The sequence below is a fragment of the Sorghum bicolor genome, chromosome 9 (assembly GCF_000003195.3).
Source record: "Sorghum bicolor cultivar BTx623 chromosome 9, Sorghum_bicolor_NCBIv3, whole genome shotgun sequence".
NCBI lineage: Eukaryota > Viridiplantae > Streptophyta > Magnoliopsida > Poales > Poaceae > Sorghum > Sorghum bicolor.
In genome coordinates this window covers 12,476,054-12,548,142 of record NC_012878.2, presented here as the reverse complement: position 1 = coordinate 12,548,142, position 72,089 = coordinate 12,476,054, and positions in this window count along the sequence as shown.

The window sequence follows — 72,089 nt, the reverse complement described above, 5'->3', positions numbered from 1 at the left end:
CTATGAATTTTTGTGCTCATAAAAATATAGAAAAATAATAGTTTTCATTAAATTAAAATTTATCATAAGGTTTAGCAATATTGTTGTGCATACATGCTGGTGCATAAGGTTTGGTGTAATGTTTGATTGTTTCTCCTTTGCGTGTTGATAGTGAGAAAAATATTTAAAATACGTTTATTAGATCGATCTTTCTTCTTCGGCACATATTTATATTTTTTTTCTACAATCAAATTCCTTGTCCCTCAGCTCAAGAGAATCTTTTCTTTCAAACCTAAGTCACTCCTTTCAGTTCCTCATCCGTCAAACAATCTCTATAAACTTCTCGGAAATTTTTCTGGCCTTTTCCGTGGAGCATAATCTAATTTTTAAATGCTCCAAATTATCTTATCATGAGCTCCAAATATTTTATTTGAGTTCCTCATGTTCCATAATATCTTTGAGAATTTTCTCCGAATTTTCAGAGCTTCCAGAATATTTTTCACAGTTTAAATAATAATTCTAGACTTCTGGAATTTATTTTATCCATGAAATTAATTAAATTCGAAAATAATAAAACATATTTTTTTAATGCTCAATATCTATGTAAAATAATTCTTATAAATCCTAAAGAGGGAGATTAAAAAAAGACTAGGGTTTTATTCTTGTCCGCCGCCGCCGCCGCCGTTACCGAACTTAGGAGCCATTTGTTCTCTGAATCGGCGACCAGGATGTGTGCACCTAAGCGTGGGAGGCAGAATTCCGAGTTCGAGTAGAACAGGATCAACGAATCGCGTCTACAGATACCGCTGTTGTGCGGCGTGAAGTTTCTTTTTCCGTGTCGAGCACTCGGCGACTCGATATCTGGGTCCAAGGCGGATTTCGCGTGAAGCAGGCAAGCTCGGCGTGTTTCGATCTACAAAAGCTTCTGCTGCAGCTGTTCCATCGAAGTGCAGTCCGATCTGCCACGTCCTGCACGTCGCTAATCAGATCAGCCGTTGTCAGCTCCTAGCGTGGTTGTGGTGCACTTCAGCACTGTTGCTTCGCACGTGTCTGGAGGAGATCAAGAACCTGATGTGAGAGTGGAGGTAAAAATCAACTTGGGTGTTTTTTTTCATATATGATAAGTTACTAACATAATCCTATGTGAACCTTATAAATTATTTAGTCAAGCATTCTTCATGTACAATATTCGGACTACAAAATTTGAATTGGATTAGATGCTCTCACATGTTTATTTCTTTTGCAATTAGCAAAGATAAAGCTTAATACCATATTTAGTGAATTAGGTGTATAACCTTTATAAAAATATATGATTAGCGTCAACTCAATATTAAGTGTAAATATGTTTTATTTCATTTAATTAATGTTACTCACATTGTTTTTCTTAATCAGTTTAAATCAAGCTCATAGTTGTCTTTTTACGATATAATTTTTTTTTGGCAATTGTTCCTTTTACATCGTAACTTCGATCTCGATGTTTCTTGCGTTTTCATGACCGTAGATCAAATTAGAGTACTTTTCACGTCTTTGTGTTCGTAGCAATACATATAGATTAGTTTTGGAACCTTTTTATTGAATTGGTGTACTGTTCTAATTTAGCTCTCTTGTTTGCTTCGTGTGTGTTTGGCCTCGATTGTTTGTGTGTTGATGATCGATGATCGAGCTAGACGGTGAGCAATTCGTGGGTGATCAAGAGTGCTACTTCGGATGTTAAGATCAGTACCTTGACAACCAGCAGGACTAGCAAGAGCAACTGGATTAAGGCAAGTATAGCATTTGGATTTTATTTCTGTGACCATGATCCTGTGACTAGATTAATGTTAAGTAATAAATGATAAAAATAATTTTTTAGCCACTTGATGATTTATCTGTAAGTGATAACCGGGACAACAGTGCAACCATGAGGGCTATAATGGCTCTGGCTTTAGCTCAGTATGAAGACTTTTTCTAGCTTGTTAGAGGTTACCCGAAAGGGCGCTAGAGGGGCTGAACCGACACGGGTATAGTGCGAGCCCCTGTCCCTATGTGTATAGGCTGCGCGTCATTGTGCCATTTGGAAGGGGGTATCTATATCTGCTCGCGAAGGAAACCTTGCGGCCCTAACATGTTAGACAAACTTTTGAAAGGCCTCATAGTGATCCCTGCCGACCTTCCTTGGAAGTGGGTTAAGAGGTTGATCACCTCAGGCGAAAGGGTAAATCATGACTCATGGATAAAGATGTACAACCTCTGCAGAGTGTTAAAAACTGGTATACTAGCCGAGTTCACGGTCAGTAGCGGCCTTGGGGATTCTTGCATCAACGGTGATGACTCTTGTTGTGTTAAAATACTCATTATTTATTGTTTAATGCTCTACATTATTTATGTCACATTGATCATGAGATTGTTGGAGCTATACAATCTAGTTGCTATACTTGTGGAGTTCGACATGGACTCACTCTTGCTATTTCCCCACACTTCAGGTGGTGTTAGGCTTGTGATCAACCAGTCAGTTGGATCCTGTAGAGAGAAGTTAATACCCGAAGTTCGGAGTTGTCTATCCGCTGTTTGCTAATAAAGGTTATCTCTTTTATACTAAGTACGTTATATATTTACGCATTGTCTTTTGATATTACCCTTATTTGTAGCTATATGTGAGATTTGACTTCTAAGACTGACATATGGTGTATATCTGGTTTTGTCCTTAAAATTGGATTTACATATAGAGGTTAGTACTAGGATTTCATCAATTATGGGGGTTTTCAGCATGGTCGATTCGATGACGGTGAAGCTTGAATTGACATGGCTCGGTGGCTGATGCGAGCACATGAGCGAGCGAGAAAGCTTGCTCGTGTAGGGGAGCACGTGTGGGGCAAAAATAGGTAGCAGAGGACCTGTGATGAACTGCAGTAGGCTGCCATGCATGGGCTGATACTTCTTCCTTCTCTCTCTAGTGGATTCCTGCTTGCTCCCAGTTATGCACCACCATATTTTTTTGTTTTTCTAGCTATAATACCCATGTTTGACCCTATATGCACCACCATAATCAATCATGCTTGGACCACACCGTGTGCTACCGTGTGGCAGGACGACCACTCAAGGATCATTGCCTACGACTAGGACAAGCGCCTCTCGCCATCCGACATGGCGTGCACTAGCACCGCGGTGCTCATCGGTGAGGTGGCCATGAATCAGGATGTCGTGAACCCCACCAACATCATTTTCAGTAAGAATACTTAATTTTTGACTGAAATAAGCATACTTAATTATGAGCATTTGTTTATTTTTATAAAATTTATTTTAGATTTTTATTTTATTTGTTTATTATAATATAAAGTGAGACAACATTGAAGGAAAACAGAGAGCATTATATAGTCAATGTACAACAAACATCCATCGATTTCTTACTCTCCATTAATAAAGCAGTTAGGTTAAGTGTTGACCCTTTCAGCCGGTTAAGATTGTTTTGACTGTTTGTTTCTTTTTGAAGTACGGGCATGGTTAAAATTCAAGGTTGGATCAGGCCCGGTTAAAATTCAGGTTGGGTCAGGTTAAGGCCTAGACGACGGCAACGATAGGCGCATGGGGATTGCACGGCTAAACAGCGGGGCACAAGGGGATTGCTTTGAATAGGAGGCGGCGGTGGTGGCAATAGAGGTGAAGATTGCGTGCACGTACACTGTGGGGGTGGCTTCGGTGGTGGAGGAGAGCATGGAGACTGCATTGCAGGGGAGCTAGGCATGGAGAGTACGTCGGTTTTGGTAGGGGAGGAGGATGATGCAGGTATGTATCATACAGTGAGCTCCTTACGTTCATATTTATGTCCATCCACACATATTTGTCATGATAGGTCATTGTTGTTGCAATGATACAACACCCATCATTTTTTCCTCCTTTGTTGAACCAATTGGTGCCAATCCCATGTTCTAACTATAGTCTGGTCTGATACTCCGATTGAATCTCAAGTTGATATCTTGAATGTTGTTGGGATTAACCCAAGGTTAGAATTTTGTCTAAATTTGGTCTCTCAAAGAAGTTTAGGGTTTACAAGTTAATTTGCCCCCAACAATCCACTTGCCTGCCCTTTACATTCATATCTAAGCTTGTAAATGTCCAAGAACTCATTTGTTACCCTGAGGCCAATTTCTTTCATCCAGTACAATTAAATACTTATATAAGTCCAGGCTAGAGAACCCATAAGCAATAAAATCCTTTAGTGCAGCAATTAGATCTTCAGCTAATTCTATGGGTTTCTCTCCCATTACAGCCACTAGAACTGAATTTCACAGAGCAGGCATAGCTAAATAACTTGAGAATATCAGACTAAGACTACCAATAGCATACAGAGCTTGAAAGGAACAAAATTCCTTTTGGTGGGTCTAAATAGTTCATTGAGTTCATGTGCAACAGCCGCATAGGAGCCCCATATATCAGCAGGTGCAAAGTGTGCCCCTGTTCTGGGCCTCCAAATTTTGAGGGTGTTGGTATTTCTTATGTCGCTTACTACAAGTAGAGTTTAAACCCTATCCTAGCATGGTTCCAGAAATGCGAGTGGAGTAAAGACTCTATCCTTAGTGGCCAGGTTGTTATCCCCAGCATGACACAAGAAATACACTGGTGGTAGTAAATATGCAGTGCTCTCTTAGAATGATGAATAAAGAATAAGGTATCCGCAAGCGCATAGATATAACCATTGTAGCATTTCATCTAGGAAAGTTCCAGGTATCGTATTTATAATTCTACTCATGGGAAGGAAAGGAGAGGAGATAGATATCACTTGCATGTATTCTCTCGAGGGCAACCACATATTATCTATCTAACTTAATACAGAGGTAAGTCACATGATAAATATATATATAATGAATATGAATGATAATCAAAGATAGAATGATAAAGGATATCTCTAGAGTACTCCAGTCTATGACACTAGCATGGATTAGAATGATCTATTCAGATTGTTGGTGCAAAAGCTGATCTGCAAACACAAAGGGCTAATGCCCGATTCAAACGTTAAGGCGTGCCAGCCGATTTGACCTTACAATCGACAAAGGTGGTAAGTCGAACACTTTGGTCCTGACAACAGCGATGCGCCCGGATGTCACGGCCAAGAGGTGTCCACGCGGAACTCGAGAACTTGTCGAGATTGACTCGATAAATCCCTGAGAACTCGTAGATAAAAAGAAAATATGACGAAATTGTCGAAAAGTAGATGCTGGAATAGATGTAAAAACTTATGTTTGATTGATTGTGTATATTCATTACATTGCCATGGGGTCTACATTTATACCATGTTCTAAAGAGTTACAACCAGACGCGACTAGGACTCGAATTCCAAATTGAACGGAATCCGTATACAAAATAAACTCTAATAACTATAAAAAACATTAAATCATCCGCCACAACCGATCGGTACACCGCCATGAGTCGATCGACAACCCCTACACCTTTCTCCATGACCATCGGCAAGCCACCTCTCATAGCCATCGGCAACCATCAACACCAGTCATCGGCACGAATCCATCACCACTCCTAGACTTAGCCATATCCTGTCGTTTTCCCATCGGCACCAACCCTCATCGGCAACTCTTCTGTAGACTAACCACCACTTTCCTGCCTGCCGATCTACACCTCATTAACTCTAGATACGCGTCCAAAGATACATGTCCAAAAACGGTGTCAACACATACCCCCCCAATTTTGGAGTATAAAATCATTAATGCTTCGAAATTCTCCTTAGTAATGATGCCTTTCCGCAATTACTCCTTCCGGTCAGTAATTAATCACCAAATCCAAACAACCTCAGCCCGGTCTTCCAGCACATACCTCGAATCTCTCAACTTCTCGAACCGAATCTCCTCAGAATACGTTCATTGGCAACATTTTCGTTAGAGGAGACTATCGATGAACCGACCAGGAGATCTTGCACAGTAAGATATCTCCAAAATCATGACCGCTTGCTGTCAAATCATCTACGCAATCCCTTGATTACCGTGCAAACAGTTACCATATCCACCTAAACACCCTCAGATTTCTCGGATGCAACGAAGAGATAAGTCAGATTTGCCCCTGCCCTCTTTTTCCTATAAATACTTCCTTCTCCGGTACTCTTCTTCCATCCTGTCATTCTACAGCCTCAAACCCACCTTCCTGGCGGTGGCACTGTTCTAGAACTTCAAGAACTCCGGCAAGGATCGCCTCCAACAATCTTCCGGGTCTTTGATTCTTTCCTCTTCTCAAGAAGAAATGGCCATCAACTTCGTCGTCCCTAAGGTCAACTCAACACCCCCTTTCTTCTTTTTACCATACTCTTGTTGCACTCCTATTCCTCTACGAACCTATTTACTGAGTACATTTTTCTCTTCTTTGTTTCTTTTCCGTTCTTCCAACCTTCAAACCTTTTAGGAATTGGCCGATAAGATTGTGATTCCTACCGATCAACCCCACTTTCAGTGTCTTGGTCCATTGGGAAACCCAGATCCTACCGATTTGATAAATGCAGAGACAACTAGGATCCCCTTTAGAGCTAAAAACTTTTCTTTTGATCTGTGAAAAGACACTTTTCATTCCTGGCCCAGTTCTACTAAGGGGTGGAAAGACTGGTTCTTGAGAATCGGCAACTCGAACGAAGTCCAATGGGGTGAGCGCAGACTAGATCAGTGCATTAGGCTATCCATTGCCGATATGGAGAGGAATGAATCACTGTTGATAGTTGCTTCATACTTCTTGTCAGATACCCTTAATGCTTTCATATTTGGCCATGGCCCTGCATCCCCTACCTTGGCCGATGTGCTTATGCTTACTGGTCTAGAAATAGCAACTACCGATGATAGCCACCTGTTTGATAGTAAGCCTGAGCGCAAAGTAGAAACTCGTAGCATCGACGGCTGGTCAGGGTACATTTAGAAGTACCGAAAAACAGGACCAGTTGGGCAAAGGGAACACGCCATCTTTTTGAACATGTGGCTAGATAAATTTGTGTTTTGCGGCTGATCGGCAGGACCAACTTCTGTTTATCTATCGGCAGCAGAAAAACTAGCGAACGCTGGTCGTTTTCCCGTTGGCCGATACTTGTTAGGCTCTGTTTATCATCTTCTTCACCAAGTAGCCGAGAAGCTTTTGCTAGGCCAACACATCGGCAACTTAGGAGGACCTTGGTGGTTCATCAATATGTGGCTCAGTGTTCACATGCATAAGCGCCTTGGATTTGACCTCTTTGCACAACGCTTTCCCAGAGACATAGCCGAAGATCATGAACTAGCTGATGAAGAATCAGCAACTCGCTCACCTCTGAACTATGGTGAAGCTGCCATAGTCTTACCTGGCACTGGTTGCAACGAAGACCAGGTCAGCCGATTCTTCCAAACTCTCTATGAGGGTCTGGTCAAAGATCAACGGGCATGGATGCCTTATGAGGATCCAGAAACCAGATTCCTGCTCACTTTCCACCCTTTTGATGATGCCCTCTACAAGGAACATGATCTGATGATGGTAATTATCACTCCGAGAGCTATACCAGTGAATATCTTCGGCAGTGGGAAAACTTCCAACCCTACCTATGAGTTCTACAATCCATCGGCACTAGCTCATCAACTGGCTTTTGGACAGCTGCCGATTGGTCTGAGTTATGCCGATGTGGTGAAACCAAGGGAAACGATAACCAGCGGTCTTGAATGGATCAGGATAGCCCAGCTTCCACCAAATGCCGATACGTCAGACATCGATCTATCGGCTTGGATCCCGGCCCTCTTCATCACTCAAGCATACAAACAGTGGTGGGAAGAGTGGAAAGAGCATCTGTTCTGCACATCGGCTCTGACATATCACGGCATGATCGACCCCAAGTACAAGGTCCCCGATAACATTGTAAGTCTTCAACTGATACCTTAGCTCTTTTGTTGCTTTTATTATCATCGGTAACTCACTTCTTCTTTTCTGAACAGGTTGACAACACACCACCAATAGTCAGCAGGAGTGGAAAGCCGATCGAGCTCCTTCCATCAGGCCTGATTTCTTTGATTGGCAACAACGCACCAAGCCTGGCAGCTCTAATGCACCGGAATGTGCGTTTTAAGAAGATAACCACCAGGCGGCCAAAGACGTCCCCAACGGTTGCTGCTGCTACACTGGCACAAGCTTTCAAGGTAGATCTTTTGACCCCTTCAATTTATACCTATTCCATTCTATACTTACACAATTTTTTCAGGATACATCGGCTGCAATGGGAACCTCATCGGTAACTTTTACGTTTTAACAAGATTTTTATCAACATTTTCTCATATTTAGACTCATGAAACCTTGCTTATTGTAACGGCAAACTGGTAAATCGGCAAAGACCAGAAGTACCAAGACAAGTGCCGATGCCCCCTAGTCTAGCCAAGTCAAGAGAAAAGGCCCCAAGAGCACTAAGTCGCAACCAAAACGCCAAAAGACAGCGCCACCTTCTTCTCCTCGTCCAGTGTCGCCGATTCATGTGGAATCGTCCCCCTCTTCACCAGAAATCTAGACACAGCAAGCACCATCTCCTCCTCAACCATCACCTCAGCCACAAGAAACATCAGCCGATGTGCTTGAGCAGACTGCCGATCCAGCGGATCCAATCATATCATCGGTAGTCTCTTCAGAACAGACAAGCACCGCACCCCCTCAAGGTAAAGTATTGCTCATAAAACTATCACCGATGGATTTATTTTTTTCAAATTATAATTATCCTTATTATTTCTCAGTTGATATTGTTCGATTGGCAACTCCAGTCGGTCAACCTGTGATACCAGCGGCATCCACCAGCCAGAGGCGTGAGATAGCTCTGAAGCAAGTAAGTTATTTGATTTCCATCCTTTATATCATTAATATTTAATCATCAAATAACTCATCTTATTTTCTTTCAAGAACAAGACTCCCTGGATAGCTTATTCTCCTTCACCATCTAGATTTCCGATGATGAGGGCAAGGAAGCAAGCTCCTCCCAAGCAATAGGGATCTCATCGGCAGAAATCAGAGCCAAACTGGAAGACCTACTGGCCCTGCTACACCAGGACACTACTCAATTGGTTGATGATTCTGATCCAGCCAAAGCTCTATTGAAGGCTATTCGTGGTCAAATTCCAGCCGATGCCGAAGAGGTTCTTTTCCAAGCTGCACACTTGGAAAGCCATGAGCTTCAGTATCAAAAGGCTACCCAGCGTCTTGCCGACAGGGCCACCCATGCCCAGCTCTTAGAGGAAGTAATGCAAGTGAAACGCCTTGCCGATGAGAAGCATAAAAGCATCGTCATCTTGCAGTCCTTAGAAGATGATTTGAAGCAAAAGATCTCCACCCTATCGGCAAAAAAGGAGGCTTTGCTGGCTGAGCTCAAACAAGTGGAAGAAGCCCTGACCCAAGCTCAACAAGAAGAAAGCCAACTGCCTAAGATGCTCAAGACTATGCAGCAAGAGCGAAATATCCAAGCTCGCAAGGCACTACAGATGAAAAAGAAGTTGAAACCAGTGGAGGGTTCTGCCGATGAAGACATCCGAGAGATAGAAGAAGCCGACCAGATCCGTCTGCGGGCCATATCCACTATTCAGGCTCTACTGAACTTGTGATCACTCTGGTCTAGCCGATAGGACTGTTATCGGCCCCTTTTGAAACATTATGCACAGCCCCAAATACATTTTATCCAGCCGATAGGAGTGTTATCGACACTTAAAGTTTTATGCATCGACCCAGATGCTTGGGTAATATCTCTTTAAATATTTTCCATTCAATGTTCTAGGAAATTCAACTCCTTCGAGAGTCTCTAAAATATAAACATTACCAGGAGCAGACCGATTTATCTGATAAGGACCCTCACAATTAGGAGACCATTTTTCAAATTTTGAACTTTTAGTCCCAACCGGTAAAATCAAATTCGATACCAAATCTCCATCGGCAAACTCCTTAGCTTTTACCTTTTTATCATACCATCTAGCAACTCTCTTTTTATTTTCTTCTATACTTATCAAAGCTCCCAGCCGATGCTCTGCCAAACCGTCTAACTCATCTTTCATCAAAGTAGCACAGTCATCGGCAGCTAATTGATCTTGAAAAGATATTCGCCTAGATCCAGCCTTAATTTCCCATGATAGCACTGCATCGTGTCCATACACTAACTGATAAGGTGAAACTTTGGTCGATGCCATCCGATATGACCATAAAGCTTCATTCAACAATGTATGCCACCTCCTAGGATTTTCTTCAATCTTTCGTTTGATGAGCTTAATAATTCCTTTGTTAGATGCTTCGGCCTGCCCATTGGCTTGAGCATAATAAGGAGAAGAATTCAACACTTTAATCCCCATACCTACTGCAAATTCATCAAACTCTCCCGATGTGACATAGTACCCTGATCGGTAGTAATCATTTGAGGAATACCAAATCGGTAGACAATGTGTTCTTTCACAAAATCAATCATGTTGGCTGATGTTACTTTCTTCAAAGGAATAGCTTCAACCCACTTAGTAAAATAATCAGTAGAAACTAAGATGAACTTATGCCCCTTGCTTGATGGTGGATAAATCTGGCTGATTAGATGAATAGCCCATCCCCGGAATGGCCAAGGCTTAATAATAGGATTCATGGCCGATGCGGGTGCCGTTTGAATATTGCCAAATTTCTGACATCCTTGACATCCTTTAAAATATTTAAAGCAATTCTCGAGTATAGTCGGCCAATAATACCCGTTTCTCCTAATCATCCATTTCATCTTAAAAGCCGACTGATGCGCTCCACATACTCCTTCATGGATCTCACCCATCAAACTTTTAGCCACGTCATCGCCTCGGCACTTGAGTAGAACTCCATCTGTTGTCTGATAATATAACTCATCCTCAAGGAGTACATATTTGGTAGCTTGAAACCTAACACGCCTCTCAACCTTTTTAGATGGATCCTTTAAGTAATCAATGATTTCTTTTCTCCAATCATCGGCACTGATTGCCGATAATATATCCAAGATGGGTTGATATCCCGAGGCATGCTGAGCCAACCGATTAGCCTCTTCATTATGTAATCGAGGAACATGCTCTAATCGGAAATCCTTGAATTCCTTCAATAGTTGCATACTCTTTTCATAATAGGTTATCAAGACCTCACTTCGGCATTCATAAGTCCCAGCCACTTGATTTATAACAAGCATAGAATCGCCGAAGATCTCAACAGCATCTGCATGAACTTCTTTTGATAATTCTAGCCCTTTGATCAGAGCTTGGTATTCAGCCTGATTATTTGTTGACGTAGCAACAATCGGCAAAGAGAACTCATACTTCTTTCCTTGAGGAGAAATTAGCACTATACCGATTCATGCCCCCCGGTCACACGTGAATCCATCAAAGAAGAGCGTCCAAGGAACAATCTCCAAAGTCCCCATTACACCGCAATGCTGAGTCACAAAATCGGCCATAATGTGCCCCTTAACTGCCTTAGCCGATTCATAACGCAGATCAAATTCCGACAGCGCCAAAATCCATTTGCCGATTCTACCACTCATAATCGGTATAGATAGCATGTATCGGACTACATCATCTTTGCATATAACAGTGCATTCGGCCGATAGCAGATAATGTCTCAACTTAATACATGAAAAGTATAAGCATAAACACAATTTTTCAATTGCCGAATACCTGGTCTCAGCATCAACCAGTCTTCTGCTTAAATAATAAATCACACACTCCTTCCCTTCAAATTCTTGAATTAAAGCCGAACCGATGACCATATCATCGGTGGACAAATACAATTGAAGGGTTTTCCATGTTGAGGTGGAATTAGAACTCGAGGATTTGTCAAATAATTCTTGATTTCGTCCAACGCTAACTGTTGCTCTCTTCCCCATACAAACTTTTGATTGGCTTTCAACTTAAGTAAAGGACTAAAAGCACGAATTTTACCAGACAAGTTAGATATAAATCGCCTGATCAAATTTACCTTGCCGATCAGAGATTGGAGTTCAGTCTTGTTGGTGGGAGCAACTATTTTGTTAATGACATCAATAGATCTGCTACTAATTTCAATTCCCCTCTGATGCACCATGAAACCAAGAAATTGACCTGCCGATACACCAAACGCACAATTATTAGGATTCATCTTCAAACCATGTTTTCTTGTGCACTCCAACACCTTTCGCAGATCGGTAAGATGTTTTGTGAAATCCTCAGACTTAACCACCACATCATCAATGTAAATTTCCACCAGCTTGCCGATGAACTCATGAAAGATAAAATTCATAGCCCTCTGATAAGTAGCACCAACATTTTTCAAACCAAAGGTCATGACTATCCATTCGAACAACCCAACATGACCAGGACATCTAAATGTGGTTTTTGAAATATCTTCTTCAGCCATGAATATTTGATTATATACTGCATTGCCATCCATAAAGCTAATGATCCGATGTCCAGCTGCAGCATCAACTAGCAAATCAGCAACTGGCATAGGATAACCGTCCATCGGCGTAGCCTTGTTAAGATTCATGAAATCAATGAGACACAAAGCTTCCCATTTTTCTTGTAAACTGGAACGATATTGGAAATCCATTTGTCGGCGTTTTCCCCACGGGGGGTCACACCAACGAGTAAATTTGTATGCGTGCTCCCTTTTCCAGATGGTGATGCAAGAAGACACAGAGATTTATCCTGGTTCGGGCAAGAGAAGGCCCTACGTCCAGCGGGGGAGAGAGATTTGTATTATCTTGCACCTAAGTGCTTGTATAGGGGTGAATACAGGCGTGGTGTGGTATGTGTGTTCTACTGCGTATGTGTGTAGTATTGCGTGGTGATGTCCCGTGTGTTCTATTCCTGAGTCCCTCCTTTTATAGTTCCAAGGAGAGACCCAGGGTACATGTATAGGCGTCAGAATAGGAGTCGATAGCAGTATGGAGCGCTGACCTACTCGAGGCTTCCGTACCGGCATGGCCTCGAGCCGTCCCGTCTTAATAGCCTGGTGATGATTACACGTGCCCCTGCATTCTGCTCTGCGTGCCGTCTTGTACTGGTTCAACGGTCGCACGCTCGTACGGTTTGGCGGCAAAACTAGCGGAGTGGTTGCGGCGTGGCCAGTCGACGTCCGACCCGTCCCCAGGAAGGAACCACATTAAGTCGAGGGTCGGACACCGTACATCGTCCTGATGTCGGAGCGCTGACCTTGGTTAGATGTGCCATCTCTGTTTCCCACGTCCTGACACGCCCTGGGCTGTTTGGTGGGGAAGGCTGCAAAAAGATCGATGGGACGGATGCCTGTTCCCTATCACGCCTCCTGTGACCCGTGTGTTAGGTGGGGAAGCATCAGGCGCATTTAATGCCCCGGCTCGCGTGCGCGCGTCAGGCGGCGGGCGGCGTCCTTGCGCTCGACGCCTTCCGGTTCGTGTGAGCCTGCTCCGTATTCGATGGTAACCAGAGCTCGACGCCTGATTAATTCGCTCGACGCTATTTCCGTCTTCGAGGCTGTGGCCGTCGATGGCTGCGCATACGTACGGATGGAGCGTCGAATCGAGGGCCTCGTCCTACGTACGGATAACCTTGTTTTATGCTTTGGTGAGGATACCCCTTGTTGATACCCTCGACAGTAGCCCCCGAGTCTCCATTCGAGCGCTGGCGCTCGAGTGGAGACTTTTGCTTTTACGGTCGGACTTCCGTGGGGGCGCGCGAGCGACCCCGCGGGGGTAGCCCCCGAGCCCTCGAGGGAGTTTTTAACTCCTTCGAGGGTTATTTTGCCAAATTCGCAGAAACACTATCGACACCAGTGGTGGAAGGTTCTGATCGGCTTTGCCTTACAAGGAGGTTTCGACGTACTCTCGATAGAGCGAGCGTCTTCCACCCCAGATTGAGTTCCTAGCGGGTAGTCCAAGTGAGAACCTGTGCCCTTTTTGAGGGGGTCAGCTGTAGCCCGGAGGCGTTCTCATAAAGCCGGGTTGACGTGGTCGGGGATACCGGTCTCATTCGATAGAGTCCAGCGGCTCGATGCCTCCCGTCGGGGGGATTCCTCTCGACTGTCTCGACTCTACCTTGGACATCGCCAGCAAGTCTTCGAGGCGGGCCTCGATCTTCGACCGCTCGCTGGAGATCCCTGACTCTGGTGCTCGAGATCGGCTGTCGAACCCTTTCGGTGGGCCAGCCTGCGACCTCTCGAGGCTTTCGCGGGTACGCCCCTTGGCTTACAAGGGAAGGAAGTGGCCGTGGCGGTTCGCCTTTTTGCCCGTTGGGTGCACCTTTTTAGGCGGGTGACGTTATGACATTGTATCGGTGTGGAATTCGGAGCGCCCGGCCTGTGAAGGGGGAAAGACTGTTAGGTAGCGCATTTATGGGGGGACGTTACCTCATTTCTCGGATCTGTCCGTTGGCGGATCTTGGCTTATAAATACGCCGTGGCACCGCCGCCGTTCTTTCTTCCGCCTCCCATCTTCACTCTTGCCTTAGCCTTCTTGCCGCCCTAGCTCTCTCGCCGTCTCACGCGCACACGACTCCTCGAGCAGTAGCGGGTCCACCGTCCCTCCGGTCGTGATGCCTGTAAGACTCGTCGCCGCCGACGACTGGCGCCCGTCGTCGATGACGGAGCGCCGGTTGTTAGAGCTCGAGAAAGAGGGACTGCTGCGCCGCCGTACCTCGTTATCGTCGCCAGAGTGGATCGCGCCGCCGGTGAATCACAGGGAGCCCCAGCCGCCCGAGGGCTACGTGGTGTCGTTCGCCAAGTTCCACCGCCACAGCCTGGGCGCGCCCCCTACCCGCTTCATGCGAGCCCTCTGCTTCCACTATGGGGTGGAGCTCCAGCACTTCTCCCCGAACGCCATCACCGTCGCGGCGGTCTTCGCCGCCGTGTGTGAGGGCTACTTGGGGATGATGCCGCACTGGGAGCTGTGGCTCCACCTCTACAGGGGCGAGCTTTTCCATGCCCCCACCGAAACCACGGGCGTAAGGTAGCCCGTGCGGGCGGGATGCCTCAACCTTGTGCAGAAGACGGGGAAGACGGACAGGCCACGGGAGTACATCCCGGTAGGGTTATCGACCAACCACCCTGGCTGGGACTCCCAGTGGTTTTACCTGCGGAACGACGACAACCTCCTGCCTTCCTACTTGGGCCGTCTGATCATGGAGCGTCCAGCGGACTGGACATACGGCGTCGTCCAAGCTCATCAATCTCGGCTCGACCCCCTCCTCGACGCCATGAAGAAGCTGCGCTCCGAAGGCTTGACCGCCGCCCTCGTCCTCTCGGCCGTCCATCACCGGAGAGTTCTCCCTTTGATGTCTCGGCCGTTGAGGATGGATGAGATGGGCCCTGGCATCTCATCTCGGGACCTCGAGGCATGCCGGATGTCCAACGAGGCTCCGGCGGATCACGAAGTCGCGGCCCAAGTCAGGGCTGCAATTGCCGATGATTTTCAGCCGGAGCACGTTAACGGCTTCCCCATGAGGCCAGATGCTGGCTCGATCGATCTGGTATGTTTTCTCCATGCGCGCAGCCTCGATTATGGGTTTCTTTTCTTCCCCTCTCTTTTTATTTTCTAAGTCTGCCTTTATTTCGACAGGGACGGATTGACGTCCGGTCCTCGAGGCCTCCGGTAAAGGAGGACCAGGTCGATCGCGACAAACGGCGCTAATCCGCTAAAAAGCTAAAGTCCGCCAAGGACTCTGCCAAGAAGGGGGAGAAGAAGAAGAACCTCGACCGTCAAGCGTTAGAGGCGTGTCGAGCCAAATCCAGGCAGAGGGGGGAGCCTGAGGAAGAATCCGCCAACGACGATGATGATGACGACGACGACAGCGACGATTCCGAGAGGATGGCGTCACGCCTTGACCGAATCCTCGAGGGTCCACCTCGAGGTGATGTCGACGCTCCTCGGACGGAAGTTCCGATGGGGGGTCCAGGCGGATCCCACCGTCCGCGCGCCGACACCCCTCCTACGCCCGCGGCTGGTCAGGTCGCCCCGCGCCCTCCTCTCGTGCCCAAGACGGGTGGCCACGCTAGGTCCCAGTCGACAGGGCCACTGACTCGTGGTCGCACCGCGGCCTCCGACAAAGGAGAGGCCGGTCGCAGGAGCGCCAGTCCCGGCGCCCGCCAGGCGGGAACTGACGCGCCTGGGCCAGCGCCTGCCCTCGAAGGGTCTGGAGCCTTGACGTGGGGTGGCTCGAGGCCCACCGGTCGGGGCGGCGGGAGGCGAGCTGTTCTCCCTGTGGGGTAAGCCTTTTCGATGTTGTGGCTTTTGTCTTCCTCCTCTTCCGCCTTTCGTCATATGCTGATCTTTTTCGCGCTCATTTCTTTCTTTTCTCAGGCTAAAGTGGACCCTCGAGCAGGCCCAGCCGTCCATGGTGAAGAGGCTCAAAGCGGGTGCCGCCTCCAAGGAGCCAGGTTTGTGCCTTACCTTTGGGATCTGTGATGCTCTTGCGCTAACCATCGTAGTCACCGGCCTTTATTCTTTATTTTGTAGGCTCCTCCGACTTCCAACCTCCAGGAGGCGCTGAGAGTGCTCCGCCTCGTTCCGAGCCTACCCCGTCGTTGCCGGCGTGTGGTGAGGCGCCCCAGACGCAAGTGCCGGAGGGAGCCCCCGAGCCTCCTCGATTGGGGGTCGAGGGGGAACCCATCACCATCAGTGATACGTCTGATGGTAACGAAATGCCTGGAGGCGCCCGCCCTATGGAGGAGGAAGCGTCGACCTCTCACGTCGCGGGGCCGACTCCCTGGCCCGCCGGCCTCCGCGCCCTCGAGGAGCAGAAGAAGAAGAGGGAGGAAGATGAAGAGCGGGAGCGTGAGGCGGCGCGGCAGCCGTAGGAGCAGGGCCGCGGGCGAGAGCCGTAGGAGCACGAGGCGCAACAACAGCAACAGTAGCAGCAACAACAACAGCAACAACAGGGGGGCCAAGAGGAGAGACCGCTCGAGCCCCCGCCCCAAGGTCCGGCCCAGCCAGTACCGCCGGAGCCGCAAGGACCCGGCGAGCAGGAAGAGGATCTGCCGGTGTATGGCCCCCCGACCCCAGCGTGGCTCCTCCCGGGGGCACCTGCCGCGATCCGGGCAGAGCCGGGGCGAGCGGATGGAGTGGTGGCGCTTGCCTGTATGATGCGCACCCCCACTGACCCCGAGTCCGAGATCAAGAGAACGATTTACGGCATGGACGGGATCGCCCCAGGGTTCCTCCGGGAGCGTCGGGCGTGGGAGGACCATTTTCCTTCTGAGGAGGATGAGATCGGAACGTCGGGAACCAAGGACGGTACCTGGAAGACGGTGGACGACGACGGGCGGTTCCCATGCCTCGTCGACCTGTTCCTGCGCCATGGGGGTTCCATTGAGACCGTCGAGGACCTCATCCGTGGCGTAAAGGCGCGGGCCAACCGGGAGATGGAGCACTGGTGCCCCGATCGGATCCGCATCCGGGCCTCCCACGACCCGTCCGAGCCTAACATCTTCCTGGACGATCGGAAGGAGGCGGAGAAGTGGGAACACGTCGAGGAGCTCCGCCTTTGGATGAAGCACGTGGTGGGGCTCCTCGCAGACGTTATCAACAACGGGCTCGGGCCGGCTTATTTCGTAAGTGTTTTTCGATCTTCAACCCTCATGGAGTCTTTCGGTTTTTGTGCTCTAACCGCTCGACCCTTGGTTCGCAGGATATGAAAGAGACCTTCCGCATCAAGTCCAGTTTCATTCACGCCACGAGATGCGGCTGGGAGCAGCTCCCCCTCCTTAAGGATCAACTCCTCGAGTCACAGGAGAAGCTCCTTCAGGCCTACAAAGACCTCATAGCGCTCGGGGAGGAGAAGAAAGCGAGGGAGGCAGCCTTGGTCGAGGCTCGAGAGGCCTCAAGGAGGGCAGAGGAGGAGACGACGATGCTGCGGGAGCGGGCTCTTACGGTCGAGGAGGCCGCGTCCAGAGCCCGGGAGGAGGCCCTGTCCTACAAGAGCGTCATTGCAGACCTGGACAAGGAGAAGGGCCTTCTCAAGACCGACTTGGACTCCCTCCGCGACTCCTTCCAGAAGATGAAAGTGGTGTACGTGGACAGTGAGGTCGCCAGGGGTGCCGCCGAGGATGTAAAGAAGAAGGCCCTCGAAGACCTCGAGGCGGAGCGGGCTCGATCCCGCAGTCTCTCTGACGACTGTTGACACTTGCTAACACCACTTGAATACTAGGTTGTCATCCCCAGCATGGCACTAGAGTGTACTATGGTATTTATACGCACACAGATAATCCGCAAGCGCACGGATACCGTTGAAGCTTTTACCCGGTTAAAGGTTTTATCGTATCCACAGGGAAACGGGAGAACCAACTACGCTCTAACTTAACCAAGATAGATAGATAGGTGTAAATAGGAAAGATAGTAGAATTGAATAAGAACAATATTAAAGGTAAGATAACAATAGGTGATAATATGGGAATAGAGAGTAGAGCAATCTAGTATATGGGCGATGGTAGCAGAATAGAGAGAATAACTATGGTTTCTCTACTTCAAAGGGGTATGTCTATGTCTGGGACGAACCACGTGATAAGATTACACCACAAAGGATGCTTATCCATAGGCCGATAAACCCTACCCGTCCTGCTAACGAGAGGTGGACTACAGAGGACCAACGTAACTGTCACCTACGTGGCCTACCACACGATCCAGCTAGACAGGGGATATCCACAAGTAATCTAGGTCTAAGCACCACGCTTACACCTATACTAGAACTCTAACTTATAGGGTCCTATAGATTAGAAGTACTCAAAAGAGTTGTGAACCAGAACATACATAATTAGTAATTGCATAATGAATTAGACGTAGATTACCAGAGTCATCCCATGAGCAAGCTTGATTAGAGCTTGATCATGGCGAAGTACAACCAGAGGAAGAACCGACAGGCCGGCCTCTCATCTAATCCTCCTTCGCTCTCCATCTCGCTACTATCTAGATCTACTCTAGTTTAGAGAAGAGAGGAGAGCTCTCATCTCTAAACCCTAGCTTTTGCTCTGTCTATGAATAATGAATAATGATCAAGGGGTGCCTCATCCAGGGGCCAGGGGGTCTGGTTTTATAGTCCCCTCAAGTGAACCTGGGCCGTCGGATCAAACCGACATTGATTGAACGGTTATTCTTGATCCTTTAGGTCGGTGGAGCATAATCCGCGAGATTGAGCGTGATTGGCCACAGGAGGTGGGCGGGCGCCCAAGGAAACAGGGCGGGCGCCCTGCCTCTGGCCCCTCTCGGCCTCCGCTTCCTTCCCGTGGCTTCTGGAGTCTTCTAGATGTAAGATAATTGCGCGGCACGTTAATATCTCTATGTAATCCCGACGTGTGGGCCTTTCTTCCTTATTTCCTGATACCCCCCTGCAGAAATAGACAAACACCAAAACTCGTGGAATTATGTCAGATAAAACCCTAAGTCTAGATGTTGATTTCATTTGGATCCTTTTCTTTGTTTATTTGATAATTAAATTTGATACTTAAGGACCGTCAACAAACTCCCCCAAGCTTACCTCTTGCTCGTCCCTGAGCAAGGATAGACTCAGCAATGGATCAGAAGTTGTTGCAATATCTTAGAAATTTGACGGTACACATGCTTTTAAATAAGATCTCATCTCTGAGTTAGAGTAAACTGTCAAGAACTAAAACTTACCTACTTTACCTTTCACCATGGGACTTGTAACCGTCACTTCTGTCTTGAGTAGTTAAAAGATAGAACAGTCTAGCCAAGTGCCATGTCTCTTATTCTTGATCAGCTATAGCTCTGGAGTTTTTGCATATTTTCAAATAAAACTCAGAGATTCCTTGTATGACTCTCTAAATCTCTCTTTTGTGGTATTTCTGGATCCTTACCAAGGCAGTGATGGTATATGCCTTCTCTGTATTTGTGGTATAAGGGATAGTGACATTGTCTTCTCTCTCACCCTACTCTAATAAGGCTTTAATATCTGGAGCTCATAGGTGGGAGATAAAATATACATACTTACAAGACATTTATTGTATAGTCAAACCATAGATCCAAAGAAACAAATCAATAAGCCAAATCAAGATGTGCATGTGTGGCGAATGCATAGTGTATGGTGATGATGGTGATAGCAATGGTGAAAGTCTAATTCTACTTTTGGTCTTTTGAGGGGATACATACCTTCCTTGCTTTTTGAAACTTTATGAGGAGAATGAGATGCTCTTCTTTTTCTTTTCTCTCAGATGGGTATCCTGTACCCCTAATTCTACTGTCGGACACTTGTCCATTTTTACCTCTCGTCTCACTCTTTTCCTTTTCTTTCGAGGTTCCGGGCACTTGCCCCTTTTTATTTCCTCGTTTATTTTTTTTTCTTTTCTCTTTTTTTTCTTCTTTTTTTTCAGAGCACTCATCTCTTAAGATAATATAGCAAGTGGTAGTAGCGAGATAACTTGAGCATTTATTTCACAAGGAAAAAACACAGATGTTTTTGGCTATTCTCTCCCGAATTAGGAGTAGAATATTTTTAGGTGATTCTAGAGATGGAAATGGATGGATATATGTGGATGGTACTTCCGGAGTAGAAGTAGCATATATATGAGTGAACGTGCAAGTGAATCTTGATTTAACCACATGACAAGCTCCTAAGGGTCTACACAGCTTGACCACACTCAATGCTCATAAGCAGTAAGTAAATGTGTGGCTCAAAGTCTAGCAAGCATGTATATATGGCTGTGGTAGGAATTTAAACTTTCATCATACAGGAACTCATCATGCAATATTTTAAAGATTTTTCAAAGATAAAATTCTCCAGAATTCTAGCATCTCTAGGAATAGATAAACAGCAGCTCAACCTTCCCATATCATATCCGTTAACAACTTAGATTTCAGATCAAGTTTTCATCCCACAAGTTTAGATCTAGAGCAAGCTTTAAATTATAACAGTTATGTCTAAACTTGAGAGAGAACTTCAAATTTGCAAATTAGGCAGAGCAACTATTCATCATATCCATGCTAGAGTTTTATTATTAAGATTCATAGCAAACTTTATTTATTTATTTATTTATTTATTTATTGATTTATTTAGCAAACTAAGAAAAGATATATATATATAAGCATAAAATCTTTATTTGGTTTTTCATAGTTTATGTATTTTAATATTCTAATATAATATAAGTATAAAGATAGGTAGAAATACTTAGCGAGATAAATAGGGGTGCTCTCCCCCAAGCTGAATTTTGACGTAATTTCTCTTGATGTAGCTAGCAGGAGGCAGAGGTGTATTTGAAAGTCAGCAGCATTCTGACAGCGATTAGAATGTCCTCCGTCTGCTAGTCTTCTTGATTCTTAAATTCTGTGGAGCTCAAATAGACAACAAAGCTTGTGGAACTAATTAAGTGTTAGCATAAATATCTAGCCTTCATCACGTTGAGCTTCCTCAATAAATATTACTCCCTGTTTTTATATTTTTATTTTATAAAGTAGAAAAGAAATATTTATTTTATTTTTATGCCACCACAGTGAAGGTACTTATGGGTTTTATGCCACTCGTATACTCACATGGGGCTTAGTATTTTTTAACATTTTTATTTTCTTTTCAAGATAGCATGATTAACTAATAATCTATTTAAGGAAAGTAAATAATTAAATGGAAAAGGGAATGCAGAAAGGATAAATATGGATAACTACCAATCCTACCTTTCGGCGAGGGTTCAATGTTTTAAGTCTTCTTGTCAAGACTTCTCATCGTGTTCATTCTTCAGGTGCGTCATTTGATTCAGGTGCGGACCTTGACGTCTGCACCTTTTAATACGGTGTCACCCATGTTCTTCGTTTGCCCAGTAGTTCGAAGTGCGGCGTTGGCAGTAACCTGCTCAGTGTGTTTGTGCTCGTAGTGTACCTGCTCATAGAGACAAGGCAGAGATCAAGTGCATGGGCCCTGTTGGTGGAAAACACCAACAGAACCAAAAGTGTATTTATTCTTCTCTAACCTTAAGCATAGTGAGCAAGACAAGTTGATGGATGATAAGTTCATGAGTGTAGCACTTATAACATTTGTCAGATCAGATCGCTCAACCTTATGGAAAGATAATCTATCTATGTATATGTCTTTTTCTTTATATCTCTCAATGATTGAATGTGTAACATTTTAGCTCATATAATTAAGAGTGTGGGATCATGGAGGTAGTACTAAGAACAAGGATTAAAGGACTAAATATGTTGAATCAGTTGGGTTGGTTAATCTAGAGTTGTAAATCATACACGTTTGTCTTTTTTATTTATATGAACGCCAGAACCAAGGAGAAGCTTATAAAGTGATAGTCAAGTACCTTAAGATGTTACCTTGCTCGAAGAGTGATGGTATAGTATCATCTTGTGGAAGCTTTCCTTTCTTAGCGGTTGTGCGTCGTGTTTGTGGCACCCTCCATGGATCATCTCTCTATGATGAATGAGCTATGTCCTTCTTGTGCAAATTGTTAAACTTCATGTGTCACTCTCTTCGTCTCTGATGTGAGTTTATCTCAGGACTTCCCAAATCGATATTGAAAGTTTTTCTGCAGGGGTTAGTCCGACAAAATACACCAATATCTACTCAAGCAGTTTTTTTAGTTCAATAACCAAACTAGACTCCATGTCTAATCAGATTAAGGAAGGCTATTTAACCTAAGCACCATGCTTAATTTAAATGCCAATGGAAGTATGGCGAGTACTTCCATACCAACACTTGCTAGTAAATAGACAAAGGTAGCATAACAGCGTTTATAGAGATCTACTCAAGTGGAGATGAAGTAGTGTGATTAGTATTTAATAAATTGAGCATGTCTCAAAGGTAGGGACAACCAGCATAGCAACATGGCAAAGGATGTTTTTATGTAAAGTACTCCCCCAAGCTTGAATTTTGCAAAATTCAAGTTTGGATGAATTTAATTCAATGTTGTATGATGATTGGTTGGACATACCTTGTGCTTGTCATTCATCCGATCTTCTTGCTCCAATCTTAGAAAGGTTAGTGACAACAATACCCGAAGGACTATTTTTTTTTTACAATTATCCTTATATGCTCAATACACAAGGTAATGTTGCAAATAATTAAAGGCTCATGTTACGATCTGATCAATGCTTATTTTAAGACACTAAGCTTGTCCTTGGGAAACCATCAGTTTATGTTGGCGAAGTGGTTTCCCCTCCGACGCCAACCTATATCTAGATCAACTCAACGAGATCTGCAATATTTATTATAGACATATGCATCGACAACCACCCTTTAATGTTTTTATAAATAGAAAGGAAGAGGGGGTTGGAGATCTCAAGTGTGGTGATGTCGGAGAGACCAATAGATTGGGAAGATGTTGCATATGAGCATGGAGTAAACGAAGTGGCTATGAAATAAATTCCATGCTCATTAATGTTATCTTCGTCTCTAATCTGAATGTTCGAAGTTTCTCCTAGATTGGTCTCACCTATGTCCTCTTCTGTAGTTGGATGAATCTCATCTTCAAAGGGAGTCAAGAACTCACCATTTGAAATTGAGCCAAAGTCAGAACCCATTAAGGCTTCTTCCTTATCCATCCATTTTACACATTCTAGCCATTTAGAACTTGTGATCAAAATAGGGGAGGTGTTAGAATTTTCTATATGGCTTAGCTCTCCTTCTATGGCATTACTTGACATGCCATCCTTATGGTCTTCATGACTCCTATGGTTTGGTCGTCTTGGTGAATTGCTAGGATCATCATGAGACTGAAAAGAAGAGGGATAAGAGGGATCTCTAAGGTCAAGGATGGATTTAGAACTTGTGAACATGGAAGGGGAGTAGATAGAATTGTCTATATGGCTTAGCTCTCCTTCACTTGATATGTCATCCTCGACTTCTTCATGATAGGAACCAGGACATTCTCTAAGAGAAACATTATTGCAAGGATTTGAATTATCCCTGCTTGAAGGTCTCTTATAGAACCAGAAGTCTAAACCATCAGCATCTAAAAGATTTAAGGTCGGAATTCCTTCCTCCCATGGAGAATTTTGGGGTATTGATGGTTTAGGATCGATAGCTAAAGTTTGGGATTGAAGTGGTTGTAATCTGGCTATCAAAACTTCTTCTTCTTGTCTAGGATCTGGTTCTTTCTCTTTCTCAGGGATATAAAAGCTAGGAGACTTTCTGCTCATTAAATCAATCAAATTCCAAGCTTCACTAGCGGATAGGTGGTGGAAAGATCCTCCAGAGGCCGCATGAAGGGTTTGCTTATCTTCCTTACTAAGGCCCTCAAAAAAGTGAATTAGAAGAACTTCTTCTGGAATAGAAAGTTTTGGGCCAGTGAGAGTAAGGTTAATAAAGCGGTCCCATGATTTGCCAAGAGATTCTTCTTCCAGTTGTCTAAAAGAAAGAATCTCACGCCGAAGTTCCACTACTTTGGAGATTGGAAAATATTTAGAAAGAAAACTACTATATAACTCCTTCCAATCTCCATGAACACTCCCTACTTTGAGTTTATACCAATGTCTAGCTTTTCCCGTTAAAGAGAACGGAAAGAGCTTCCATTTAAGGGTCTCATCGGACATGCCTTCTATGCGAAGGAGGTCACAGACTCGATAAAACTCTCTTAGGTGTGTGTATGGGTTTTCCTCACCTTCTCCTGAGAAAGGTTGTTTTTGAATAAATTCTATGTATTCGGGGTCTATCTCAAAACTAGATGCTATGATAGGCTTTGAAGATTTTGGTGGTTTGAGATGTGTGCCCATAGGTCTATGAAATTCATAGATAGACATGTTTGAATTCATGATAGACCAGAGATCAAGGATTAGATAAGAAGAAAGATTAGCAGAGATGAGGCAAAGGATAAAAGGAAAATATATATATATATATTTTTATTATTTTTTTAGAAAATGATTAAGCTAGTTCGTAGTCAACTCAGCAACCGTTTCCCCGGCAACGGCACCAAAAATGCTTGTTGACACTTGCTAACACCACTTGAATACTAGGTTGTCATCCCCAGCATGGCACTAGAGTGTACTATGGTATTTATACGCACACAGATAATCCGCAAGCGCACGGATACCGTTGAAGCTTTTACCCGGTTAAAGGTTTTATCGTATCCACAGGGAAACGGGAGAACCAACTACGCTCTAACTTAACCAAGATAGATAGATAGGTGTAAATAGGAAAGATAGTAGAATTGAATAAGAACAATATTAAAGGTAAGATAACAATAGGTGATAATATGGGAATAGAGAGTAGAGCAATGTCTGGGACGAACCACGTGATAAGATTACACCACAAAGGATGCTTATCCATAGGCCGATAAAGCCTACCCGTCCTGCTAACGAGAGGTGGACTACAGAGGACCAACGTAACTGTCACCTACGTGGCCTACCACACGATCCAGCTAGACAGGGGATATCCACAAGTAATCTAGGTCTAAGCACCACGCTTACACCTATACTAGAACTCTAACCTATAGGGTCCTATAGGTTAGAAGTACTCAAAAGAGTTGTGAACCAGAACATACATAATTAGTAATTGCATAATGAATTAGAAGTAGATTACCAGAGTCATCCCATGAGCAAGCTTGATTAGAGCTGAATCATGGCGAAGTACAACCGGAGGAAGAACCGACAGGCCGGCCTCTCCTATAATTCTCCTTCGCTCTCCATCTCGCTACTATCTAGATCTACTCTAGTTTAGAGAAGAGAGGAGAGCTCTCATCTCTAAACCCTAGCTTTTGCTCTGTCTATGAATAATGAATAATGATCAAGGGGTGCCTCCTCCAGGGGCCAGGGGGTCTGGTTTTATAGTCCCCTCAAGTGAACCTGGGCCGTCGGATCAAACCGACATTGATTGAACGGTTATTCTTGATCCTTTAGGTCGGTGGAGCATAATCCGCGAGATTGAGCGTGATTGGCCACAGGAGGTGGGCGGGCGCCCAAGGAAACAGGGCGGGCGCCCTGCCTCTGGCCCCTCTCGGCCTCCGCTTCCTTCCCGTGGCTTCTGGAGTCTTATAGATGTAAGATAATTGCGCGGCACGTTAATATCTCTATGTAATCCCGACGTGTGGGCCTTTCTTCCTTATTTCTTGATAACCCCCTGCAGAAATAGATAAACACCAAAACTCGTGGAATTCTGTCAGATAAAACCCTAAGTCTAGATGTTGATTTCATTTGGATCCTTTTCTTTGTTTATTTGATAATTAAATTTGATACTTAAGGACCGTCAACAACGACGTCGAGCATCTGAAGGGAGAATTGCTGGAGAAGAGTGGAGCCATTGCTCAGGCTGGCAAGGTGATCGAAGATCTCCGCGTTGCCAATACTGAGCTGGCACGCTCCAACAGAGAGATCGAGCGTGCCAACACCAGATTGGTCGGCGAGAACACGGCCCTGGAGGAGAGCATCAGAGGTATGTTTCCTTTGTCAAATTTCTTTTTCGAGGTGTGCTTGAGTTTTTCCTAAAGCTTCCTTGTATTGGCATTTATAGGGCTCAAGGACGAACTCCTAGCCGCCCAGGCCGAGGCCCGTAATGCTAAGGCCCAGCTCGAGGCGGAGGTCGCTTTGAACCGTCGTGTGCGGACGGCGATAAGCGACCTCTCGACCTCGTGGGAGGTCGAGCCTATGGACGAGTCGAGGGAGGGAGCTAGAGGCGACGCACTGGTCGACCAGCTGTGCTACTTGGGCGCGACGCTGAGAGACCGAGTGCGGGACGCCCTCCACATCGGGGTGAAGCGGGCGATGACAGTTGTCTGCTCGGGCTTCTCCTATGACATGGAGGTGGTGTCCCACGGCTTCATCACCGACATCTCCAAGACCGACGCGGAGAACGAAAAGAGGCTCCACGCCTTAATCGACGACACGGAGGCTCCTGGAGAGAGGCTGGCCAAGCTTTTTGAGCCTGAGGTGCTTCCTCCTGAAGCTGGCTCGGGCGGAGGCGAGGGTGGTGAGGATCGTACCGCGGACTGAGGCCTGCGAGCCTGCTCAGGGCGCCTGGGGCCCTTTGTATGATACTTTATTAATTCTACTGTTAGGTGATACAGTATCTTTTTGTTATTGTTAAGTGCCTATTTGTCTTTCCGCTCGAGGTTCTTTTGTTTCTCTTTGTTCCTACGTTTGTATCCCTTGCTCGATCTTTCGTCAAAAACAACCTCGATCACCTCGAGGGTGAGGAAGTGAGTAGAGTTTCCATAGCCCGGGGGCGTGGGAGTTCTCCGGCTCGTTATCCCTCGGCCTTTGAGGGGCTCGAGGCGCCTTAGCTACTCGAACCGTGCAAGGTTTACTAAGTAAGAAAATAAAATTTCTTGGCTTTTTCGACGCTTGGGGGGGGGTCGTCCCCCTGGTAGCCCCCGAGGGGGTGTTGACTATGATGGGTCATAGTCGGCACCCCCTTCTAACGTCGAGATTATGACTTGTAAATCTTTGGGCGCAAAAAGAAGTTGCTCGAGGGAAAGACTTTATTTATTCATTCATTCATTTACAAAGTCTTAGTACAAAATGTACGTAGGAACATAAGTTTAGAACTTCTAGGGGTAGAATCGACGTAGCTGTTCGATGTTCCATGCGTTGGTGAAGACTGCCCCCTTCTCGTCCGCCAACTTGTACGTTCCCGGCTTCAGGACCTCGGCCACCACATACGGGCCTTCCCAAGGTGGAGTCAGCTTGTGGCATCCTTGATTGCTTTGCCGGCGTCGTAGGACAAGGTTGCCCACGTTGAGGTCCCTCTTGCGCATGTGCTTGTCGTGGTAGAGTCGAAGTTTCTGCTGATATCTGGCGGAGTTGAGGAGGGCCATGTCTCGAGCCTCCTCGAGTTGGTCGACCGTGTTTTCTTGAGTCTCCTTATTGGATTGCTCATTGTATGCCTTGAGTCGAGGTGACCCATACTCGAGGTCTGTGGGGAGGACAGCCTCGGAGCCGTAGACCATGAAGAATGGGGTGTACTTTGTGGCCCTGCTTGGTGTTGTCCTTAGACTCCATAGGACCGAGGAAAGCTCCTCGACCCATTTCTTACCGAATTTCTTCAAACGATTGTAGATCCTTGGCTTGAGTCCTTGCAAAATCATGCCGTTGGCACGCTCGACCTGGCCGTTAGTTCGAGGGTGGGCTACTGCAGACCAGTTCACACGGATGTGATGCTGATCGCAGAAGTCCAAGAACTTTTTGCCGGTGAACTGAGTGCCGTTGTCGGTGATGATGACGTTGGGAATCCCAAATCGATGGATTATGTCGGTGAAGAAAAGGACGGCCTGCTCGGAGCAGATGTTGGTGATGGGTCGAGCCTCGATCCATTTGGAGAATTTGTCAATGGCCACCAGCAAGTGGGTGTACCCTCCTTTCGCCTTTTGTAGAGGTCCTACTAAATCGAGCCCCCACACCGCAAACGGCCAGGTGATGGGGATCATCTGAAGAGCGTGGGCGGGCAGGTGCGTCTGCTTGGCGTAGAACTGGCACCCGTGACACGAGCGTATGAGCTCGATGGCATCTGCCACGGCCGTCGGCCAGTAGAAACCTTGTCGAAAAGCGTTTCCTATGAGCGTCCGTGGAGCAGCATGGTGGCCGCAAGCCCCTGAGTGTAGGTCCTCGAGGAGTTTTCGGCCTTCTTCCACGGTGATGCAACGCTGTAAGACCCCCGTCGGGCTTCGTCGATATAGCTCATTGTCTTCGCCATAGATCACATATGACTTGGCCCGTCGAGCGATACGACGGGCCTCTGACCGATCTTCTGGCAGTTCGCCGCGGATTAGGCAGTCGAGGTATGGTGCGCGCCAGTCGAATGGTCGACCAGGCTGCCGTTCTACCTCCATCACTTCAGCCGCCATCAAGAGTGTGTCGACGGTGTTGGTTGGCTGGGCAGGAGCAGCGTCGATGCCAGCCCCCGAGCCTAAGTCGACGGATGGCTCGTGGAGATCTCTCGAGAACGCGTCAGGCAGCACCGTGCTTCGAGTTGATGCGATCTTGGCGAGTTCGTCGGCTGCCTCATTGTAGCGTCGGGCGACATGGACAAGCTCGAGACCATGAAGTTTGTCCTCGAGTCGACGGACCTCTTTGCAGTACGCCTCCATTTTCGGGTCGTGGCAGCTCGAGGTTTTCATTACTTGGTCGATGACGAGTTGGGAGTCACCTCGGACGTCGAGGCGTCGGACTCCTAACTCGATGGCAATCTTGAGACCATTGACGAGGGCCTCGTATTCTGCGACATTGTTAGACGCGGCAAAATGAATCCTGATTACATACCTCATGTGGACGCCCAAGGGTGAGATGAACAGCAGGCCGGCCCCGGCCCCTGTTTTCATGAGTGACCCATCAAAATACATCGTCCACAGCTCCGCCTGGACCTGAGTCGGGGGAAGCTGGGAGTCTGTCCATTCCGCGACGAAGTCTACCAGGGCCTGCGATTTGATGGCCTTGCGAGGCGCATAAGTGAGAGTCTCACTCATGAGCTCGACCGACCATTTTGCTATTCTTCCCGTGGCCTCTTTGCTCTGGATTATTTCGCCTACGGGGAAAGACGAGACCACCGTGATGGGGTGGCCAAGAAAGTAGTGTTGCAGCTTACGGCGGGCAAGGATTACGGCATAGATCAGCTTCTGGATTTGGGGATAACGTGCCTTGGTCTCCGAAAGCACCTCACTAAAGAAATAGACTGGCCTCTGGACTGGTAGCGCATGTCCCTCCTCCTGCCTTTCGACCACCACCGCTGCGCTGACGACCTGGGTCGTCGACGCAACGTAGAGGAGCAGCGGTTCTGCAGGTCGAGGTGGGACCAGGACTGGTGCTGAGGTCAGCGTCTTCTTCAGTTTTTCGAGCGCTTCCTCGGCCTCGGGGGTCCAAGAAAAACGCTCGACCTTCTTCAGAAGTCGATACAATGGTAACGCCTTTTCTCCTAGTCTCGAGATAAAACGGCTTAGAGCCGCCAGGCATCCCGTGACTCTCTGCACACCCTTGATGTCCCGGATCGGCCCCATTCTCGTGATGGCCGAGACTTTCTCGGGGTTGGCCTCGATGCCGCGCTGCGAAACAATGTAGCCCAAGAGCATGCCTCGAGGCACGCCGAAAACGCACTTCTCGGGATTGAGCTTGATCTGGTTGGCGCGTAAACAGCTAAAAGCGATCTCGAGGTCCTGGATCAGGTCCCCTCGCCGCTTTGACTTGACGACAATGTCGTCGACATAGGCCTCGACTGTCGACCCTATGTGGTCACCAAAAACGTGGAGCATGCAACGTTGGTATGTAGCTCCCGCGTTTCGAAGCCCAAACGGCATGGTCACGTAGCAATACATCCCAAAAGGCATGATGAAAGAGGTCGCGAGCTGGTCGGACTCCTTCATTTTTATTTGGTGGTAACCAGAATACGCATCAAGGAAAGAAAGGGTTTCACATCCCGCGGTAGAATCGACAATCTGATCAATACGTGGCAATGGAAAAGGAACTTTTGGACATGCTTTATTTAGACTAGTATAATCGACACACATCCTCATTTTCCCATTCTTTTTCTTAACTAATACAGGGTTTGCTAACCAGTCGGGATGATGAACCTCCTTGATGAATCCAGCCGTCAAAAGCTTGTGGACTTCCTCGCCAATGATCTTGCGCTTCTCCTCGTCGAATCGGCGCAACCGCTGCTTCACTGGCTTGGAACCGGCTCGAATCTCCAAGGAGTGCTCGGCGACTTCCCTCGGTATGCCTGGCATGTCCGAGGGACTCCATGCAAACATGTTGGCATTTGCACGGAGAAAGTCGACGAGCACAGCTTCCTATTTGTGGTCGAGGTCGGCGCTGATCGTCAGCACCTTACCGTCGGAGTTGTTGGGGTCGAGTGGGATCTTCTTGGTTCCTTCTGCCGCCTCGAAGCTGCCCGCGTGGCGCTTGGGCTCTGGAGCCTCAGCGGCCAGGGCCTCGAGCTTCGCGACGAGCTCGGTGGAGTTTTCGACCGCCTCCCCATACTCGACGCACTCGACATCGCACTCGTACGCGTGCTCGAAGGAGGAGCTGACGGTGATGACGCCTTTGGGACCGGGCATCTTCAGCTTCAAGTAAGTGTAGTTGGGTATAGCCATGAACTTGGCGTAGCCCGGGCGTCCGATGATGGCGTGGTACGTGCCTCGGAATCCAACCACTTCAAAGGTGAGGGTCTCCTTCCTGAAGTTGGCCGCTGTGCCAAAGCAGACCGGTAAGTCGATTCGACCTACTGGCAGCGCCTTTTTCCCTGGCACGACGCCATGAAAACCGCCGGCGCTTGGTCGGAGCTTCCCTCTATCTATGCCGAGGAGGTCGAGGGTCTCGAGGTAGATGATGTTGAGGTTGCTGCCACCATCCATTAGCACTTTTGAGAGCCGTGTGTTGACGATGATCGGGTCGACGACGAGCGGGTAGACACCTGGGGCGACTACCTTGTCGGGGTGGTCCTCTCGATCAAAAGTGATGGGAGTGCTTGACCAGCTGAGGTACTGGGGCATCGCCATTCTTGCTGCGAAGACCTCGCGACGCTCCCTTTTGCGCTGCCTCGTGGTTAACTGAGTCGAGGGCCCACCGTAGATCATGTAGCAGTCGTGGACGGCGGGGAAGCCGTCGTCGTCTTTGTTGTCCTCCTCGTTGCCGCCTTTCTCTTTCTTGGAGTCGTCACGCGCATCTTTCTTGAACCCTAGACCGTCGAAATGCTTTTTCAGCATACGACAGTCCTTGAGGTTGTGGTTGGCGCCTCCCTTATGGTAAGGGCACGGCTCTTCTAGCATCTTGTCGAAGATGCCTCCATCCGGAGGGCCTCGAGGTTTCTTTCGCTCCATGGCGGCGACAAGATTATCGTCGGAATCCTCCCGCAGGGACTGCCGTGCTTTCTGCTTCTTTTTATTCTTCTTGAGGCCTCGACTGGGGGTCCCATCTTCATCGATGGGCTGCTTGCCTTTTCTTCCTTCAGAGCTGAAGAAGGCGCCGACTGCCTCCTCCCCTGCTGCGTAGTTGGCTACTACGTCCATCAGCTCGTCGACGGTCTGAGGTCGATTACGACCTAATTCCCGCACCAAGTCTCGACTGGTGGTGCCAGAGACAAATGCCAAGATGACGTCGTGGTCAGGGATGTGCGGCAGCTCGGTGCGCTGCTTTGAGAAGCGTCGAGCATACTCTGGAAGAGTTTCTCATGACTTCTGTTTGCATTTGCTGTGGTCCCACGAGTTCCCGGGCCGTATGTAGGTCCCTTTGAAATTACCCTCGAAAACCCTTACCAGATCAACCCAGTTGTGGATCTGATCAACCGGGAGTTCCTCGAGCCATCGGCGGGCGGTGTCGGAGAGGAAGAGGGGTAGCTGTCTAATAATGGCTCGATCATCACCTCGAGCACCACCTAACTGACAGGCCAGCCTAAAATCGGCCAGCCATAATTCTGGTTTCGTCTCACCATTGTACTTTGCGATGCTGGTCGGGGGTCGGAACAGACTGGGCAGGGGCGTGCTACGGATCGCCCTGCTGAACACTCGTGGGCCCGGTGGCTCGGGGGCCACCCGATCTTCGTCGTTGTCGTACCTCCCACCGTGATGTGTGCTGTAACCGCGCTCTTCCGCGTCTCCGTGCTGGCGGTGTCGATTCTCTTCAATGTCATGCCGCGCGTCGTGTCGGCGCTGATTGTCGACGGGGAGAACGAGAGTGGTCTTTCTACCTCGAGGTGGAGGCTGTTGATGGACTGACACCTCCTTTTCATTTTGAGGCTGCTCGTCGCTCTTTTCAGTGGCAGCTCCTCGTCGTCGAGAAGCTGAGCTTTCGGCTTGTTGAACTGCCGCCACCTGGAGCAGGGTCTGTACCTCGTCTCGAATGCGTCAAGCCTGGGAGTTCAACGGCTCTGGCATGTTGTGCAGCAGCATCGTCGCCGCCACTACGTTTTGGCCTGCTCGAGGGAAGCGGCTGACGGGCTGCTCTGGCTCTGTGACTCCGACGATTTGTCGATGCACCTCTCGAGCATGCCTGCGGACACTTCCGCCCGACGGATATGGCAAGTCTTGCTCAAGGATTTGCTCAAGCAGGACGAGGCGCTCTCGGTCTTCGTCAAGCTTTATCTTGAGCTCTCGCAGCTGCGCTAGCTGTGCAGCCTTGTCTTCTTGTGGAGGGGGGTCGACCTGCCCGTCGTTCCCAGGCGTCCTGGGGTCTTCTCGTGCCGCGGCGGCCCGACCGCCCGCAGCAGCATCTCGCGTCTCATCGGTAGTTTCTACCGCCCCGTCGATGTGATAGCATTCCCTTGTAGGGTCGTAGCTACCAGTTTCGGAGTCGGAGTCCGGTTCGGCGGTGTAGAAACATCCATGTCCCTCCTCCAGCAGCTGCTGCCTGAGTGAGGTGATCGTGTATCGTCCGGGGCCTAGACGACGAAGGCCTCGTACCCGGGAAAGATCCGGCAGCTCGGACGCCGGCCGCAGCGCTTCAGTGTCATGTGGGAGGACCATTGGTCTTTCCACGTACGTCTGGTCGTTTGTGCATATCGCTCTGGCGAGCGACGCCGCGGTGTTATCCAATCCGAATGGCAGTGCCCTTCTTGGAGCGAACAACCCGTGTGGAAGCAGCCTAGCAGCGGTGGGGGAGAGCACGTGGGATGCGTCCCCTCTCGTTGTTGTGCGGTGCTGAGCCGTCGCGCTCGTTGCTTCGACACATGGTGCTACCGACTTGTGGCCCGCTTCCTGCTTCGCACGAGTTGTTGGTCGTGATGAAGCAGAGGGGCCGCGGTGGTGCTGTCCGCGCCTCTTCTTAGGCGGGGAGGCGTGGTGGTGAGGGCGTCTCGGGGCCCTCAACCGTGCTGGCACAACGCGGGCTCCTCCTGGTCCTCTGACTGAGAGCAAGATCATGTCGTAGCCGGAGCCCGTAGACATGAACTCAAGACTCCCAAACCAAATCACCGTGGAGCGTGGAATCGGCGAAGCGAGAGTAGCCATCTGGAAAGGAGTCGGAAATCGATGAAAAACACGCAGATCCCCTACCTGGCGCGCCAACTGTCGGTGTTTTCCCCACGGGGGGTCACACTAACGAGTAAATTTGTATGCGTGCTCCCTTTTCCAGATGGTGATGCAAGAAGACACAGAGATTTATCCTGGTTCGGGCAAGAGAAGGCCCTACGTCCAGCGGGGGAGAGAGATTTGTATTATCTTGCACCTAAGTGCTTGTACAGGGGTGAATACAGGCGTGGTGTGGTATGTGTGTTCTACTGCGTATGTGTGTAGTATTGCGTGGTGATGTCCCGTGTGTTCTATTCCTGAGTCCCTCCTTTTATAGTTCCAAGGACAGACCCAGGGTACATGTATAGGCGTCAGAATAGGAGTCGATAGCAGTATGGAGCGCTGACCTACTCGAGGCTTCCGTACCGGCATGGCTGTTGACGGTCCTTAAGTATCAAATTTAATTATCAAATAAATAAAGAAAAGGATCCAAATGAAATCAACATCTAGACTTAGGGTTTTATCTGACAGAATTCCACGAGTTTTGGTGTTTGTCTATTTCTGCAGGGAGTTATCAGGAAATATGGAAGAAAGGCCCACATGTCAGGATTACGTAAAGATATTAACGTGCTGCGCAATTATCTTACATCTAGAAGACTCCAGAAGCCACGAGACCGAAGCGGAGGCGAATCGGGGCCAGAGGCAGGGCGCCCGCCCTGTCCTACTGGGCGGCCGCCCCCTGTCCAAGTCCAATCAGGACTCTGCTTTGCGGGAAGTCTCCACCGACCTAAAGGATGAATCTAAACCATACAATCTATGTCGGTTTGATCCAAGGGCCCATATTCACTTGGAGGGACTATAAAACCAGACCCCCTGGCCCCTGGAGGAGGGAGCCTCTCAACCCTAATTCATTGTTCCATCAAGGGAGAAGAAGCCTCTGATCAAGATTAGAGCCACCACATCAATTAGATATCTAGATTAGCATAGCTACATAGGATTAGAACTAGAAGGAGTCAATCTTCGATTGGTTTCCGGATCTGTCAGGAGGATTCTTGGTAATTCTCTAATTGTGTTTCTAATTACTTTCTAATTATCTTTGTTCTTCAATATTATGAATATGACTTTGTTCTACTTCAATATATTGCTTATGACTTTGCTCTACTTGCTTATATTCAAGATTATATTGTTCTTAGTTTATCATAGTTATGTACTTAGCTTAGTTAGATACGATCTATATACATGCTTAGGATCGTATAGCGTTTATCCATCGGATCCATGGGTAAATGATAGATATTGTGTAGGCGTGGTGCTTATACCGTATTTATCTGCGATTGTACCCAATATGCCAGATCGTGGGGTAGTTTGTGATAGTGACAGCTTCATTGATTCTTATATAGTCCCCCTCTCGTGTATTGGGCTGGCAGAGCAACATTATTACAGGGGAGTGATTGCTATGTTTCTCATATTCCTTGCTAATATCACTATGCATGGGCGTAGTCTTGTCTCACAATGATTGCTAAGTATGCTTGCACTAACTATGATATGCTAGACTATATAGTTAAGAATAACTTAGGGAATATTCTTGTAGTTCGTTCTAATACCATGCTAATGACTTTCTAGAGTATCTAATTGAGGTGCTTATCAAATTTATTATGTGGCTAGATCAGATTAGTTATCCTTATCACTATTATTATTTAATATATCTTTTATGTGACACTTATCCCTGTATGAAGAGTTAGATATAATGTTCTCAATTATACATGCAATGATACATGCTCAATCTCATATTCTATTCTGTAATCATTAGTGATGATTTCTAATCCCTTCCCAGTGGTAAAAATATAAATAACGATACCTGGAATACTTCCCGGTTAAAATGCTACATCGGTATTAATCTGTGCGCTTGCAGATCCCATTCATTATTTATTTAGAAGAGCAATTGCATATTTCAATACCGCGTCTCTTATATCATGTTGGGGATGACAACCTGGCTTAAGTGGTGTAAGGGATAGGTTTGGCATTTTTGGCACCGTTGCTAGATTTAGAGAACTTAGTCTACTTTTAGTAATGATGTTAAGAATACCCAACAAGCATTTTTGGCGCCGTTGCCGGGGAAGGTTGATTACTAATCAGGAATGGAATAAAAGATTTAGAGTAATCATTCGCATCACTAATATGATTGAGCTTATCTATTCTCTCATACAGTTTTACCCCGATATTTTTCTATTTTATCTTATGCAGGGGAATGTATGAATAGAAGACATCTTCCAGGAAATTTTGTTGACAATCCTGAAGCATTATTCAAGAAGACGAGAGCCAAGCTAAAGAAATCATCAACACTTCACGAAGAAGCTTCATCCAATCAAGAAGATCACCGGAACTTGTCTTCAGAGTTCGAAGCCATGGCGAACAAATCGATCCGCGAGTTCTCAGCTCCCACTACGGACAACATCCGCACTGGACCTGCTGCAGAGATCGATGGCAACTTTGAGCTCAAGCCTGGACTTATCAACATGGTGCAATCCAACCAGTTCTGTGGGAAGGCACACGAAGATGCTAGTGCTCATTTACAACACTTCTTGGAGATTTGCAACACATTCACCATAGCAGGAGTTTCCAAAGACGCTATACTACTTCGCCTCTTCCCATTCTCACTGTTAGGAAGAGCGAAGCAGTGGTTCTACGCTACAAAGGAGAAGAATACTACGTGGGCACTCTGCTCAACAAACTTCCTGGCTAAGTTCTTTCCCATGGGCAAGACCAATGCTCTCCGTGGGAAGATTACAAGTTTTCAGCAACAAAATGATGAATCTGTTCCAGAAGCATGGGAGCGCTTTCAAGACAACATCCTAGAATGTCCCCATCATGGAATGGAGAGTTGGCTATTGATGCAGACGTTTTATCATGGGCTCGGCAACAGTGCTCGAGAGACTATGGATGCTGCAGCTGGAGGAGCATTCTTATCACTTACTATATCACAAGCCACAGCTCTTGTGGAGAAGATGGCGTCCAATCAAAGCTGGAATGAAGAGAGGACCCAGACACGCAAGAGAGGTGGAGGCATGCATCAGCTGAAGGAGGTAGACATGCTGTCTGCAAAGCTAGACCTACTCATGAAGAAGCTCGACGATAGAGCTGGAGACAAGAAAGAAGTTATGCACATCTACGACTCTCACATGACTTGTGAGGAGTGTGGAGACACTGGACACTCAGGCAACCACTGCCCTGAGATACTTGAGGATGTGAACTACATCAACAACAACTACTACTACTACTACCGTCCTCAACAAAATCAAGGTTGGAATCAACAGAGGCCTAACTACTCAGGTAATTATCAAGGTAACAATTCTTACAACAATAATAATTTTCCACCTTTGAGAGAGTTAGTGTCTAATCAAGGAAAGCTAATGGATAACCTATCTAAGAAATTGGCATCTAATGATAAAATGCTAGAAAATATAAATAATAGAATGGATAATTTCTCTACTTCCATCAAGAATCAAATTAGCTTTAATAAAATAATTAAATCTCAGTTAAATCAAATAGCTGCTGCTGTTCCTACTACTAACCCCGGTATACCATCACAACCGGAAGGATTAGAATCTGCAAATCTTGTAGACATGTTTGATGCAGGTAATTGGAGTAACCCCGTCACTGAATTTTCTACTGACCATCTGCTGGTCAAGAGAGGCGATCCAGGACGCCCCGTCATCCCGATCTCCGTCGGCATGGTGGACGTCCCAGAAGCACTCTGTGACTTTGGCTCTAGTGTCAACATTATACCCAGGGTAATCTATGAAACATTCTTTACATATCCTTTATTAGAGACAACCATGTGTTTACAGTTTGCAGATCAAACGATAACTTTTCCAAAAGGAATAGTGAGGAACCTTTGTGTCCGAGTTGGTACCTTGTATGCACCAGCAGACTTTGTAGTGGTAGAGACCGGAAATGATGAGAGAGCACCTTTCATCTTAGGGAGGGCATTCTTGAACACCACGGGAGCTATCATCTACGCCAGTGCTGCCAAGATCAGTTTCTATGTCAAAGGGAAGAAGGAGACATTTTTCTTCAAGAACAAGACTACACAAATTCCAAATCAATCCAGACGTGAATCAAGGAAGAGGACCAACAGAAGAAACAGGAACAAGCAAGTGTGGACCGAGTCAGCTAAGATGGTCACTGTAGTCCATGGAGGCCAAGATCACCAACTGAAGTCACCGTTTTTGACCAAGAAGGACGACCTAGGAATGCCAAGCATTTGCTGCTCCATAAATGGATACAACTTCTACAAGACGATTTGCGACACCGGATCAGGCGTCAACATAATGGCCGCAGTCACCTATCGGCTCTTGTTCGGGACCATGCCACTAAGACCAACATACATTCAGCTCCAGATGGCAGATCAGACATTTCGAGAAGTTCAAGGAATAGTATCTGATGTCCCAGTCAAAATAGACGATCACTTTGTCTACACAGACTCTCAAGTTGTTGACATGGGAGAAGATGAGTATGATCCACCCATCATCCTTGGAAGACCGTTCCTCAGCACCGTTAAAGCAATTATCTACATTGGAACCGGAGAAGTCCATATGCACTTCCCCTCAGAGAAGGTACGCCGTTATTTTACTGACCCTAACTATATAGTTGAAGAATCTAAGCAGGTAAGGAAAAGACGCAACCGCAACCAGAGGAGGCAGATCATCAAGGACGGATGGGCAAACTATGAAGGAGAAGTTGTAAGGTCAGAAGTCGTAGAGTTTAAACAGAATTATCCAGAGGAGATTGAAGCACCGAGTCAGGTATGGAAAATGAAGATAACTATACAAGAAGAGGAGGCGCTGCCGGAAATACCGACTACACCACCCAACGAACCTCAGGACGATTAAGAAATTGGAGAGTCCCGTTCGGAGGACTTAAAAACACCGAACGCCTTGCCAAGAGGTAAACTTGGTAGTTATCCTTTCCTTCTCAATTATTTCAAATAGTTTATTTAGTTAAACATGTTCATGCTATCCTAAAAAGAAAATAAAAATACGAAAAACAGTAAGCCCCATGTGAGTATACGAGTGGCATAAAACCCATACGTACATTCACTGTGGTGGCATAAAAATAAAATAAATATTTTTCTGCTTTATAAAATAAAAATATAAAAACAGGGAGTAATAATTATTAAGGAGTCTCAAGATGATGAAGGCTATATATTTATGCTAACACTTAATTAGTTCCACAAGCTTTGTTGTCTATTTGAGCTCCACAGAATTTAAGAATCAAGAAGACTAGCAGACGGAGGACATTTTAATCGCTGTCAGAATGCTGCTGACTTTCAAATACACCTCTGCCACCTGCTAGCTACATCAAGAGAAATTACGTCAAAATTCAGCTTGGGGGAAAGCACCCCCATTTATTTCGATAAGTATTTCTATCTATCTATCTTTATACTTATATTATTTTAGAATATTAAAATACATAACTATGGGAAAACCAAATAAAGATTTTATGCTTATATATGTCTTTTGCTTAGTGTGTTTAATAAATAAATAAAGTGGCTATGCTAATCTGTATCTAAATAAAACTTAAGCATGGATATGATGAAAAGTTGCTCTGCCTAATTTGCAAATTTTAAGTTCTCTCTCAAGTTTAGACATAACAGTTATAATTTAAAGCTTGCTCTAGACCTAAACTTGTGGGATGAAAACTTGATCTGAAGTCTAAGTTGTTAACGGATACGATATGGGAAGGTTGAGCTACTGTTTATCTGTTCCTAGAGATGCTAGAATTCTGGAGAATTTTATCTTTGAAAATCTTTAAAATGTTGCATGATGAGTTCCTGTATGATGAGAGCTTAAAATTCCTACCACAGCCATATATACATGCTTGCTAGACTTTGAGCCACACATTTAATATTTACTGCTTATGAGCATTGAGTGTGGTCAAGCTGTGTAGACCCTTAGGAGCTTGTCATGTGGTTAAATCAAGATTTCACTTGCACGTTCATTCATATATGCAACTTCTACTCCGGAAGTACCATCCACATATATTCACCCATTCCATCTCCAGAACCAACCAAAAATATTTTACTCCTAATCCGGGAGAGAATAACCAAAAATATTTCTGTTTTCCCCTTGTGAAATTAATGCTCAAGTTATCTTGTTATTACCACTTGCTATATTATCTCAAGAGATGAATGCTCTGAAAAAAAAAGATACGAGGAAATAAAAAGGAGCAAGTGCTCGAAACCTCGAAAGAAAAGGAAAAGTGAGACGAGAGGTAAAAATGGACAAGTGTCCGACAGTAGAATTAGGGGTACAATATGCCCACCTGAGAGAAAAAGAAAAAAAGAAGAGCATCTCATTCTCCTCATAAAGTTTCAAAAGCAAGGAAGGTATGCATCTCCTCAAAAGAGCAAAGTAGAATTAGACTTCCACCACCATTGTTTTCACCATTGTTATCACCATCATCACCATACACCATTCATTCGCCACACATGCACATCTTGATTTGGCTTATTGACTTGTTACTTTGGATCCATGGTTTGACTATGCAATAAATGTCTTGTAAGTATGTATATTTTATCTCCCACCTATGAGCTCCAGATATTAAAGCCTTATTAGAGTAGGATGAGAGAGAAGGCAATGTCACTATGCCTCATACCACAAATACCACATATCTTGAGAGAAGGCATATACCATCAATGCCTTGGTAAGGATCCAGAAATACCACAAAAGAGAGACCTGAGAGAATCATACAAGGAATCTCTGAGTTTTATTTGAAAATCTGCAAAAATCCCAGAGCTATAGCTGATCAAGAATAAGAGACATGGCACTTGGCTAGACTGTTCTATCTTTTAACCACTCAAGACAGAAGTGACAGTTACAAGTCCCATGATGGAGGTAAAGTAAGTAAGTTTTAAGTCTTGACAGTTTACTCTAACTTAGAGATGAGATCTTATTTAAAAGCATGTGTACCGTCAAATTTTTAAATATATTGCAACAACTTATGATCCATAGCTGAGTCTACCCTTGCTCAAGGACGAGCAAGAGGTAAGCTTGGGGGAGTTTGTTGACGGTCCTTAAGTATCAAATTTAATTATCAAATAAATAAAGAAAAGGATCCAAATGAAATCAACATCTAGACTTAGGGTTTTATCTGACAGAATTCCACGAGTTTTGGTGTTTGTCTATTTCTGCAGGGAGTTATCAGGAAATATGGAAGAAAGGCCCACATGTCAGGATTACGTAAAGATATTAACGTGCTGCACAATTATCTTACATCTATAAGACTCCAGAAGCCACGAGACCGAAGCGGAGGCGAATCGAGGCCAGAGGCAGGGCGCCCGCCCTGTCCTACTGGGCGCCCGCCCCCTGTCCAAGTCCAATCAGGACTCTGCTTTGCGGGAAGTCTCCACCGACCTAAAGGATGAATCTAAACCATACAATCTATGTCGGTTTGATCCAAGGGCCCATATTCACTTGGAGGGACTATAAAACCAGACTCCGTGGCCCCTGGAGGAGGGAGCCTCTCAACCCTAATTCATTGTTCCATCAAGGGAGAAGAAGCCTCTGATCAAGATTAGAGCCACCACATCAATTAGATATCTAGATTAGCATAGCTACATAGGATTAGAACTAGAAGGAGTCAATCTTCGATTGGTTTCCGGATCTGTCAGGAGGATTCTTGGTAATTCTCTAATTGTGTTTCTAATTACTTTCTAATTATCTTTGTTCTTCAATATTATGAATATGACTTTGTTCTACTTCAATATATTGCTTATGACTTTGCTCTACTTGCTTATATTCAAGATTATATTGTTCTTAGTTTATCATAGTTATGTACTTAGCTTAGTTAGATACGATCTATATACATGCTTAGGATCGTATAGCGTTTATCCATCGGATCCATGGGTAAATGATAGATATTGTGTAGGCGTGGTGCTTATACCGTATTTATCTGTGATTGTACCCAATATGCCAGATCGTGGGGTAGTTCGTGATAGTGACAGCTTCATTGATTCTTATATAGTCCCCCTCTCGTGTATTGGGCTGGCAGAGCAACATTATTACAGGGGAGTGATTGCTATGTTTCTCATATTCCTTGCTAATATCACTATGCATGGGCGTAGTCTTGTCTCACAATGATTGCTAAGTATGCTTGCACTAACTATGATATGCTAGACTATATAGTTAAGAATAACTTAGGGAATATTCTTGTAGTTCGTTCTAATACCATGCTAATGACTTTCTAGAGTATCTAATTGAGGTGCTTATCATATTTATTATGTGGCTAGATCAGATTAGTTATCCTTGTCACTATTATTATTTCATATATCTTTTATGTGACACTTATCCCTGTATGAAGAGTTAGATATAATGTTCTCAATTATACATGCAATGATAGATGCTCAATCTCATATTCTATTCTGTAATCATTAGTGATGATTTCTAATCCCTTCCCAGTGGTAAAAATATAAATAACGATACCTGGAATACTTCCCGGTTAAAATGCTACATCGGTATTAATCTGTGCGCTTGCAGATCCCATTCATTATTTATTTAGAAGAGCAATTGCATATTTCAATACCGCGTCTCTTATATCATGTTGGGGATGACAACCTGGCTTAAGTGGTGTAAGGGATAGGTTTGGCATTTTTGGCACCGTTGCTAGATTTAGAGAACTTAGTCTAGTTTTAGTAATGATGTTAAGAATACCCAACAATGGCCTCGAGCCGTCCCATCTTAATAGCCTGGTGATGATTACGCGTGCCCCTGCATTCTGCTCTGTGCGCCGTCTTGTACTGGTTCAACGGTCACACGCTCGTACGGTTTGGCGGCAAATCCGGCGGAGTGGTTGCGGCGTGGCCAGTCGACGTCCGACCCGTCCCCAGGAAGGAACCATGTTAAGTCGAGGGTCGGACGCCGTACGTCGTCCTGATGTCGGAGCGCTGACCATAGCTACCTCGAGGGGGTCTTGATTAGACGTGCCATCTCTGTTTCCCACGTCCTGACACGCCCTGGGCTGTTTGGTGGGGAAGGCTGCAAAAAGATCGATGGGACGGATGCCTGTTCCCTATCACGCCTCCCGTGACCCGTGTGTTAGGTGGGGAAGCATCAGGCGCATTTAATGCCCCGGCTCGCGTGCGCGCGTCAGGCGGCGGGCGGCGTCCTTGCGCTCGACGCCTCCCGGTTCGCTTGAGCCTGCTCCGTATTCGATGGTAACCAGAGCTCGACGCCTGATTAATTCGCTCGACGCTATTTCTGTCTTCGAGGCTGTGGCCGTTGATGGCTGCGCATACGTACGGATGGAGCGTCGAATCGAGGGCCTCGTCCTACGTACGGATAACCTTGTTTTATGCATTGGTGAGGATACCCCTTGTTGATACCCTCGACACCATTCGGCATACCGACATTGCCAAATAAATTTAGCTTCGATAAGTTTGCTTATTTCGGCCTTAATATCAGGAAGAATATTAGGATTACATCGGTGAGCTGGCTGCTGATGTGGTCGAAATCCAGATTTGATAGGTAACCGATGTTCAACAATAGATCGGTCTAAACCAGGCATCTCGGTATAATCCCAAGCAAAGCAATCTTTATATTCCTTTAACAAGTCGGTTAATTGCTGCTTACACTTAGAATCTGACTTAGCACTAATAAAAGTAGGCCTTGGCCTATCACCATTACCTATATCTACTTCCACTAAATCATCGGCCGATGTAAACACCTGGCCTAATTTTCCATCATCGGCGAACCTATCCATTAAAACTCCTCATCAGAACCGACTACTTGGATCGGTGGAATTTCATAATCAGCAACTTTGAGAAAATCCTTCTCCCAAATCTCCCCTGAAATGCATCTAGTCCTTTCATAAGTATCTGCCTCTGCCAATGCTATGACATATGAAGAATCTCCTGGGACAATCTCAATCTTGTCACCTACCCACTGAACCAAACATTGGTGCATTGTAGATGGGATGCAACAATTGGCATGGATCCAATCTCTCCCCAATAGTAGATTATAAGCACTCTTTCCACTGATGACGAAGAAAGTTGTCGGCAAGGTTTTGCTGTCGATGGTCGACTCAACACATATGGCACCTTTGACTGGACACACATTCCCTTCAAAATCTTTTAGCATCATATCGGTCTTGATCAAATCCTGATCTCCTTTGCCAAGCTACCGATAGATTGCATATGGCATAATATTAATAGCAGCCCCACCATCAACAAGTATCTTAGTCATCGGCTGCCCATCTGTTGATGGTCCTTAAGTATCAAATTTAATTATCAAATAAACAAAGAAAAGGATCCAAAGGAAATCAACATCTCGACTTAGGGTTTTATCAGACAGAATTCCACGAGTTTTGGTGTTTGTCTATCTCTGCAGGGGGTTATCAGGAAATATGGAAGAAAGGCCCACACGTCGGGATTACATAGAGATATCAACGTGCCGCGTAATTAACTTACATCTAGAAGACTCCAAAAGCCACGGGAAGGAAGCGGAGGCCGAACGGGGCCAGACGCTGGGCGCCCGCCCAGTTACCCTGGGCACCCGCCCGCTGTTGGAGTCCAAATAGGACTCTCTCTCGGGATCAATCTCCACCGACCTAAAGGATCAATCTAAACCATACAATCAATGTCGGTTTAATCCAATGGCCCATATTCACTTGAAGGGACTATAAAACAGACCCCCTGGCCCCTAGAGGAGAGAGCCTCTCAACTCTAATTCATTATTCCTCAAGGGAGAAGAAGCCCCTGATCCAGATTAGAGCCACCACATCAATTAGATATCTAGATTAGCATAGCTACATAGGATTAGAACTAGAAGGAGTCAATCTTCGATTGGTTTCCGGATCTGTTAGGAGGATTCTTGGTAATTCTCTAATTGTGCTTCTAATTGTTCTTCTAATTATCTTTGTTCTTTAATATTATGAATATGACTTTGTTCTACTTCAATATATTGCTTATGACTTTGCTCTACTTGCTTATATTCAAGATTATATTGTTCTTAGTTTATCATAGTTATGTACTTGGCTTAGTTAGATTGGATCTATATACATGTTTAGGATCGTATATCGTTTATCCATCGGATCCATGGGTAAATGATAGATATTGTGTAGACGTGGTGCTTATACCATATTTATCTGCGATTGTACCCAATATGCCAGATCGCGGGGTAGTTCGTGATAGTGACAACTTCATTGATTCTTATATAGTCTCCCTCTCGTGTATTGGGCTGGCAGAGCAACATTATTACAGGGGAGTGATTGCTATGTTTCTCATTTGCCTTGCTAATATCACTATGCATGGGCGTAGTCTTGTCTCACAATGATTGCTAAGTATACTTGCACTAATTATGATAATGCTAAAACTATATAGTTGAGAATAACTTAGGAAATATTCTTGTAGTTCGTTCTAATTCCATGCTAATGACTTTCTAGAGTATCTAATTGAGGTGCTTATCATATTTATATGTGGCTAGTTATGCTGATAAAATTAATTATCTTTGTCACTATTCATTACTTTATATATCTTTTATGTGACACTTACCCCTGTATGAAAGAGTTAGATACAATGTTCTCAATTATATATGCAATGATAGATACTCAATCTCATATTCTATTCTGTAATCAATATTGATGATTGTTAATCCCTTCCTAGTGGTAAAAATATAAATAACGATACCTGGAATACTTCCCGGTTAAAATGCTACATCAGTATTAATCTGTGCGCTTGCAGATCCCATTCATTATTTATTTAGAAGAGCAATTGCATATTTCAATACCGCGTCTCTCATGTCATGCTGGGGATAACAACTTGGCTTAAGTGGTATGAGGGATAGGTTTGGCATTTTTGGCACCATTACTAGAATTAGAAAACTAAGTCTACTTTTGGTAATGATGTTGAGAATACCCAACAAGCATTTTTGGCGCCGTTGCCGGGGAAGGTTGATTAGTGATCAGGAATGGATATATATTTTGAGTCATCATTCGGATCACTAATGTGATTGAGCTTATCTATTCTCTCATACAGTTTTACCCTGATATTTTTCTATTTTATCTTGTGCAGGGGAATGTATGAATAGAAGACATCTTCCAGGAAATTTTGTTGACAATCCCAAAGCCTTATTCAGAAAAACAAGAGCCAAGCTCAAGAGGAGATCATCAACACCTCAGCAAGAAGCTTCATCCAATCAAGAAGATCACCGGAACTTGTCTTTAGAATTCGAAGCCATGGCGAACAAATCAATCCGCGAGTTCTCAGCTCCCACTACGGACAACATCCGCACTGGACCTGCTGCAGAGATCGATGGCAACTTTGAGCTCAAGCCTGGACTTATCAACGTGGTGCAATCCAACCAGTTCTGTGGGAAGGCACACGAAGATGCTAGTGCTCATCTCCAACACTTTCTGGAGATTTGCAGCACATTTACCATATCAGGAGTCCCTAGAGATGCTATACTACTTCGCCTCTTCCCATTCTCACTATTATGGAGAGCGAAGCAGTGGTTCTACGCTACAAACGAGAAGAATACTACGTGGGCACTCTGCTCAACGAACTTTCTAGCTAAGTTCTTTCCCATGGACAAGACCAATGCTCTTCGTGGGAAGATTATAAGTTTTCAGCAACAACATGATGAATCTGTTCCAGAAGCATGGGAGCGCTTCCAAGACTACATCCTAGAATGTCCCCATTATGGAATGGAGAGTTGGCTATTAATGCAGATGTTTTATCATGGGCTCGGCAACAGTGCCCGAGAGACCATGGATGCTGCAGCTGGAGGAGCATTCCTATCACTTACCATACCACAAGCCACAGCTCTTGTGGAGAAGATGGCGTCCAACCAAGGCTGGAATGAAGAGAGGACCCAGACACGCAAGAAAGGTGGAGGTATGCATCAGCTCAAGGAGGTAGATATGCTGTCTGCAAAGCTAGACCTGCTCATGAAGAAGCTCGATGATAGCGCTGGAGACAAGAAGGAAGTTATGCACATCTACGACTCTCACATGACTTGTGAGGAGTGTGGAGATACTGGACACTCAGGCAATCACTGCCCTGAGATGCTTGAGGATGTGAACTACATCAACAATAACAACAACAACAACTACAACCGTCCTCAACAAAATCAAGGTTGGAATCAACAGAGGCCTAACTACTCAGGTAATTATCAAGGTAATAATTCTTACAACAATAATAATAATTTTCCACCTCTGAGAGAGTTAGTGTCTAATCAAGGAAAGCTAATGGATAACCTATCTAAGAAATTGGCATCTAATGATAAAATGCTAGAAAATATAAATAATAGAATGGATAATTTCTCTACTGCCATCAAGAATCAAATTAGCTTTAATAAAATGATTGAATCCCAGTTAAATCAAATAGCTACTGCTGTTCCTACTACTAACCTCGGTATACCATCACAACCGGAAGGATTAGAATCTGGAAATCTTGTAGACATGTTTGATGCAGGTAATAATTGGAGTAACCTCATCACTGAGTTCACTACTGACCTTCTGCCGGTCAAGAGAGGAGATCCAAGACGCCCCGTCATCCCGATCGCCATCGGCATGGTGGACGTCCCAGAAGCACTCTGTGACTTCGGCTCTAGTGTCAACATTATACCCAGGGTACTCTATGAAAAATTCTTTACATATCCTTTATTAGAAACAACCATGTGTTTGCAGTTTGCAGATCAGGCGTTAAGTTTTCCAAAAGGAATATTGAAGAACCTTTGTGTCCGAGTTGGTACCTTGTATGCCCTAGCAGACTTCGTGGTGATAGAGACCGGTAATGATGAGAGAGCACCCATCATCTTAGGGAGGCCATTCTTAAACACCGCGAGAGCTGTCATCTACGCTAGTGCTGCTAAGATCAGTTTCTACATCAAAGGGAGGAAGGAGACGTTTTTCTTCAAGAACAAGACTACACAAATCCCAGATCAATCTAGACGTGAATCAAGGAAGAGGACCAATAGGAAGAACAGGAACAAGCAAGTGTGGACCGAGTCAGCTAAGATGGTCACTGCAGTTCATGGAGGCCAAGATCATCAACTTAAGTCACCGTGTCTGACCAAAAAGGACGACCCAGGAATGCCAAGCATCTATTGCGCCATAAATGGATACAACTTCTACAAGACGACTTGTGACACCGGATCGGGCGTCAACATCATGGCCGCAGTCACCTATCGGCTCTTGTTCGGGACCATGCCCCTGAAACCAACATACATTCATCTCCAGATGGCAGATTAGACGTTTCGAGAAGTTAAAGGAATAGTAACTGATGTCCCAGTCAAAATAGATGATCATTTTGTCTACACAGACTTTCAGGTTATTGACATGGGAGAAGACGAGTACGATCCACCCATCATCCTTGGAAGACCGTCCTCAGCACCGTTAAAGCAATCATCTACATTGGAACTGGAGAAGTCCATATGCACTTCCGCTCAGAGAAGGTACGCCGCTATTTTACTAACCCTAACTATATCGTTGAAGAATCTAAGCAGGTTAGAAAGCGACGCAACCGCAACCAGAGGAGGCAAATTATCAGGGACGGATGGGCAGACTACGAAGGAGAAGTTGTAAGATCAGAAGACATACAGTTTAAACAGAATTATCCTGAGGAGACTGAAGCACCAAGTCAGGTGTGGAGAGAGAAGATAACCATACATGAAGAGGAGGCACCGCCGGAAGTACCGACTAGGCCACCCAACGAATCCCAGGACAATTAAGAAAGAGGAGAGTCCCGTTCGGAGGACTTAAAAACACCGAACGCCTTGCCAAGAGGTAAACTTGGTAGTTATCCTTTCCCTTTCAATTATTTAAAATAGTTTACTTAGTTAATTATGTTCGTACTATCCTAAAAAGAAAATAAAAATGTTAAAAACAGTAAGCCCCATGTGAGTATATGAGTGGCATGAAACCCATAAGTACATTCACTGTGGTGGCATAAAAATAAAATAAATATTTCTTTTCTGCTTTACAAAATGAAAATATAAAAATAAGGAGTAATAATTATGAAGGAGTCTCAACATGATAAAGGCTAGATATTTATCCTAACACTTAATCAGTTCCACAAAGCTTTGTTGTCTGTTTGAGCTCCATAGAAATCAAGAATTAAGAAGACTAGCAGACGGAGGACATTCTAATCGCTGTCAGAATGCTGCTGACTTTCAAATACACCTCTGCCACCTGCTAGCTACATCAAGAGAAATTACGTCAAAATTTAGCTTGGGGGAGAGCATCCCCATTTATCTCGATAAGTATTTCTATCTATCTTTATACTTTTACTATATAAATATACATAACCAGGAAAAACCAAATAAAGATTTTATGCTTATATATATATCTTTTGCTTAGTGTGTTTAATAAATAAATAAAGTGGCTATGCTAATCTGAATCTTAATGATAAAACTCTAGCATGGATATAATGAATAGTTGCTCTGCCTAATTTGCAAATTTGAAGTTCTCTTACTAGTTTAGATATAATTGTTATATTTTAAAGCTTGCTCTAAACCTAAACTTGTGGGATGAAAACTTGATCTGAAGTCTAAGTTGTTAACGGATATGATATGGGAAGGTTGAGCTGCTGTTTATCTGTTCCTAGAGATGCTAGAATTCTGGAAAATTTTATCTTTTAAAATCTTTAAAATATTGCATGATGAGTTCCTGTATGATGAGAGTTTAAATTCCTACCACAGCCATATATATATGCTTGCTAGACTTTGAGCCACACATTTACTTTTTACTGCTTATGAGCATTGAGTGTGGTCAAGCTGTGTAGACCCCTAGGAGCTTGTCATGTGGTTAAATTAAGATTCACTTGCACGTTCACTCATACATGCTACTTCTACTCCGGAAGTACCATCCACATATATCCACTCATTTCCATCTCTAGAATCACCCAAAAATATTGTACTCCTAATCCGGGAGAGAATAGCCAAAAATATTTATGTTTTTCCCCTGTGAAATAAATGCTCAAGTTATCTTGGTTACTACCACTTGCTATATTATCTCATGAGATGAGTGCTCTAAAAAAAAGAAAAAAAAATACGAGGAAATAAAAAGGGGCAAGTGCCCGGAACCTCGAAAGAAAAGAAAAAGTGAGACGAGAGGTAAAAATGGACAAGTGTCCGATAGTAGAATTTGGGGTACAAGATACCCACCTGAAAAAAAAAGAAGAGCATCTCATTCTCCTCACAAAATTTCAAAAAGCAAGAAAGGTATGTACCCCCTCAAAAGAGCAAAAGTAGAATTAGGCTTTCACCATTGTTATCACCATCATATACCATTCATTCGCTACACATGCACATCTTGATTTGACTTATTGATTTATTTCTTTGGATCCATGGTTTGACTATACAATAAATGTCTTGTAAGTATGTATATTTTATCTCCCACCTATGAGCTCTAGATATTAAAAGCTTTATTAGAGTAGGGTGAGAGAGAAGGCAATGTTACTATGCCTTATACCACAAATACTACATATCTTGAGAGAAGGCATATATCATCACCTTGGTAAGGATCCAGAAATACCACAAAAGAGAGATCAGAGAGAGTCATACAAGGAATCTCTGAGTTTTATTTGAAAATCTGCAAAAACTCCAGAGCTATAGCTGATCAAGAATAAGAGACATGGCACTTGATTAGACCGTTCTATCTTTTAACTACTCAAGACGGAAGTGACGGCTACAAGTCCCATGGTTTAAGGTAAAATGAATAAGTTTTAAGTCTTGACAGTTTACTCTAACTCAGAGATGAGATTTTATTTAAAAGCATGTGTACCGTCAATTTTTAAAAGTATTGCAGCAACTTCTAATCTATCCTTGCTCAGGGACGAGTAAGAGGTAAGCTTGGGGGAGTTTGTTGACGGTCCTTAAGTATCAAATTTAATTATCAAATAAACAAAGAAAAGGATCCAAATGAAATCAACATCCAGACTTAGGGTTTTATCTCACAGAATTCCACGAGTTTTGGTGTTTGTCTATTTCTGCAGGGGGTTATCAGGAAATATGGAAGAAAGGCCCACACGTCGGGATTACATAGAGATATCAACGTGCCGCGTAATTATCTTACATCTAGAAGACTCCAGAAGCCACGGGAAGGAAGCGGAGGCCGAACGGGGCCAGGCACTGGGTGCCCGCCCAGTTGCCCTGGGCGCCCGCCCCCTGTTGGAGTCCAAACAGGACTCCCTCTCGGGATCAATCTCCACCGACCTAAAGGATCAATCTAAACCATACAATCAATGTCGGTTTGATCCAATGGCCCATATTAACTTGAAGGGACTATAAAACCAGACCCCCTGGCCCCTGGAGGAGAGAGCCTCTCAACCCTAATTCATTATTCCTCAAGGGAGAAGAAGCCCCTGATGAAGATTAGAGCCACCACATCAATTAGATATCTAGATTAGCATAGCTACATAGGATTAGAACTAGAAGGAGTCAATCTTCGATTGGTTTCCGGATCTGTCAGGAGGATTCTTGGTAATTCTCTAATTGTGCTTCTAATTGTTCTTCTAATTATCTTTGTTCTTCAATATTATGAATATGACTTTGTTCTACTTCAACATATTGCTTATGACTTTGCTCTACTTGCTTATATTCAAGATTATATTGTTCTTTGTTTATCATAGTTATGTACTTGGCTTAGTTAGATTGGATCTATATACATGTTTAGGATCGTATAGCGTTTATCCATCGGATCCATCAGTAAATGATAGATATTGTGTAGGCGTGGTGCTTATACCGTATTTATCTGTGATTGTACCCAATATGCCAGATCGCGAGGTAGTTCGTGATAGTGACAGCTTCATTGATTCTTATATAGTCCCCCTCTCGTGTATTGGGCTGGCAGAGCAACATTATTACAGGGGAGTGATTGCTATGTTTCTCATTTACCTTGCTAATATCACTATGCATGGGCGTAGTCTTGTCTCACAATGATTGCTAAGTATACTTGCACTAATTATGATAATGCTAAAACTATATAGTTGAGAATAACTTAGGAAATATTCTTGTAGTTCATTCTAATTCCATGCTAATGACTTTCTAGAGTATCTAATTGAGGTGCTTATCATATTTATATGTGGCTAGTTATGCTGATCAGATTAATTATCTTTGTCACTATTCATTACTTCATATATCTTTTATGTGACACTTACCCCTGTATGAAAGAGTTAGATACAATGTTCTCAATTATATATGCAATGATAGATACTCAATCTCATATTCTATTCTGTAATCAGTATTGATGATTGTTAATCCCTTCCCAGTGGTAAAAATATAAATAACGATACTTGGAATACTTCCCGGTTAAAATGCTACATCGGTATTAATCTGTGCGCTTGCAGATCCCATTCATTATTTATTTAGAAGAGCAATTGCATATTTCAATACCGCGTCTCTCATGTCATGCTGGGGATGACAACTTGGCTTAAGTGGTATGAGGGATAGGTTTGGCATTTTTGGCACCGTTACTAGAATTAGAAAACTAAGTCTACTTTTGGTAATGATGTTAAGAATACCCAACACCATCAACCCTGCGTTTGACAAACAAAGCTTTAAGATGTTGTCTCTCATTTTCAGCAGGCTTTTCAAAGCCGTCATCGGATCCAGAGCCAACTGAGCTATCTAGTCAGGGAAATCTGCTTCCTCATCATCACTAAAAGGTGCAAGGAACTCCATCGGCAACATAAATACCATATTAACATCTGCTGATGGCCCTTTTCCTTTAGGATCCAACTGCTGTTGATCTCCATACTTAGCAGGATTCTCTTCTCTACTCAACTCTTCTCGTCGTTCCCGCTGCAGCCTTCTCTTCTGTGTCCTAGTTAATCCCTCTAGACACCATGGAGGGAGTTGTGGTTGTCTAACCGACTGACGATGATTTTCCCTTGATTCCACCCGATAAGTATTAGCGTCTCTGCAAAATATGAATTCATCGGGAACTCGTGCATCCGCCATCTCCTCAACGTCCTCTTGGTTTCTGGGAAAATACTCGACACGCTCACCAAGTCTATCATGCACACTGAGCCTGCCCCCTAGCTGATCATGAACTGAGGCTCTTCCTCTAATCGGCCCATCAAAACGCCGATCATTGTTCTGATACTGCCGATTTGGTCTATCATACCGATCATAGCCATTGCACTCAAGGCAGTCTCTAACAGTGGGTAGCTTGATATTTTGCTCCCAACAATGGATGAAGAACGGGCAGTTCCAGTGATCTTTGTGCCGATTCCACTCATGTCGTCGTCTTTCTTCTTCCCGACAACGATCCTCCTGTTGGCACCGATACTGATCTTCACGCTGCTCCCAGGTCTCCCGATGCCTTCTGTGGGTGATCACAATACTAGATCGGGGAGGTCTTCCTAAGCTGGTTCCTTCCTGAACCAAACCCTTGCCTTTGGCATCATCGGTGGTGATCTGATGCTGAGGATCTACCGATGCACTTCTTTCAGCCGCCTCTGAAGTCAATACTTTGGTCTTTCCCTTAGCATCAAACATATTTGTAGGGAAAGGATGTTGGTCGATCTTCATCGGCTTTTGGGCTTTGGAGCTATCGAACTTAATTCTCCCAGACTCTATAGTCGATTGCAGCTCCTGCCTGTAAACTTTGCACTCATTTGTACTGTGAGATGTTGCGTTATGCCACTTGCAGTACTTAATCTTTTTTAATTCCTCAGCCGATGGAATCACATGATTGGGTGACAACTTAATTTGCCCTTCCTGAAGTAGAAAGTTAAATATCCTATCGGCTTTGGTGATATCAAATGCAAACTTTTCTAGTTCTTTATGCCCAAAAGGGCAAGACATCGGCTTCTTATTCTTCACCCATTCTGCTAAGCCGATGACTGCTTCTTCATTAGAATCTGAACTTGTTGACTCATCAACAAATGACACCTTTTTATTCCATGCTCTCTTGGGTTCAAAAGCTTTGATATCTTGGTCAGAAATCCTCTGCACTAAATGGCTTAGAATTTCAAACTCCTGAGAAGCATACTTGTCTCTGATATGCGGCAACAACCCCTGGAAGGCAACTTTCAACCGATTCATCATTGCGTTGCTTCTCATGAACTCCAGAAAAGAAGTATTTATGGAACTGTTTTTCTAGATCGGATCAGGTGATCACTGAGTTTGGAGGTAATGAAATAAACCAAGTAAAGGCCGATCCAGACAAAGATGATGAGAATAAGCAAACTCTTAACTCATCTCTATTGGTAGCTTCCCACACTAGATGATGAACCTGTTAACATGCTCCATGGTCGATGTATCATCCTGTCTAGAAAACTTGGTGAAATTCGGCACATTGTACCGATTTGGAAGCGGGATTAAGTCATATGCAGGAGGATACGGTGTCCAATAAGAGTAAGTATTGACTTTGGGTTTTATCCCAAATTGGTCTCTCATCACCTCAGCTATCTTATCGGCCCAATAAGCATCGGCATCTTGCCGATGAACTGGCTGTGGATCTGGCACCTACTGATAAGCTTCCACGTGTCTCTGTGGTGCACGATCTCCAAGGAACATTGGATTAGCTATTGCCTGCTGACCACCAACCTGCTGACCAAGATTCATCGGCTGGCTCATCAACCCTTGATTCTGAAATCCAGGCTGCATCGGTCTCTGCTGAAATCCCATAGCCTGATGATTCTGGTGAGGCACTTGTGGAAAGATAAACTGCCCGATCCATCCATTATTAACGTTCATCGGTGTAGGCCCTGCCGATGACGGATAATTGGGCATCATCATTGAATTGACATACCCTGGCTGTGTCATTAACCTTTGCTGCGTCGGCATCGGATCTGCCGATGCGTTAGGCATCTGGAACGTTGGCACTTGAGAATTCCCAGTGAAAGGTCTTGCAGTAGTAGTTGTAGAATACTGGGGATTCTGAGTCATCGGCGAGCTTGGGGGTGCCAATGCCTTAGGAGCCTTTCCTGTCATGTTAGCCGCTTGAGACGTCCCAGAGCTATTTGCCATAAACTCTGGAGGCATACCATATCCCCACCAATTAGGAGGAACAGACCCTGACATTGCTGATGCCAATAAATCTGTAGCCAATTTAACTTGTCCCTCTGATGTGGATGGATTGGTCGTCATTGATGTGGATTACGCATTAGTCATCCCCAATGTGCTTGGAGGGGAAGTAACTTCTGTACCCGCAACAGCTGTAGTAGCCGATGGAGCAGTAACCAATGATGACCCTGGCTGATGATAGGCAGGACCCACATAAGATGGTGGCACTTGTCCTTCTTTGAAAGTTCTAGCCTCAGCATTGAAAACTTTATTGGACAGTACACCAGATTGATTGATCAGAGCACGATTGACAGCACTATCAACCATCTCTTGCAGTTTACCAGGATTGGATTCAAAAGTAATTTGCTGAGGCATCGGCAATGCTTCTTTTTTGATCACCTCGCCACTCCTGTTGATACTGAAGGATTTCAAGCATAACTGCTTGTAGTCCTCCATAGCTTTCGCCATAGTGTTGACGGTCCTTAATGCTTACATTTAACCGTCAACTAATCATGGAAAAGGACCTATATGCAACCAACATCCAAAATTAGGGTTTCATCTGACAGAATTCAACGAGTTTTGGTGTTTCTCTATTTCTATAGGGGGTTATCAGGAAATACGGAGGAAAGGCCCACACGTTAGGTTTACATAGGGATATTAACATGTGCGGCAATTTTCTATCATCTAGAAGACTCCAGAAGCCACGAGAACGAACGGGAGGCCGAGCAGGCCCGAGGGCAGGGCGCCCGCCCTCCCCCCTTGGGCGCCCGCCCAGCTACAGGAGCCAATCAGGCTCTGTGTCGCAGATCATGCTCCACTGACCTAAAGGATTAAGGAAAACTGTGCGATTAAGGTCGGTTTGATCCGACGGTCCACGTTCATTTGGAAGGGCTATATAAGCAGGCCCCCTGGCCCCTGGAGAACATACCTCTTCTATAGAATCAAAGCTAGGGTTTCAATTATTCATCCAAGTAGAGAGTATCCCTCTAGTTCATCTAGTTCTAGTTGTAGTTCATCTAGTTCTAGTTCTAGTTAGTTCTAGTTGTAATCTAGAAAATAGGGAGAGAGAAGCGGAGGAGGAGCCGGATCTATCGGATCTTCCTCAACATTGTACTTTTGCAGCAACTGGTTCGTTCTTCATCGTTCTCCAAGTTCTTCAATTCCCGCTTGCATCAAGTGCTCCAGTCTTTATAACGCTAGAGTAGTAATTAATAGATTAGACGTGGTGTTTAGTCTTGCAATTACCTGGAATTGCACCGAATCCTGCGGATTGTTGTGGTAGCCCTAGGGTAGTGATAGCCCTAATGGTCGACGTATTCCACCTCGTTCAGATCGGTGTTTGTAGGACCATAGTCAGAGCTTTTGTAACACCCCAGGTGTTTGTCTTGCGTTTTGGCACTTACATTTCATGAGCATAAGCATCATTTGTTCATATATGATAGTATGAAACATACTTTGATGTGGCGATAAGTGAATGCTTGATGATCCTGCATAATAAAGCTTGTTAGTGTTGATGGTGCTTCTTCCATGTGTATCATCTCTCTATCTAGGTGATCACTCAAAAAGTTTCATGAAGTTTGGATTCAAAAGGTCAAATGAAATAATAAGTTACATGCTTGTTGGAATGACCTTATTAAGTGAATGGAACCTTGGGTTACTAACCTAATCTTGCAATCTTGACCAAGTGACTCTAGATGCACTCTACAACAAAGGTCATAAAGAGTTCATGTTGAGCTTGTGCCAAGAAAATGCTTTATTTGCTCTAAAACCCTAGTTTGGAGCTTTATCAGGTTACTGCTTTGACCAAAGTGAAAGATTGACTTCTCTTGCAGTTATGAGGTTTGACCCTAAATGAAAGTTGTAGCTTTGCTTCTGTAGAAGAAACTTTATTTAAGGGTCAAGAACCAAATCAGCATGCAAATAGTTCAAACAGAGGCTCCAAGTTCGAATCAGCTGCTGTTTTTTATCCCTGAGAAATAATTCCAAGTCCCTGGAAAGTGACGGCAGCAAGTTAGCTTCTTTGTGACATTTTATTATCCAAATTCATATGGTAACTCAATTGTATTCCTTAATATGAGTTGGAGTACCCTTTTTATGGAAACAATAGATCAAGTATCATCAAATTTGGAGTTCATTTGGGTATTTAAAAGTAGCTCCCAATACAGCAAAAAGTTATTTTATCGCTAAACGGACATCGACCCGTTGGCATGCCACGTTCTCGTGTTTTTGTTAAGCAACTAAAGTTGGTCCAAGAATAAAAGTGGTGGACAATTACATGGAGAAGGTCATATAAAAAGTTGCATCATGTTTGACATGGTTTGGACCATCAATTCTTGGTTTTGCTAATCACTATCAATTTGTTGACACTCATGATTTGGCATCTAATTATCTCTTAATGTATTGCTCTAATGGCTTTGCACTCCGAATCAAAGTTGGAGAGCAGGCCGAGTACAACATACTTCATTTTTGGCCCAAGGTCTAATTCGGCCTGCAAGGTGCCCAAAATCATGTTCCACTCTATCCAAACCGTCACCCGACACGTGTTCGACGGAATGCCTCAAAGGCCGGCACGTGGCCTGTGCGTGGCGACCATGCAGCAGGGCGCCCTCACCATGGCTGCCACCTCCACCTTGGCTTGTCCTCTCTCTGTACCATTGTGGACGAGCACCAAAGAGCCCTCCCTGTCCTCCTCCACCCCGATCTCTTGCCCACGGTCTCCTCCTCTTCTCTTGCCCTTTCACTCTCTATCTCCCTGTCCACTCTCTCTGTTCCCGTCGCCATGGCTGGCAGAGGGGAGCTCGAGCTGCTGCTGCTCGTGGCCGTGCGGATGCAGCGGCCTTACATGGCCAAGGCTGGGTGTGGACAAGCCCTAGGGCCGTCCTTGGCTCGAGTGTCGCCGTTGAATGGCCTACCTCCGTTCCCTTCCATTGTTGTCTGTCCGTAAAGAAGAAGGCAGGGACCCCGTGTTAGAATATGAAACAACTCAGGGTACCAGATGCGAAGCCAAGACTCATATGAATAATGTTTGTGGGCTGTAGCGTGATTAATAGAAAATCCAGGGCTCCCGGTGCAAGATCTGTTTTCCTTTTCTTTTGTTTTTGCAGATTTCATGGATGAACTTTGTAAATGCATAGGAATTCATAGAGAAGTCGTAAAATAGAAAATGTGGACTTTTTGGAATCCTTGTGAAATTCTCTATGCAGTAGATCTATATTATTGCATGTTTTAGTTTGAAGTTTTAACGGTAAAAATAGATTTGTGCAGTTCGATTTTAATTACTTGTTATATTTGTCTTTTTCATAACCACTGTATTATTGCTCACATAAATGTGAAAATATTGTGACAAGCTTTTCATATGCTATTTGATGTCTGGTAAAAGTTTCATGAATTTAGGAATGACAGATTAAGAGTTATAAAAATAACAAATGCTCTATGTTGCTTTGCTCCTATTCTGAGTGGATCTGCATGTTTATATTGTTTGCCTCAGTTAGGTTATGAATCATGCCTGGATGAAAATATATGAGTTGCAGTAGTTTTCATAAGCTTTCCAGAAAGCTAAATACCATAATTTGTGGTCGATCATATATTTAGTTATAGTAGTTTAAATTATTGTTTCAGTTTCTATCTAAACCCAGACAGGGATGCATTGTTTGTTATGTAAGACCTTGTTAGTTGTAGATTTAGCTCTAGATGTTTATAACAAAGTTGTTCACAATTTCGTAAGCTTTCTAGGAAGTATATAATCATAATTTATGGACATATGAAACTCAAGTTATTGCTTTTTAATATGGCATGATAGATTCTGTCCATGATTTGAACAGAGATGTCTTCATAGGGCTTGATAAATGGTTTATAATTATCAATAAAAATGTACAAATGGAAAATTTGGTTCCACTACAATCCTATGATATTGTTGTATCATGTTGATATAAAATATGATCATGTGTTAGAAGAAAATATTATTTATGCATTTATCTTGCTCTCACATGGTTAATTGCAATAGCAATTTATCTTTTTCATAGATGTTGCTATGCTTAATCAAATGCAATGAAATTTGTACGGTAGACTATGGATAGTATGTAGAAGCTACTGTAATGTTGGTGGAATTTACTAGGCACCTTTGGTATATGTTATTTAATTCACCTTATTATCCAAATAAATTGAGAAAGGCATTAAATAAATTTATTTGGTAATGACCACTATGTTTTATGGTGTTTTTTAGATATGTGCAAACTGTTGGTAACAATAGTTTTGCTCAAATGCATGTTTGAAACATAAGTTAATAATTAATTGGTTGCAATTGTTGTTTCTGGATAGTTTCTGGAACTGTTTGATTTACAATATGTAAATGATGTTTTCTAGGAATCGTGTTTATAGCAAAGTTGTAGATAATTCATTTATCTAGCTTCTGTTAAAATTTGGTAGTATTTGGCCTTGTGGTTTGTGAGTTATGTCCGTTCAAAGTTTGATTCCAGAAATGGCTGCTCTTTGTTTGTCAGGGACAGATTCTGGAGCTTTATAATTTCAACCAGTTTAAGTTGAGAATCATGCTTTGATGTATAAATATCAAATGTAGATAATTTCTTAAGCTTTCCAAAAATATCTTCTTGTATGTCTTTTGGAGTTGTGTAACTCCAGTTATGATTTATTTACCTAGCTGCTGTTAACAGTCCTAAAAATGGTTGATTTCTTTTATTGCTGTTGCTTGGTATATTGCTATGTATGACTCATGTCTTTGATAATGGCCAAGTTAATACACCTGAGATCTTGTGAAACATGTATGCCATGTATAATATGTTTAGTGTTGCATTCTTTGTTGTCTTGACATGTTGGCTGTGTAATCTTTAAGTAAGAAATGAGGAGTGCTAAAGTATGTTTAGTGTAACCCTGCTCTTGCCTTGCTTCCTGTGTGTGATGCTTTGTCTATTGCACTTCCATGTGTTCATGCACTTGCATCTTGCATGTCATCTAAGTACGCTAGATGAACCACATGAAGGACGTGATGGTGGATCATCCCGGAGATGGAATGATTAAGCATGTGTTATGATCTTAGATGTCACCAAGACGGAGCAAGCTAACTAATCTGACTCGGTGTCACATTCCAGGCAACCCCGGAGCATTATAAGCCTCCTACTTTTTTTGAAAGTGAATGAGTATATATATGTTATATATGTATTGTTGCATTAAGTATAGGAGTTGGATGAAACCCTTGCTGCATATATATACCCTTCCTTGTCTAGTATATATATAACCTGAATCCTAATTAGTCAGGATCACGTCTATGCTTAGCCATGCTTAGCTCGGTAGAAGCCAGGTGATTTCCTGTCACTTGCAGGATATAGGTGGATTCCGGATCACGGTTGGCTATATTTGCTATCGTGGAAAAGAACCATGTGTTAATAATATGAAAAAGAGACTGGGCGGGATGATGATAGTGCCGCAACAAGGCATGGAGGTCTTGGGTGTGGATCTATCCCCGTCTGTGTCGATTAAGGACCGATCGTTGTACGTCCTCTTGTCATGTTGAACGCATGCCTAACACTTAGTTGACCGGATAAGTCGTTCCGACCGCGAAGCCTAGTAGTATGCCTCAGGCCGGAAGACCGGCAAGTATAAAGTGCGCACTACCGGAGGAAGTGCGATGTGCAGGGGGCCATTGGCGTAAGACCAAGTTCAGGTGATTTAAAAGTCCAGATCGTCCTGGCAGAGTGGCAGCCCTGGGAGTGTGGCGCTGATCGGAGCCGCAATTCCTGAGTCGTACCAAAGGTGACCCACTTGCTCTCTGACGGGGAAAGCATGGGTGAGTGTTAGGAATAACCCTCCAGCTGGATTGGAATCGATTCGAATCGCTGTCTCTCCCGGATAGTGAGAACTTGACAGAGCAGCGGCAAATGTAGCATTCACTAAACAACCTAATGGTTCTATGATGATGATGATGATCACGGCCTTGATAAACCTGATATGGTTATTATTGATTGGTATTAATTAAGTGATTGCTATAGTACATGTGCTAATCTAGTTGATAGGTTAATGAGAATTAAATGGATGCTAAATAAGAAAGGTTTAACTATTTATACTTAGGCTTTTTATGCAAAATGTTGTCCAACAAGCTCCACATATATATCAGGCTTGCATAATCCTTGGTGTCATTTATTTCTAGTTTATGACGGGTAAGTCTAGCTGAGTACATTCTCGTACTCATGGTTTTATTCCCACTTGTTGCAGGTTGTGATGTATCATAGCTACTACAAGATTTGGATGACTCCTGCTATAGGGAAGGAGTAAGATCATGGGCATGATCCTTCCTACTTACCTCATCTATGATGCTTTTGTTGGAATGGACCATGGTACTGGCATGTATTTGATATAAAAGTGATATTGGTTTCAAATTACTTTGCTTCCGCTATTTGTAAACTTGAGTGGTAATAACCTTATCGAACTCTGATGTATTTGAACTACTTGCGAAATGTATGTAACATGTGACTTGTTATGTTGAATCACTACGATCTTGGCTTGTATGTTGGTTGGTTTAAAATCCCTCGTGATTTTGTTGGACTACCGGAGTTATATGGGCTCAAGTATGATAAATTGATCACTTTGGTGATTGTTTTTTTACTTGTGCTCTTATAATTTGGACAATTTCGTGACAGCTGGTATCGGAGCAAGGTTGAACAGTAAACATGTCACATGTGTATTTGAAACAAAGCTTTTCTTTATAAAAATCAGTTTTGGCAACTTATAAGCTATATATAGGTGTGTTCAAATCTAAACTTTTAATCTAAGTATGCCAGTGGTCATTGCTCTATGCCCAACTAAGGACCTTTAGGCGGCTTAGTTAAGTACTAACTATGGGGGGATTTACTTACTGCAATTTTTATTTCGTCGTCCATACGGCGTGCTATTGTATGGATGCCATTCACTTGAGTGGTAATGTATAGATCAATTTCCATCTACGCCCAGGCCAAGGTATGTATGTATGATGACCGCACTATGCTACCCTGTGGTCAAATGGTAGAGGTAGCCCTCATATATGAATTGGCCATATATGTTGATATATTCAAATTTTGCAACATTGCACCTACGCTCAAGTAAGTGTGAGTTGTGAGAGCATGATCATCCAACCGTCGGTCTAGGGGAGAGCTAGTTTTGGTTACTGGAATATTTACATGTTACACACATGTATATATGAAGGTACTTAGTTGTGGGTTAGTGGTACGGCCGTATATACATGTCTCTATGTATGTATAGGTGTATTTCATTTCGGGTAGTTTGATGCTGAAATATATATATTGGGATATATATATATATATATATATGGAAGCATTTAGTTTTCAACCAAGAGTCTAGTATTTCATTTCATGCACTTATATCATTGTTGGGTTGGGCTGAAATGAAATTTTCTGCAGGTACGCTAACCACAAATGCGTAGATTGTTTGTAGCTAACGACTAGCTTTATGTCGAGAGTATGCGTATTATGCCACCGATATAGAACGTGATTACCACCTTAGGCTGGTAATTTTGTGAGGACGAATAGGACGAAGCATGCATCATCATGATTGATAGCCCTATGCATAACTTTGCTCTTGTCACCCTTGTTCTAACAATAAGTAACTTGTGAATTAATATGATGTCACTGTGCTTGTGTAAAGTTAGATAAAATGCCTTGCTCTATGTTGCTTGAGTAGCTATGCTTGGTGTTAGGTTCTTCCTTTTTAGTTGCCTACACAGTAGTTCTTTTTATGTGTGGTTGCCTTGCTTTCTAGGTGTGGTTGCAGCACAAGTTGTCTAACCTCTTGTCCTCGGTGAGACCATGAGTTGTCATCAAGCCTTATCATTGTGCTTATCTCACAAGTTGTCTCAAGTACACCTTCTTGCTTAGAACACATGAGCTTATGCGTGTGTACCTAACCAAACCACGTTGGGTTCTCTTGAATATCAACTTTTGCCCATGATATGTCCTTGTTTGAGCTTTGCCCAAATTCTTTTGGACCCTTTGCTACCTATCTAAAAAAATCATCCTGTTTCTAAAGACATGATCATGTCTACCTACTTTGTGGTACAATCTCGTATCATGATCCTTGTCCTAAGAACCAGATGTTGGGTTGCATAATGGTTATCTGTCAAATCATGAATCTCATATCATGATGCCAATCATTCTTAATCATGCAACCTACTACATTGGTTATGCATCAATGTCATTACTCCCTAAATCCTTGAACCACATGCACACGTGCATGTAGAAGGAGGTATGCTCACAGTTAGTGGGGTACACCATATTCATGTTCTATCCTAACTACAATCATCTTAGTGAGTATCTTTGTAAAGATCATTCTTCAGCTCTTGTGCTTGATACCAATTTAACTGGGCTACCCTTCGATCTATCTCAATGGCTTGCTTATGTTTTGGTCAATCTGTGCCATCCGTCAACTTGAAGCACATGTTTGAGATGGCTGGCCTTTGTGGACATAAGTGAGATTTATCTTCTCGATTGAAGAAGAGTTATGCACCTACTCAGTAAAGGATAACAACACATTACCATCGTGTTCTATTTGCTATATACCACCTTTGCTTATAGTAATGGTTGCTGGAGATAATTTCATTGATGTTCTCACATGCTTGCTTATGTCTTGGGTGTCTTGCTTCTGTGTGCGAAAACCTTACCCCAAGAATCCTCTCACACCACTTGGTTCCTTGTCCTATAGTTGATCTAGCGCAATGCTTATCTGTTGTTGCATGAGCCTCATAATCTTTTCATAATATATCATGTTGCTGTTGTGTCGATGAAGCCCTAATCTATGTATCAGCTTCGTCTTTTGAATCTCGTTTGTTTAACCTCCAACTCTCCCTAATCTTGAACATTATCAGTCATGATCTCATGTAATATTTTATCTAGTAACTATCATGGTTAACATAGGGATTTTGTGGAAATTAAAGCAAGAATCCATGATCAGTTGTCTTCAGCAAGTAATCTATGTTCTCTTGTGTTGTGTTTTGGATCTTCAGGTCACTTCAATGTTGACTACAAACTTTGTGACTACCTTTGCTTTGCTATCCCTCCTTAGCACAATGCTTGTTCATACAACCAACTTTTGTGCCACATGAAATTTTTCATTGAGTGTATGATCAATAATGGTGTCATGAGCAGTAGCTAACGGTGCCGCGACGAAACCGAGAGCCTCTTGTGGGCGGCCGACACAAGGATGTGCTGCTCGGCACGCGCTGGTATCGAGGTTTCTAGTCGTGATCCATTAAGGAACTATACCAATGAAATGTCTTCTTGTGACTTTTCCCTTGATAATCTCTCCATATCATATCAAAAGATCCCTATGTCCATCCAGATGTCATAGGACATTCTTCTGAAGTCAACCAGAGGTTAACCTTTGAAGAACAAGTCACTGACATAAAAATTAACAAACTGCAAGAGGTGGTAGACAAGTGACACTATTTCACTATCCCTACAATGGCGATGAGCATTTAATGAGCACCATGGGTCATCCTCATCGAACCAAAAGGACACCCAACACTTAATATTGGACAAGTTATCTGTTGAACAAGCATCGATCATCACCATTATGCTTATGACCTAGTTTTCCTAAGTCTTGATCTTTATGTGCATCACAGTCATATAGCTAAAGTCAACCATCTTTAACATGAATCCTTATCTCCTGGCTTTGGGGGTGACCAATTATTGAGCATCAACCGTAATTGTTGTGGTTAAGTGTGAAGCTTTAGAAAATTTTGGGCTGAGAAACAATTGATTGGTTGCTAGTAGCAAGGCTAATCTCAAGGAAAGTAATGATGGAGTGACAGCCATGAGGGATATGTTTTATCAATTAGTGAATTAAACATAGAGTTGAGAGATGTCTTGTCAGTCTAGAACACTGCCATTGCAGCACCAAACAAGTTAGTATGTACATGTTCTGCTTACGCAAATGTTGCCTGTTTGAGCTGAATTTCAGTTAGAGGTTAGAAGACTCATGGATCAGAATTTTTATCAAGTTTCATGCAGAATTGAGTGGTAATTGGTTGAATACTTGCAACTGTTGGTGACCTCTAGGTCCCATAATCATCCTTCTTCAGTAGTGGTTATCCAATTCCTACATGCCTTGGGTACCTTCTATGTGTTACCCAAGAAATTGCATCTGGTTCAACCTAGATAACTTTTGTTGATTGTATATGAGGATCCCCTTGAAGTATGTGATCATGGAATGTGTTGAACCAACAAAGTCGGCTATCAAATTCACCGTTCTATTTACCAGGTTAGTAAGTACAATTTTGTCATCAGAGAAAGAGAACTCCATGCTTGGAAATTTGTACTCCAACCATTTTGGTAGAAGACTACTTTTCAAACATTATGAATGAGCCTGGAACCCCTATAATGAGCAACCCTTAGGAGCTTGTGACTTGGTGCAAGGTTCTTATGGCTTGCATTAGTTTCACTAAAGATACTAATGATACATGTAGCTCCTTATGCTCTGAAGCACCCTTCATACTTTGAAAACAAAGTGCACAGGACAAGTGCTTTTTTGGATTCCTCCCAAAGTAACAATGCTTCCTCTTCAAACCAAAGTTTACTATGAAAAGTAAGTATCAGAAAACTTTTGGTCCAACTTAGCTTCTTTGATGTTCAAATGCTATCGTTGAGGTTGGGAAATGCATGACATTGTTTCTCTTCCCTTGAAAGTCTTTCGCACCGAATCTCAGGACGAGATTCTTTTTAAGGGGGGAGGGCTGTAACACCCCCAGGTGTTTGTCTTGCGTTTTGGCACATACATTTCATGAGCATAAGCATCATTTGTTCATATATGATAGTATGAAACATACTTTGATGTGGTGATAAGTGAATGCTTGATGATCCTGCATAATAAAGCTTGTGAGTGTTGATGGTGCTTCTTCCATGTGTATCATCTCCATCTCTACCTAGGTGATCACTCAAAAAGTTTCATGAAGTTTGGATTCAAAAGGTCAAATGAAATAATAAGTTACATGCTTGTTGGAATGACCTTATTAAGTGAATGGAACCTTGGGAAACTAACCTAATCTTGCAATCTTGACCAAGTGACTCTAGATGAACTCTACAACAAAGGTCATGAAGAGTTCATGTTGAGCTTGTGCCAAGAAAATGCTTTATTTGCTCTAAAACCCTAGCTTGGAGCTTTATCGGGTTACTACTTTGACCAAAGTGAAAGATTGACTTTTGTTGCAGTTATGAGGTTTGACCCTAAATGAAAGTTGTAGCTTTGCTTCTGTAGAAGAAACTTTATTTAAGGGTCAAGAACCAAATCAGCCTGCAAATAGTTCAAACAGAGGCTCCAAGTTCGAATCAGCTGCTGTTTTTTATCCCTGAGAAATAATTCTAAGTCCCTGGAAAGTGACGGCAGCAAGTTAGCTTCTTTGTGACATTTTATTATCCAAATTCATATGGTAACTGTTGACACCATTTTCGGGCACGTGTCCATGATCGGTAAAGTGTGGATTGGCAAGATGAAATGGTGTTGCTTGATCTGTAGGATGAGTTGCCGATGGACGATGGTTGCCGATGGAGGGGCTGTTGAATATGACTAAGTCCATAGGTGGTGATGTGTCTGTGCCGATGGCTACGACGAGGGAATCTGCCGATGATATGGAGGAAGAGTCTGGAAACTGCCGATCGGCTTGTCGAGGTGTTTCAGTTTGTCACGGGGGATAGTTTTATGTTTTCCTTAGTTATTCAAATCGTTTTGTATACAGATTCTGTGTAATTTGGAATTCGAGTTCTAGTCGTGTCTGGTTATAGCTCTTTGAGCAGGGTATAAATATAAACCCTAGGGCTTTGTAATGAGATATCAATCAATCAATCAAACACACATTTTTACTCATATTCCAAGCATCTACTTTTTCGACGACTTCGTCATACTTTTTCCTTTTCACTACGAGTTCTTAGGAATTCGTCGACTTAAGCTCGGCATGTTCTCAAGTTCCGCGTGAATACCTCTTGGCCGTGGCATCCGGGCGTATCGCTGTTGTCAGGACCAAAGTATTCGAGTTACCACCTTTGCCGATAGTAAGGTCAAATCGGCTGGCACGCCTTAACGTTTAAATCGGGTATTAGCCCTTTGTGTTTGCAGATCAGCTTTTGCAACAACACATCTTTTGGCACGCCCAGTGGGACAAGATTCAAGATCAAGATCAACATGTCGACTTCCAAGTTTGATCAAGAAAACGTCATCCCCGTGACGGAAGCCAATCTCAAGGATGAGCAGAAGCAAGCTATTGCTAAAGCCATGGAGGATTACAAGCAGCAATGCCTGAGGTCCTTCAGCATGAACAGGAGTGGCGAGGTGATCCAGAAGGATGCACTGCCAGCACCGCGGCAGGTTACTTTTGAAGCCAATCCTGGCAGGCTTCAAGAGATGGTTGACAGCGCTATAAACCGTGCTTTGATCAACCAAGCTGGTGTACTGTCTAACACGGTTTTCAATGCCGTGGCAAGAACTTTCAAAGAAGGACAGCTGCCACCAGATTATGTGGGCCCCACTTATCACCAACCAACGTCACCAGTGGTCACAGCTCCATCGGCCGCTACAGCCGCTGCGGGCATGGAGATTCCTGTTCCGCCAAGCATGGTGGGAGTCGCTAATGCACAATCTACGCCGATGACAACCAATCCACAAACTTCAGATGGGCAGATCAAACTTGCTACAGATCTGTTGGCATCGGCAATGTCAGGATTGACTCCTCCTCCTAACTGGTGGGGTTATGGCATGCCTCCAGAGTTAACGCCGGGTACGTCGCAGACGACCGATGTGAGGGGAAAGGCTCATATGACATCGGCACCCCCAAACATGCCGATGAATCAGAGTCCTCAGTATACCACAACTACTACCGCAAGACCTTATTCTGGGAATTCTCAAGCTCCATCGTTCCAGATGCCTAACGCATCGGCAGACTCAATGCTGATGCAACAGAGGTCTATGATCCAACCGGGGTATGTCAGTTCAATGATAATGCCCAATTAGCAGTCATCGGCAGGGCCTGTGCCGATGAACGCTAATAATGGATGGCTTGGGCAGCAAGTCTTTCCACAAACACCCCAACAGAATCATCAGGCTACAGGGTTCCAACAAGGCCAGATCTATCCTGGATTCCAGAATCAGGGGATTCCCAACCAGCCAATGAATCTTGGGCAGCAGGTCGGCGTACAACAGACTGGCGGGCAGCAGCTTGGTGGTCCATAGATTGGGGGTCAGATGATTAACCCGATGTTTCATGCAGATCGTGCGCCACACCGACGCGTGGAAGCTTACCAGCAGGTGCCTGATCCGCAACCGCCCCATCGGCAAGATGCCGATGCTTATTGGGCCGATAAGATTGCTGAAGTGATGAGAGACCAATTCGGGATAAAACCCAAAGTCAATACTTACTCTTATCGGACACTGTATCCTCCCGCATATGATTTGATCCCGCTTCCACATCGGTACAAGGTACCGGATTTTACTAAGTTTTCTGGGCAGGATGACACGTCAACTATGGAGCACGTCAATAGGTTCATCATCCAATGCGGAGAAGCTGGTAACAGGGACGAGTTGAGGGTTCGCTTATTCTCGTCATCATTGTCTGGATCGGCTTTCACCTGGTTTATATCATTGCCTCCCAACTCAGTGATTACTTGGGCCGATCTGGAGAAACAATTCCACAAATACTTCTTTTCTGGGGTCCATGAGAAGAAGATTACCGATTTGGTCAAACTAAGGCAACGCAATGATGAATCGGTGGAGAGTTTTGTGCAGAGGATACGAGAGCTCAAGAACAAATGCTATAGCCTAGTTTTGGATGATCGGCAGCTAGCCGATTTGGCTTTCCAGGGTTTGTTGCCGCACATAAGGGACAAATATGCATCTCAGGAGTTTGAAAGCTTAAGTCACCTGGTGCATAGAATCTCCGATCAAGACATCAAGCTGTTTGAACCCAAGAGAGCATGGAATAAAAAGGTGTCATTTGTGGATGAAGCGGCGAGCTCAGACTCTGATGAAGAACGAGTCATCGGCTTGGCAGAATGGGTGAAAAATAAGAAGCCGATGTCTTGTCCTTTTGGACATAAAGAACCAGAGAAGTTCGCGTTTGACACCGCCAAGGCCGATAGGATATTTGACTTTCTACTTCAGGAAGGTCAGATCAAGTTGTCACCTAATCACGTGATCTCATCGGCTGAAGAATTAAAAAGGATGAAATATTGCAAGTGGCACAATGCAACTTCTCACGACACTAATGAATGCAAGGTCTTCAGACAGCAGCTGCAATCGGCTATAGAGTTTGGAAGAATCAAGTTTGACAGTTCCAAGACCCAGAAGCCGATGAAGATTGATCAACATCCTTTCCCAACGAACATGTTGGATGCTAAGGGAAAGGCCAAGGTCCTGACATCGGAAGCAGCTGAAAGAAGTGCATCGGTGGATCCTCAGCATCAGGTCACTACTGCCGATGCCAAAGGAAGAGGCTTAGTCCAGGAAGGAACTAGCTCGGGAAGGCCTCCCCGACCTGGAGAAGGCCTCGAGAAACTTGGCAGCAACGTGAAGACCGATATAGGCGCCAGCAGGAGGATTATCGTCGGGAAGAGGAAAGATACCGACAGGAGTGGAATCGGCATAGGGATCACTGGAATTGCCTGTTCTTCATCCATTGTTGGGAGGAGAATATCAAGCTTCCCACTGTCAGAGATTGCCCTGAGTGCAACAGTTATGACCGGTACGACAGATCCGATCGGTGCTATCGTGATAATGATCGGCGTTTCAATGGGCCGATTAGAGGGAGAGCATCCGTCCATGATCGGCTGGGAGGCAGGCTCAGCGTGCACGATAGGCTTGGTGATCGTGTCCAATATTTTCCCAGGAACCAGGAAGAGCTCGAAGAGATGGCCAATGCACGGGTTCCCGATGAGTTCATATTTTGCAGGGATGCCAATACTTATCGGGTAGAGTCAAGGGAGAATCATCGCCCGTCGGCAAGGCAGCAGCAGCTTCCTCCATGGTGTCCAGAAGGGTTGACCAGGACTCAGAAGAGAAGATTGCAGCACGAAAGGCGAGAAGAGTTGAGCAAAGGGGAGAACTCCGGACAATCTGGGGATCAACAACGATCAGATCCTAAGGGGGAAGGTCCATCGGCAGATGTCAACATGGTATTTATGTTGCCGATGGAGTTCCTTGCGCCATCCAGCGACGATGAGGTGGAGTTTTCCGACCAAATAGCTCAGTTGGCTCTGGATCCGATGACGGCTATCTTCGAGAAGCCTGCCGATGATGAAAGGCAGCATCTCAAGGCCCTGTTTGTTAAAGGAAAAGTGGATGGTCAGCCGATGACCAAGATTCTGGTTGATGGTGGAGCTGCTATTAATATCATGCCATATGCAGTGTATCGGAAGCTTGGGAAAGGGGATCATGATTTGACCAAGACCGATATGATGCTTAAAGACTTTGAAGGGAATGTGTCTCCGGTCAAGGGGGCAATCTGTGTAGAGTTGACCATCGGCAACAAAACCTTGCCGACAACCTTCTTTGTGATCAGTGGAAAGGGTGCTTACAACCTGCTGTTGGGAAGAGATTGGATTCATGCCAATTGTTGCATCCCATCTACAATGCACCAATGTTTGGTCCAGTGGGTAGGTGACAAGATTGAAATTGTCCCAGGAGATTCTTCTTATGTCATCGCATCGGCAGAGGCAGACACCTATGAAAGGACTAGGTGTATTTCAGGAGAGATTTGGGAAAAGGATTTTCTCAAGGTTGCCGATTACGAGATTCCACCGATCCAAGCAGTCGGTTCTGACAAAGGTTTTTAATGGATAGGTTCGCCGATGATGGAAAATTAGGCTAGGCGTTCACATCGGCCGATGATCTAGTAGAAGTAGATATAGGTAGTGGCGATAAGCCTAGACCCACCTTCATTAGTGCTAAGTTAGATTCTGAGTGTAAGCAACAGTTATCCGATTTGTTAAAGGAATATAAAGATTGCTTTGCTTGGGATTATACTGAGATGCCTGGTTTGGACCGATCAATTGTTGAGCATCGGTTGCCTATCAAGTCCGGGTTTCGGCCACATCAGCAGCCAGCTCGCCGATGTAATCCTAATATCCTCCCTGATATTAAGGCCGAAATCACCAAACTTATTGAAGCTAAGTTTATTCGGCAGTGTCGATATGCCGAATGGATTTCCAATGTTGTTCCGGTCTACAAGAAGAATGGGAAGCTTCGGGTCTGCATTGATTTCTGGAATCTCAACAAGGCTACGCCGATGGATGGATATCCGATGCCAGTTGCCGATCTGTTGGTTGATGCTGCGGCAGGACATCGGATAATCAGCTTTATGGATGGCAATGCAGGGTATAACCAAATATTCATGGCTGAAGAAGATATTCCAAAAACCGCGTTCAGGTGTCCTGGGCATGTTGGATTGTTTGAATGGATAGTCATGACCTTTGGCTTAAAGAATGCTGGTGCTAATTATCAAAGGGCCATGAATTTTATATTTCACGAGTTCATCGGCAAGCTGGTGGAGATTTATATTGATGATGTGGTGGTTAAGTCTGGAGACTTCGCAAAGCATCTTGCTGATTTACGAAAGGTGTTGGAGTGCACAAGGAAGCATGGTTTGAAGATGAATCCCAATAAGTGTGCATTTGGTGTATCGGCAGGACAATTTCTTGGTTTCATGGTACACCAGAGGGGGATTGAAATCAGTCGAAGATCTATTGATGCCATCAATAAGATAGTAGCCCCTACCAACAAGACCGAGCTCCAATCCTTGATCGGCAAGGTAAATTTTATCAGAAGGTTTATATCTAACTTGTCTGGTAAAATTCGTGCTTTCAGCCCTCTTCTTAAGTTAAAGGCCGATCAAGAGTTTGTTTGGGGGAAGGAACAACAGTTGGCTCTGGATGAAATCAAGAATTATTTAATAAATCCTCCAGTTCTAATTCCACCTCAGCAAGGGAAACCCTTCAGATTGTATTTGTCTACCGATGGGATGGTCATCGGTTCGGCTTTAATCCAAGAGTTTGAAGGGAAGGAGCGTGTAATTTATTATTTAAGCAGGAGGTTGATTGATGCTGAGACTAGGTATTCGGCTATTGAGAAATTGTGCTTGTGCTTGTATTTCTCTTGTATCAAGTTGAGGCACTACTTGTTATCGGCCGAATGTACTGTTATTTGCAAGACGATGTAGTCCAGTACATGCTGTCCATGCCGATTATGAGTGGAAGGATCGGTAAATGGATTCTAGCACTATCGGAGTTCGATCTGCGTTATGAATCGGCTAAAGCCGTTAAGGGGCAGATTATGGCCGATTTGGTGACTCAACATTGTGGTACAGTGGAG